The sequence below is a fragment of the Microchirus variegatus genome (genome assembly GCF_963457635.1).
Source record: "Microchirus variegatus genome assembly, chromosome: 11".
NCBI classification, from domain to species: domain Eukaryota; kingdom Metazoa; phylum Chordata; class Actinopteri; order Pleuronectiformes; family Soleidae; genus Microchirus; species Microchirus variegatus.
The window spans coordinates 23,285,633-23,357,721 of NC_139812.1; the positions used below are offsets into that span (position 1 = coordinate 23,285,633).

The window sequence follows — 72,089 nt, forward strand, 5'->3', positions numbered from 1 at the left end:
TGCTTTTCTTATCTTAACCAGAACATTACTTTGGTAGAAGTCAGTTTTTTATTATTTTACTTAAGTAAAGGCTTAAAGTATATGGCATTTACTGTACTTAAGTGTCAAATGTAATTTTCTGATATAAAATGTACTTAAGTGGTAGGGTGAGTTAGCCTGAATGCAGACATTTACCAACTTTGCTTCTTTATTTGGTAGTAACGAGTAATAAAGATAGTTAGGGGAAATGTAATTAAAACTAGAAATTGCTAGAGATAAAATAACAAAGTAGAGTAGAGAAATGTGGATTGCGTACTTAAGTTTAGTCACAAAATATTTGGACTACTTACAAACTGGATATTTGCATGAGCAAGAAGATGGACAGGTGTACACAATAAAATTGGCAGTAATTTCCTTTTCATTTTCAAATGTTTTATATTGATACATTTTATCTTATATCATGTAAATCCATTGTATATAAGATATTATTGGCCTTGTTTCTATTGACCTAAATGTCTCTTGTACCGTGTCTTACCTGAGTTTTCCCTGTGCAGAGAACACACATTTTCATCTGCGTCATCTCTGCCATCCGTGGGCGGGGCTGTTAGTTGGCACTTCCTGCTCCGTACTGTGTATTTCCGGTGGATGTAAAACAACAAACAAACAAATAAATAAATAAAAAATATTGCCAAACTTGTGATGTTAGGCTAGCAAAAGAAATAGTCAATGGTGTCATTGGTGTCGTTCTAAGTTGTGTTAACGTACGTTGAGGAGAAACACACACCTGTGTTCACCATGGATAGAGCACCGCCCCTTTGGCTCCGTTCATTGTGACTTCCGCCCTTATTTCCGGGTTGTGGGCACCGTAGCGCATGCGCAGTAGTGCTACTCCCACGTGAACGACCCGTCCGCGTTCTTGATTTACGCTTCTGACGTGCGCTAGAGCATTTTTATGAATACAGACGGTTGCATCGGGTTTAAAGCATGGATTTGTAAATAAATGATTGTGAATACAGTAAGCTGAAAGTATAATTACGTAATTTAAGGTTTATTGAACTGACCGTGGCTATTAGTCTATATGTGTTGTTACAGGAATCATGTTGTTTTTGCCTGATTTCCCTTATATAAATCAAATCAAACGTTGATTTTCCATTCACTGATATATTGTATGCTAATAATCAAAAATGTTGTGAAATCTAAAATTTTGTGCACAAACCTACAAAAAATACACTATGGGTACAGAGTGGAAGATGTTTACATTTATTGGGTGTTTATTTGACCGCAAACATAGGTAACAGGTGAACATGTCACAGAACTCAGGGATTTCTATATATTATTGTCCTAGAAAATAATGAAAATAATGACAGAAATTGACAACAATCCAGAACAGATTATTGATTTGTGACATAGTTCTTCGAGTAATCGTTTGGTCCATAAAATGTCAGAAAATGTGAAAAAGAAACAATGATGTTCTCGAACGTAATTTTTTTGACCACAAACCAACATTTTTCAGTTTTTAAACTATTTATTTGTTATGCGGAGCAAAGAATCGAAGAAAATATTCACATTTAAGAAGCTAAAACAATCAAAAATCTTGTTTTAATCAAATAAAACAGTTAATGTCATTGTGTTTTCTCATTTGTGTTGGTGATTTGCACTTCAGGGCCACCGTACATAACAATACAATACAATACAATACAATAGTTAAACCTGTGAATTATAAATGAAAAATAAAACAATTTGCAAGTTAAAGTGTCAAGAATCAGCTGACTTTTCAAAGTTATGGGGGAAAAAAGTGCCCTTTTCTTTAAACACAGTGGTGCAGGTGGAGAATGTCACACACTGTTACTGAGGCTGATGTGGTGAAGTGGATGTGGTGCCCCCTGTTGGTTGCACTAAAACACTTCATTGTGAAGAAAAAAAAACTAATTGATGAGAAGAAAAGTTTAAAATAAATTAAACTAAAACATTGTGCCGTAGATTAACGTATGCAGAATAATCGACTCAGTTAATAAGTCAAAGAAGGAAATGGGGAGAGAGAAAAGAAAGAAGTGGTGACAAAGGAATATGGAGAGAGAAGGGGCAGTAAAAAGAAAAAGCAATTAAGGACAGAAGAGAAGGAAAGACAGTTGGGATGAAAGAAGGAGAAATTAACAAAAAGAGGCGACTGAAAAGACAAAATTAAAGAAGGGATGGAGGAAAGAAAGGAAGAAGGGACTGGAAAGACATGAAACCAACAAAAAGTGAAAGGACAGAAAGAAGGAATGAACAGAATACTTCTCACACATGTAAACCAAATCCAGTCCGATCAGTCAGTGAAATCCAGTCCATGTGTTTTGCTGCTGGCTTCTGTGAACACATGAAAACAGAAATGTAACTCGAGGACTGGTTTTCAAAGATATAGTATATGTCCCGCAACTGAGACAAACAATCATTAAATACAACTTTATTTGTATAGCGCCAAATCACAACATGGAGTGATAAAGGCACAGCACACAGTAAGACAAACAATAAGTATAATATTAGGGAGAAGAGAAAAGCCAGTATCCAGACTCAAAGATGTGCAGGCATCTGCCTCGGCCGGTTGGGTTGAAAGGAAAAATGGGGGACAGAGAGGGGGGGAGAGAGAACAGGAGCAGATATACATCTCAAACAAAAACATGTGACTAAAATGTCAAACTCTTTTAAATAAAACATTATATCCTTACTCCGACACAAAAACTGAGCATTTTATGACTCGTTCGTACATAATACACACACAGTAGTAAAATAGTGACAGGAGGAGCAATCAAAACAAAGTCGTATACACGTTTCTGAAGGTATCAGTGATTTATTTACGGCCACAGTTTCACTTCATTCGCAAAATATCAAATCAACCGTATACAAAACGAAACGACGTAACAAAACGGGAGAATTTTGTCAACGTGAAGCATTTGAATCGTCATCCGTTCACTCAATCGAAAAAACCAAAGGATGATATTTTTGTCTACTTCATTTAAAACAAAGTTCATACAAACCACACCACAAAATAAACCGCCGTCACTATTTTAGTGTTGAACAAAATCACTATTTTTGGTGAGAAGGATGTGAACCTGTTCTACAAAATATCCATTTATTTTGGTTTGAATTCACACAAAACACACTTTCATAATCACCATGATCTACCTCGACAGCTCCCTTAGAGCAGAAAAAAAATATGATGCTTTAAAAAAACAAAACAGGAATGTAGTGTTGGTTCATTCAGGGTTTCTTTTTTTTCCCCACTTCTTCAAAACAAAACACTTAAAAAACACTAAGTGAACAGCTATGAAACATAAAAACTTGGATGAAGCTACGTTAGCTCAACCTTAATTCATCTTTTTTTTAGTTTTTTGTCCGTTTGTGTCATCGATTTCCAGTCGCATGAGAGTGTTATGGCACAAACAAGTAGCATTAGTAGCATGATATGTGCTCTGCGTTAAATAAACAATCCACACTGCGTCCATATAAAGAACAGGCAAAGTCATGTGCAACATAGACAATTGTTGTTCGTAACTGAATCTTTTTTTCTTCTTCTTCTTCTTCTTTCCTTCCCTTGAACTTTGTTTCCGTTAAATATTGTCACCTCGTCTTAGGGAAAGTCTCACTTGAGGTACCATGTCCTTCAGCTTCATTAGACAAAAACAAAAAACTGCACTCAAGCTTGTCCAGTCCAAGAGAAATGACGGTAATTAAACCAGGATTTGTCCCATATTAAACTGTTTTTACAAGAAACGTATTAACTTCTAACAGCAGCGTCGGTGTCGCAACTTCACGTCACAGTCAACACCGACCTCCGAGTTTTTACTGTACGACATGGATATGAAGACTAGCTTTGGGCGTGTGACGCTGAGCGCTGGACGCTCAAAAATAACATAAAAAAAGGCACAAAATAAAATGACTGAATTCAAATTTGACCTATCGCGAGGTCTGTTTGTGGCACAGCAGAGCAAAATTTTTTTTTTTAAAGACATTTCCTTAAAGGTCCAGTGTGTAAAATGTATTTTTTTGTTCTATTTAAGCTAGTGCTTGGCGTCAACATTAACGCACAACGCATTTCCATGATGACTGACAGGAACAACACCCGTCGCGTTAGCGCGCCGACAGTATCAACTGGAGTGGTCTGTTTATTAAACGAAAAGAGCAACGCTACAAATAACCAGCGTACCCGTGTACTGCGTATGTGTGTCTGTGTTTTTAAAGTTTAGCATGACTTTAGAGACTCTATTTAACAAACGCGCGTCTTTTTCCGGTCAGTAGTCATGAAAACACGGCATGCGCCAATGTTGACGCCATTAACGCCGCTAACCCCCGTTAACGTGCACGGCACTACTTTAAGTATACAATCACTTCATTGTATGCATTATTATATTGATGGAGGAGCCAGTGATTATTTTCATAATCGATTAATCTGCTGATAATTTTCTTGATAATTCCAAACCTTGAAATTATGACTTTTTGAATTTTTTTTTGTGATAAGAAACCAGAAAATATTCACATTTATGAAGCTAAAAAAAACCTGAAACTGATTTACCTTATACATTTTACACACTGTCCCTTTAAAAATACTTTTTTTTTTTTTTTTAACCCAAGATAATTTTCTTTTCTATAACCTCTTTTACAAAATGTACAGGAAAGGTGAATCAGAAGTGTGCAACATGATTTAAAAGGGATTTGTCTGTATAAATCTTGTCTGTAAAAGTGACTAGGAGAAACAGTGAGTGGTGCTGTGGTACGTTATTATTATTATAACTGTTAAGGTTGAAATGTTTTTTAAAAAATGAGTGGAAAGGGTCGACAGGGTTATTTTAGATAGCGACGAGTAAAAACCCTCTTCAGTCAGTGTGTCGTCTCGATTTTTGCCGTGTGTTCCTACAGGGAATTATTCTGTGGGGAGAAGAGAGCTGCCAGGCCCAAAGCTTCTTCATTGTTCACTACGTCTTTGTCTGCCTTGGGCTTTTTAAAGAGCGATGGAAGATTCCGGATATGAACCTCCTTCCTGAACTGCTGGCACAGGGCTTTCTGTTGGCAGAGCACAAAGAGACGGGGGGAGGTTAAACCGAGCCGTTCAACATCTCCTAGAAAGAATTTCATTAGCCGAGCTGCCGCACGTACGATTTACAACACCGGGCACAATCACACTGCTGAGTAATGACTTGCACTATTGCAGCCCGGAGTCTCTGCTCCCTTTCTGGTGTCGTGCTGCCATCTAATGGCCGTGAGTGACATTACCCCAACAGTTCCTGCGAGGAGCTTCTTGAACTGGTCTTTCCTCCTTTTTTCTCCAGCTTTCTGGGCGGTGGGGTCGACGAGTCGGTGATCGTACAGGTCCAAGGCCTCCACGTTGATGTTGGGGATCTGGGTCATCGCATTCCTGAGCTCCGCGTAACGAGGCCGCTAAAGGAAACATGGACAGACGAGGATGGAGAAGGCACAAGAGACGCAATTGGTGGAATTGTTGAATCATCTCCAGATATAGATAGAAAATTGGATTTAAAGACATTATACATACACATATGCATACATATACACACACATATATATATATTCGCATATGCAAACATATACACATATAATATATGTATATATATATTTGTATATGTATGCATATGCGAATATATATTTGTATATGTATGCATATGCGAATATAATATATTCGCATATGCATACATATACAAATATATTCGCATATGCATACATATACACTTATATACATATATTCGCATATGCATACATATACACATATATATTCGCATACATATATATATTTGCATACATATACACATATTTATATTTGCAGATGCATACATATACACATACACATATATACACATACACATATATACACACATGCACATTTATGTTACTGTGTACATTGTTTTGAGTGTTAATAAAAAAAAAATATTATTTAAGAAATGTCATAGTGCTCCTACATTTTTTTCTGCTTGCTCCTAGTGAAAAAGCTGAGCCTACAGCCCTGAGATATGGTCCGAACATTGTTCTCACCAGGTTTTCATAGATGTACATGGCCAGCTGAGACAGCGAGGTGTTGCAGACTTCGTGCTGCCCGTGAACTTGAAGGCCTCTAAGAACGCTGGTGTAGAACCACGTGACCGCCTCAGGAAGAAGATTCCCTGTTGTGACCTGGAAAGACACAAACGTACACATTTAGGATACTTTGGTATCAAATCACAGCAAACGTGAAGGGTTCAAAAAGGTTAAATACCTGTCGCAGAAGGGTCCAACAGACCATGGAAGCTGTGCGGTGACAGTTTGTGGCGTCTTTCCATGACAGTGAGGTGAAGGACAGGGTCAACAGGGACATGCAGATGTTCTGGGAAACAAAAAGAAAAGGAGGAGGAGTTTAGACGTAGAACATAACGTGCGTGACTTTACTGAATGTGAAGCGACGCGTCTTAGGCCGACCTCGTGTTTCATCAGGCATTTCCCCAGCTCGCTCAGCTCCTCCGTGGGCTGCGCAGAAGACGACGACGTCTGCACCGAATCCATCATCATGTCCTCCTCTGTGCGTGCAGAGAACATTTCAAGCAAAGAAATGAGAAGAACAGTTGAATGATGCAACTTTTGCGTCAAATGATCTCATACGGAATCGCTTTTACCGTCTATTTCCTCCTTGCTTGCTGCTGCTTCAGGCACTTTTCTGGAAATGCAGCTCACAGCTAAAGAAGAGGAAGAAGAAGGAGGAGGAAATGTTATGGCCCCCATAAATACTCTTACATGGTAAAAGCTGATCAGGTACTTGTGTACCTTCTGAACACAGGAAAAAAGAGATCTTATCTTATATGAAAAGAGTGAACTTAAGCAGTAACACAGTCTAATCTACCACAATACTTGCAGTCATAGGTTTATCTATGAATGATAAACACAAACAATGGTGCTTTCTTCATGTGTTCCAAGAAAAAAAGTAGCACTTAAGTCCTAGACTCCACACCTCGGTTTATACTCATCGAGTATACAGATCTTAAAGTTATTTTATAGGCATTAGGATTCAAAACACTTATTTTACTTAATATTAGGGGTAATAAATGATCTTTAAATCTCATTTATATGTTCTTTGTGATTAAAACTGTGAAACTTACTGAGAACATCCATCACCTCCCTGGTGAGCAGACGCACCAGCTGCTCCTCCAACATCTCCTGTGTCACCTGGCTCTCCTGAGACAACACCACCTCCTCTTCCTCCTCCTCCTCCTCGCTAAAAACACAAAAAAGTAGTCATTAATACATTCATCACTCAAGTCATGACACGATATATAATCGCAGATTTAAGACTCACTTCGCAGAGGTTCTCTGGTTGATGACCTGCCACTTGGCGTTAAGTCTCTGTAGTACAAAGCAGAAAAAAGAAAAACACCTTTAACTTTGACCACAAAGGCAGCTACGACTGACTGGATTATTATTATTTTTTGTTTCTGTGAGATTAATGAGGATTATAGAGTCTAACCTGCTGCATGTAGGCAAACAGAGGGCCCAGCAGGGGGCAGAGTAGAGTCTCGTAGTACTCCTGAGGACATGATTGCACCAGCTGCTTCACAAACACCCGTAATACTTATTAAGGAAATTGACTGTTAACAAGCAGTGGATCATATTTGCCTATGTAGAGCAATACAAAGAGAGACAAAACACATATGCATCTCAAGAATGAATGCCTCTACCATGGAAATAAAGAAACGGAAAATTAAACGGAGGACGAGCAAATGAGGATATGAATCATAGGGCGAAGTCTGTAGTCGGGCACATGGTCGAGAGAGAAAAAAGCAGAGCCAGTGATTTCTTCAGCCAACCTGTCGATGGTGTAGAATTCCTGCTGCAGCGACGGACCAAAATTTCCCAAGACTGTGAAGCTGCAGAGGTGAACACAGTGGCAGAGGATGTGGAATTTAATGGGGAAAAACGGCAAGAAAATGATCTGATCTGTGGCAAAAGTGTAACCACTGCTCTCACCAGTTATCATAAACTGTGACAAAAAATCTCTGCATGCTCTCCAGGCTGGACCGATACACCGGAGAGTCGTAAAAATCCAAAGGATGCGGAGAGAGACCTGGTGAGAGCACAAATTACGAGGGTGAAATCCCAGGCTTTTTGTAACTGATGGAGAAGGTGTGTGTGTGTGTGTGTGTGTGTGTGTGTGTGTGTGTGTGTGTGTGTGTGTGTGTGTGTGTGTGTGTGTGTAAGGCTCCTCCTACAGAGAACTACGTTCTTCTCCGCATCCATCACATCGTGAGCGCAAGAAAAGGTCTCGCTCAGACGAGCCATGTTCTCCGGCAGGTACAGACTGTTGTGAGTCCTGCAATAAGAGACAAATAAGAGACATTTTAGAACAATAATAACCCACGTACACGTCCAACCTAAAAATCAAGGTCAGACTTCAAGGTCTTCACCACACTACAGCAGCTTTCCCCGAACTTTTTACATGGGGGTGTGACCCACTTTTAAAAAGAGGCCAAAACATTGTGACCTAATTCACAATACAACTCCTGTCAGAGCATACATGTGTATATATATATATATATATATATATATATATATATATATATATATATATATATATATATATATATATATATATATATATATATATATATATATATATATATATATATATATATATATATATATATATATATATATATATATATATATATGTGTGTGTATATATATATATATATATATATATGTGTGTGTATATATATATATATATATACACACGTTTACATATATGTATATATATACACGTTTACATATATATATATACACACGTTTACATATATGTATATATATACACGTTTACATATATACATATACACGTTTACATGCATATAAATACATATACATACATAAAAATAAACATACATACATATGCATATATATTTACACATATATAAATACATATGCATATGCATATATATTTACACATATATAAATACATATGCATATGCATATATATTTACACATATATAAAAACATATGCATATATATATATATATATATATATATATATATATATATATATAAATACATATGCATATGCATATATATATCTGGAGTGGGAAACTCCAGATATATACATCTGGAGTGGGAAACTTAAAACACGGTTTGTTACATTCAAACCGTCGTCAAGTGAGTTTAAGCCAATCAGCTCCACACGACTCTCTGCGTTTCTCAGTGTTTGTGTGTCATGTTGCTTGGCAACATTCCTGCACTCCACATAGGAAGTGACTCACTTTATGACAAGCTAGATATAGGCAACAACAGTAACATCGTAATAGTTAAGTGGAGCAGCTGCAAGCAGAGGAGAGAGAATGACTGAAAACATAAAGAAGAGCTCCCAAAAGGTTTTACTACTGCTCAAAATGCAGTTTGAAGGGATAAACACTGTGTGTACACACACACACAAATACTATCACATTGTCTTTGTTCACAAAGACCAAACAGAAGCAGGATAACAACAGAAAATCACCAAAAAGTACACAGTGCATCTATAAGTAAAAGTAAAATCTTGACCCAGTCTCTAGGAACTACCATGCATGTGTAAATGGAATAAAATGGGTATATTACAGTTTTATAAAGTGTTATAGAAGCTACTGGTGTACCTGATGAGAGCCAACAAGTTGGGCAGCAAGAGCAGAAACTGGGCTGCGCAGGGGTTTCTGTAGATGGGAACTCCAGCGGGTGTGTAGCCCACCACGAAGCCACCAGCCTTGGCTTCCTCCAGGTCTGCAGGCCACCGTGCCCGTTTCACCACCGCCAACATGGCGTTCAAACAGAAACTCAGCTGCAGGAAAGGAAATTTAAAGAAGAAAAATAATGTTTTAGCACCATATACTAAGGAAAAAAACTAAAAGTGGCTAAAAAGAGTCTTAAAAAACAACAGAACATACCTTTCCCCTGTTAAGACTTGCAGTGTCTGCGTCTGGACTTTGCTCCGTGACGACCTGATCGGCTCCAACAAAGGACAGAAACATGGCAGGATCCCACATCACTCTGAAACACAGCAGGAGATCGTCCGTCACGACTGCGAAATGAGTCGCGGACAATTAAAAGGAAAAGGTTGAGGGGAGAAAAACTCACCGCCTCATCTCATCCGAGGTCCACTCTGTGATGACCGTCGCCATGAGTTCGTCGAGAAAAGCCTTCTGCTTTGCAAAGTCTTTGAACTGGTTACTGATGAGCACCAGCGCTTCCAACAGCGAACACTTCTCCAAGTGAGTCAGCATGCCGTCGTTAGAAAAGAGCTTCTTCACGTGAGTGTAAAACATGTCAAAACAAGGCTGGAGAGGAAATAATATTCATATCAATTAAAGGGTAAGTCATACATATTTACTTACTCATCAGCTCTGTATACATGTCATGCTATATGAAGAGCATTTACCAGGATGAACGGAGTATAATCACGGCAGATTTTGATGAGAGAAGAACACGCGTGCCTCCTCGCATTCTTCACAGATCTGGTTCGAGGTATCTGAGGGCAGAAGAGGGGTGGTTTTTAAGTTTACCGTGGACATTAACAATAAAGAAAACTTGCTTTTTGAGGTCAACTCACCTTACTGTCCTGGACAACCTCAAATGTGATGGCGTTAAATAGCTACGGAGACAAAAGAGAAGAAAATGAAGTTGAAACATATCACTAATTCTCACGCTGCTTTCTATAAAACACATATCGTCAAAAACGTCTCTGGGAAATGAACTCTTACAGCCAATGTCTGGTCTGAATCGCAAAGAAACAACAGATTTTAGCCACTTAACCTACACTCACCTTAACTAGAAAATAAAATATCTAAACCACTTAATCCTCCAGACCAAAGTCCACAGAGAAAATGATAATTTTTGACCTCACAGAGACACCATAGCTACTGGTCAACATTTGGTTAGTGTGTGGCACTGATGTCAATCTGTACAAAGAATTAGGAACACTTCAAATCACAAGATAAAACATTTGAACTTGGAGGCAGCAGTGGAGCAACAACTCCCGCTTGTACAAGTAAAATTGCAGATCTTTTTCAATGGAATTTGGTGTAAATGCTGTCTCATGTTGGCATAAAGGTATGATCTTTAAAAATCAATGTTATTATTATATGTTATTAAGATGTTGACTCAAGCCGGCATAGATTTTATTTAGTGCTGGGCACGTTAACGTGGTAACGGTGGTTACCGGAAACAGACACACATGACGTCATGTTTACGTGACTCCCGATTGTTAAAATGAGTTTCTTAAGTCACGCTAAACTTTAAAAACAGAGGCACACATACGCAGTACACAGGTACGCTGGTTATTTGTAGCGCTGCTCTTTTCGTTTAATAAACAGACCGCTCCAGTTCGACTGCAGGCGCACTAGCACAGCTAACAAGGCTAACAGAGCTAAAAGATAAACGGAGCCTGGACTCCGGTTGCGGCACGCAAACATGACGTCACACGTGTCTTTTTCCAGTCAGTTGTCATGGAAACGGGCCACGCGCTAACGTTGACGCTAACGCCGATAACAGGCCTAGCACTAATTTTATTATAAAAGCTGATGTCCAGTAAGAGCAGATGTCAATGTCTCAGGCTGGTTCCTTCTTGGTGAAGTCAGCGCTAACAATGTGCCAACACTGAAAAACATCCACTTTGAAATTCATATTACCCATTTCCCTGTGCTTGTAGGTAGGTTTGAAACAAATAAAACGGTGTAGTAGAAACATACAAAAATAAGACATGCATCATAAACAATGAAAACTCAACTGACCTTGTGTAAGACCTGTGTCAGGAAGTGTGGTCTGTGCACAACAAACGGGAAGAGGGCCGAGATGTTGGTGAGCAAACAGGACAAGATGAGCGGGTCTTTGGTGTCGTAGTTGAGCACCACCTGCAGCAGCTCCACGCCACGATCTATCGGCAACTTCTGCACAAGTCAGAGGCGGAGTTAGAGAGCGGAAGCACTCGGCGTCATTATGGTGTGATTGAATGGAATCGCTTTAACGGCTCAATTACCTCCTCTTCTAGACCTTTGAAGATCTGCGTCAATGTGCACTCCATGAAGATGGTCATCGCATCCCACTGGACCACAGACGGAGACAGAAGGGAACACAGGCCTTCTCCACACTTTGCTAGTGAGGTTTGGGTGAGAGGAGAAGTCATGTCAAGTATGTAAACCTGCTTATATAGTTTGAAAAACAAAAGGTACAGAATGAGTATACCCCTTCACAAACTTACACGTGGTATCCCCAATATCAATGGGGCTAGAAATCTGGTACTGGAACCACTCTACTGCTATCTGAAAGGCCTCCATGGGAACAATGCGACAGGCGTTCCGCAGCACTTCTCCCTGCTGTGCTCGAAAAGCTGCAATGCATTGAAAAAAAAATAAACAAGAGAACCAATAAGTGGGAGAATACTGAATGTACTGATCACAAATGCAGAAAAGCTGAACCCATAAAACCTACCGACGAAGAAGGAGTTGAAGTCCTCGTCGCTGTCGAAGTCCACGCGGGAGTACTCGCAAGATGGATCATCTTCTCTCGACGGGAATCCAGTCTGGAGACGAGAGAGAAATGACAGAAAGAAACTCAACACCACGTACGGCTGGGCACAGATATCACTAACCAGCCTTTACACATAGATCCAGCGCTATCATCAAGACCACATTTGAAGTCAATTTAATCAGCTATTTCTACAAATTCAGCCTTTATGACCCCCCAAAAAGAAGAAAAAGTCGCCAACTGAAGCAGTTGGAGGTGTGTGTGTGTGTGTGTTTGCTGTGGACACGAAAGGATCCTTTTCTGCTGAAGTTTGAAAACTTCTTCCGACTGTTTAAATTTTTGTCTAGCCATAGTTATCAAAAGAGTAAAAAAATTAATAAATCGGGCTTTAGTCCAAATATGCATCGCTCTGCTTCATGCGTCACCATGCTGGCTTTCTCTTTCACACATTCATCACATGGGCTCTGTGACTAACATCACTGCTGGATTAAAAGTAGAACAACACCTTTCACCTTTACATTCTGTGTTCACAGTTAAACAGAAAGGCTAAATAAAGGCACACAACACTCTCTCACCTTGACGAGGTTGACCATACAGGCTTTGAGGTATTTGACGGCCATGTCCATGATGACCGGTTCCTTTGACAACGTCTCGTGTCTGAACAAAGCTCCCCACGTAGGCTGAGCGGACGACTTCAAGAACTGCATCAAACGCAAAAGAAACCAACGGATTAATTTCCCTGTCCAAAGTCAAACGCCGTCTTAAAGACGTGAACTTAAGGCAATTTGTCACCGTACCTGACTGGAATGTGTAGTGAAGGACAGAAGAGCTTCCATGTACTTGCTGAGATTCGCAGGTATTTCAACCTCGACGTCCGAACCCTGTGGCGAGATCATGGTATTTCCAAATGATCAGTCATAAACAGAAATACGATAAAAAAACATGCTTTTAATTTATATGCATTTGTGTGGACTAAGCTGAAATAAAACCACCAGGAGAACAACTGTGTGTTCAAATTAGGACAGAAATATCCAGAGTCCAGGAGCTCTGCAGCTATCAAATATTTTTGTAATGGAAATTTGACCAATTATTTTTCGATTAATCCAGGACACAATTATTTTCTTTTAACCTGATTGCTCAATTAATTGGGGAATAATCGGTAGAATACTCGATTACAAAAACATTAGATAGCTGCAGCCCTAGTAAGCTACATTAAATCAGCCAACATCAATGTTTACTTTAGCGTGTGCCGGAAGCGTTAGCAACCGGCTGTTTCACTCTCTGCCATCGCGCTAGCTGAAATCCGGATGTGCGGTGTGCGTCTGCTAAAACGGTCCGTGTGGAACAATGATCCCTGCGCTGAACAGGCCGCGCGAGATAGAAATAAAACAAATACTCGAGGCAGAGTTTTTGCCTTTTTGAGAATTTTTTGTAATCGAGTTACTCGAATCATTCAAGTAATCGTTGCAGCCCTAGAGTCCAGCCACACGGGCTGTGATAAGATTTTATACATCCCCCATCTTTGGTTCGGTTTTATAAGTTATTATTTATGGCCAGGAAAAATGATTTGCACCTTTTACTGCTTAAAAAATTGACTATTGAGCCCCGGGACTCTTCACATTATCAAATCTGGCCCTTTGGATACCCCTGAATTCGGATAAACTCACCACTAATGAGAAGAGCTGTCCTCCCAGGGCACACAGGACTTGACACAGCCTCTTCAGGAAGATATAATGCCGCTCCACTGCTCTACACACACAGTATATACACACACACACGCAGGACTATAAATCGCAACCACATGCACTAAAAAAAACAACACTTAATAATTTGTTTTGCATCTGTGCTCAAGTGAAAGTTATGGCATCAGTACTTACTGCGACTCTGTGGATTTCTTACATAACGCCAGTCCATCTGCCGACCTACACACACACACACACACACACACACACACAGACAGAGGCAGGCAGGATGAATCAGTGATGGTGAAAATGTGCATGTTGAAGTGGGGATGATGGAGAGAAGCGGCTGTACTTACTGTGCCGCAGAAAGGATGTAGTGTATGGCCACATCATCAAAGAGCAGCATGAATGGCTTCCTCTCCTCCAGCTTTCCCTGCGGCACAATGGCACATTCATATTTATGACTACTATTTCTGATCTAATTTAAATTTAAATAATATTTACAGGAGCATGGCTCATCATTTCTGATCATATTTGTTCTGTACTGACGGTTAACTGTGTATTTTCAATTTGAGGGTGATATTTTGCACAATTTTCTGCATTTTATGGACAAAACAGGTTACCTATGAATTGAAAAACTAAATCAAGACTGTAAAGAGAAGCAGAAATGGAAAAACAAACACATTGGAAGAAAAAAATAACAGTACACATCCAAGACATTTCTTCTATTTTTTTTTTAATCACGTAAACAAAGTGAGAAGCTGCGAGACTAAAACTAACCTGTATCTGCCATTTGAAACAGCATTTATTAGCAATTATCAAACAAACGCAATCGTCAACAGACGTTTTGTATTGCAATTTCCTGTGACTCACCTTCCGGCTGATGGCGATGAGCAGACACTCCGCTGCCTCCAGCTGCAGCTCCGACTCGCTCAGCAGAAGACACAAGATCTCGAGGAGGTGACAGTTTCCGGAGGTGATGTACACCAGGGACACCCAGTCGATGTAGCCTGCGAGTGTATTCAGTGTGGCCACAGCGACGCGACAGTGAGCTCTGGCCTGGGCAAAAAGTTAAAGGAAGAGTGTGAAATTGACACAATCAAGCTGATGAGAGACTCACTTAGAAAGCAAAAAGGCACAGTGAGGTTTTCTCACCTGTAGTTCCTGTCCAGGTACATCTTTCTGGATTTAAAAAAAAAAAAACAACACACACAAATAAGTTACTTTTGACTTATTTCTAGTGACGACCACAGAATCGGAGTTGAGATCCCACTCACCAGTCTACGATAGTCCTCCACGTTCACCTGCAAAATTGCCATCATGAAACTGAAAATGCTTTCCATGTTCTGGGTGAGCGTCTGCTGGATGTCTCGGCGCCGCTGAGCGGGCAACGTTTGGAACGTGATCACATCTTCTGCCAGCCTCAGCAGGATCAACATCACCAGCTCCGTCTGTGCCTCCTGAGGAACGGGGACGCGAAATTTATGATTTACTTTATTCCCTTTTAAAGTAGACATATTATATCCTATTTCTCGAGGTGAACCTAGTTCCCTGGTGTCCTAATGAACATGTCTGTGACATGCTTTGGTCAAAATAACTTAAGGATGAAGCACCATAGCAGTTCAATCACTCCGCCAAAACAGCCCTGTTCAGAACGCTCTCTTTTTAGCACCCGTCTCTTTAAATGCAGATGAGACACAGGAAACTACGTCAACATCACATTTATATCCTATACTAAGACTGAGGAGGACCACAAAAACATGACTGAGTCAACTTTTTTCACAGTTTGCCGACTCATAGCCTCCAGAAATACAAGTATAAATATGATTAAAAAGTTGATTTTGCATAATATGTCTCCTTTAAAGTTCAACCTTTTCACAGCCATAATGGAAAAATAATGGGAATTTTATACAGAAACACACATATTGAGTATTTGCCCATAAGTAATGACATTTTTACGTAAGTAACTCACCCCTTGACTCGTGAGCGCCTCCATCTCTTTCAACATATCTGGCCAGTGTTGAGGCCATTCTCTCTTTATCATTTCCACTGTGATTCGGGACAGGACATCTTTGATGTGGCTCTCCTCCTCCAAAATGGAACAGGTGCCCTGATGATAAGACCCCAAAACAAGCGACAACAACATCAAGTATTTTGATAAATGATAAATCTGCTTTTGTGTTACTTTCAACGTATGATGGTAACTTACATTTGATAAGAGCTGCATGGTACACTCCTTCAACTGGACTTTTTCTTCCTGTTGCATGTCGTTCCATTTGAATCTGCAGGAGAAGCGAGGTTTAATAATATCATATTCAATTGTGCCATTATACTTGATACTCGAATAACAATGATGTTAAACTCACTTGATGACATGCTCCAGGATTTGGAAACCAAAGTGTCGGACTATAGCTGGTTGAGCTTTGTCAGCTAATTGCAGGCCACACGGGACACAGAAGGAGTTTCTCTCTTTAAACTCTTCATAAAACTGCAGTGAAAAACAAAGGTTGTTATAAAACAGGTGACAATACAATTTGACAATGATGTAAACACTGCTTTCCTCTGCATATGTAATGTGTCAGTACCTAAAATAATTGTGATTGACCAGATTATTGCATTTGAGAAAATAAATGTGCTTTAATATATGTATATTTCTACAGATTATTAAACATAAACAAGTGGGGGTTCAGTCCGTAATCTACCATAATTTGGAATGTAAACGTACGATGTCAGAAGGCAGATTAACTAATTGTTCTAATGTTCTAAAAGATATAATGACGGGGTCTCAAACTCATGACTGGGGGGCCATTGAGTGTAGAATGGTCGTTAGGGGCCAAATCATCAGAATTATTTTTTATGATGACATTTCACAGAATTTTCAAAATAAAATGCGCGTTTTGATATCGAACAATAAACGGGTCACAAAAAGAACCTATTTATGATGCAAAATTAATCTCATACATAGAAATAACTTGTTATTTAGTGACAGGCAACAAGTTTGAGCCATCTGTGCTTTGCAAATAAATCTTTACCAAAAAAATACTACAAAACAAAGCATTCCTGCGGATAAAAATGTTAAACGAAAAACAGATTCCTGGGTCCTGGGATTAAGGGAAAGCTCCCCCTTGTGGCAGTTTAAAAAAAATGACTAGGACTGTATGATGGCGAGCTGCTGGACTATACAAGTGACACACCTGAAATGCTAACCAACTATTCACCACAATCCACTTATTGTGAGCGTTTATAATACCACTGCTGCAACAGCTGCTTCACCACTAGCATCACAATAAACACAAATAGCAGCTAACGCTTAGCTATTCAAGCTAACCTTAACGTTGCTATCATCAAAACAATGTTGGAAATTAGAGCTTTTATAAGTTCCACTGCGATGTTAAATGGAGGTGTAAGCATGTCCACGAATGAATGAATGAAGTTGAGTCGACAGCAGCAGGGTGAGAGTGAGAAATGACTAGGACTGTATGATGGCGAGCTGCTGGCAAGTGACACACGTGAAATGCTAACCAGCCACGATTCTACAGATAATGGATATTCACCACGATCCACTTGTTGTAAGTGTTGCACGCTGCTACAACAGCTGCTTCACCACTAGCATCACAATAAACACAAATAGCAGCTAACGCATAGCAATTCAAGCTAAGCTTAACGTTGCGATCATCAAAACAATGTTGGAAATTAGAGCTTTAAAGTTCCACGGCGATGCTGAATGGTGGTGTAAGCATGCCCATGAATGAATGAATGAATGAATGTGAGTCGACAGCAGCAGGGTGGTGGTGGTGGTGGTGGTGGTGATAGTCAACCGCACCACTCACTGCGAAATTAGCCAACATTAACGAGCGTAAACCACTACGTGAGCGGTGTTTTTTAACGCAGACAGAAGCAGGTTATTCGGTTTTCAAAGCACACAGTCCTACTTTAACCACATCGCTGAGGGGAAAAAAAAGTAAACACGGCAACTTGGAGCAAGCTAACAGTCCGTGGTAAAGATGCTACCTTTAGGGCCTCCAGTCGGTAAATTTGGCTCGTTTCTGCGTCCATCATCACATTGACAGCTTTAATGAGCTGCTCACACACGGCAGCCACCTGGTCGGCCATGACTTCAGGTAACACAACAGTGAAGGAGAAAGACAGGAGCTCCCTTATGCAAAACCTGCAGCAGCGACGCGATGCGAGCCAACGTGCACCAAATGTGCTGCTACTACCACAACGGGTTTTTTAATCCTCTCGCTTGCCGTAGAACCAGAATCCTGGGAGTTGTAGTTAAAGCGCCATCTTCTTCTTCTTTTTTTAAAAGATCGTATACACGGTGACAGAGGAATCACTTCTGAGTTTAAACTGATGTACGTTAACAGCTCAGTGAACTACAAAACACTCGTTTAATCGAATGTAGATGAATGAAGATGAAAGTCAATACCCTTTTTTGTTTCATTTTCTTTTTAATCGAGAAGTTTGCTCTTATTCGATTGTTTATTTTTCGCGACACATTCAATTTCAAACCATTCAAACCATTAATGTATCATTATTGTATTGACATAACCTTACTTTGCCACATGGGAAAAAATAATGCATACCCAAGTCATAATGATGACATGCTATGAAATATTAAGTCATATTTTTGGATGATATCCCATAAATATAAGATACCATAATAATGAGACATAGCATAACTGTATAAAATCCGGAACAAAAATTGAGAATTATTATTATGATATAATAATAATATAATTCATATGGACATGTGAGTGTAGCTGCTGTACATTTAGTACTTTACTCACATATTCATATTTGTTTCTGATTCATTGTTTGATTGGCAGATTTTTTCATACCTGAAATCCTTTAGTTAAAAACTACAAATAATATGACTTAGCTAAAATATTGTGTCATTTAGTAGAAACTTCCTAATTATTCTAAGTTTAACTATTTAACACTTTTGACAACTGCTTAAGTCACTTCATATGCAAAAATATCAATGAAGTGCTCAGACCTTAATATCTTAATATTTTATTTATAAACCGTTTGCTTTTTTGTATTGATTCTCTGTGTCGCCAGTAGTAGTAGGGGGAGTTGTTGATTTTGCCAAATATTAATTGAAAGATTTTTCTGTAAGTTTTCTAATCTGGTTTCCATGCAACAAAAAGTTCTCACATTTAGTTTTACAAGTGTATTCATATTCGTGACAGAGTAGGATAAGTATTAGTATAGTTGGTGTGTGAATGATCAATAGTCATTATTATTGGCAGTAACAGAGGGACCCGAAATCTATTTTGCTTAGGGCCCCATGGAGGCTTGGGCCGGCCCTGGAACAGATACTTTTGCTGAAGTGAACGTCACTGCATAAAGCCTTTAACATCCAAAAAAACAGGCAGAGTGAGACATCTTCTCTTAAAATGTCCTTCGTCACCATGGATACTGTGAAGCGTAAAAATGTTACCCCGAAGTCAAACCATGGATGCATTATAAGATCTGGATAGAGCCCCGCCCCTTTAGCTCCGTTGCGTGCTACAAAATAAGACGTTCGTGTTGAATATTGACACCGGACTGGTCCGGTAGGTGGGCGGTGTTGTGTCTCCTAGAACAGGGCGGAGCTTGAATTCCAAACTGGAATGAGTTTCCTCTCGAGACGTCACTCTGGGATCGGCTGTGTCTGTGTGCATCGCCGAGCTTCACTGTCAGTCAGTGCGGGGTTTCGGGGTCTGATTACCGTCGCTTCCTCGGGTAAGAAAAAGCTGGAAAATACTGGATTTGCTCCTCGTCGATTAACAACTACGTACGTTTAAGGTTTTTTTTTTTTAACGGCGCTCGCGACGAAGCCACGGCACAAAGTTGTACAGCGATGCTCTCGCGCACACACACACACACACAACTACAACGGAAACTTTGGCCGTGAAGGCCTTGTAGCAACAGGTCCACGGGATCAACACGTAGCAGCGTTTTTGAGTGTTTTGTCTGTTTTATTTCACGTTGTGCTGAGTTGTAATGTCGTCTAACCATGTGCTTTGTTGTTGTTTTTTTTGTAGTAATGCAGGACGCGAGAAAGTAGCCTTCCCCGGGATTAAAGAGGTCGTCAGTCCCACGGCTTTCGTCGAAACTACCAGCGGATTCATGCTGTGTTGTTAGCTAAATGCGGTACGAAGCTAAAATGATGCCGGTGAGTTTTTGGATTAAATTACTATTCATTTCATTTTAGTCACCTGGATAAGTGTTTTTTTGTTGTTGCTCTTTTCGACATTGTTGTGTTATTGTGTTATTGAATTACCTGGACATTTAAATAGACGTGGCGAGTTGATGTGGTTGGGAACAGTGTCATTACTATGACAACGCTGGCAGGTGTGTGAAGTTTATTATTAGCGGTGTATATGTGCTTACCAGTCGTCCTCATGGAGACCAAAACCTGGTCCCAATGAGGCAGAACCTAACTGGTTAAATTGAGGGCTAAGATTTGAAGATTGTGGTTTTCGGTTAAAGTTAGGTTTCTGGTTGGGGAGCCATATTCTGGTTGCACAAATCTGTGTGTCATAGAGAATGGGCTACGATGTATTCTGTAAAGTCAATAAATGTTGTCATCCATTGTTTACACTGCAGGTGACCTCATTTGCTTACTCTCCATCACAGCCCCTCCTTGCAAACACAGCTGTTGTATAATTCTTTTAAAGTCCCTACATCAAATTGCCTTAGTGTACAATCTCTCAGGTGGATCTGTTTGACTGCTTGTTAATGAAAAATATCTAATCAGTCGTAAAACGTGGCAGAAACTCGCTGCATTTAGGTATATGGACTGGGTCAAGGCGACCTGCTGAAGTTCAAGTGAAGTTTGAGTGTCTTGTGTACACAATAAAGTGGCTTGTGAGTCTACAGAGTAGAGACAAGAGCATTCAGTGTTTTCAGTTTTAACTAACACAAGGTTAATTGTGAAGCACAGCAAACAAACTAAAGTCTGTTTGAAACACACACATTCAATTATTTCAGTTTTGATGGCAAGTTGAAAAAAATACACCTTGCAATAATCTACTTCTTACGGAAGCGTATTGCTGCCACACATACAAAAAAGTGGGGCGTTGAGTATTGCGTTCATATCACATTATTTCGAGAAACTATCACGTTATTTAGAGATAAGATTGTTTTCTTGTTATAACGAGAAACTATCACGTTTTTTTGAGAAACTATTACGTTATAAGGAGAAACTGTTATTTCGAGATACAATTGTTTTCTTGCTATAATGAGACACTATAAAGTTATTTTGATAAACTATTACGTTATAACAAGAAACTATTACGTTATTTACAGATAAGATTGTTTTCTCGTTATAACAAGAAACTATCACATATTTCGAGATAAAATGTTTTCTCATTATAACGAGAAACTCGCGTTATTTCGACATAAGATAGTTTTCACGTTATAACGGGAAACTATCACGTTATTTCGAGATAAGATTATTTTCTGGTTATAATGAGAAACTATCACATCCTTTTGAGAAACTATTACGTTATAACGAAAAATTGTACCTTTCATTTCACGATAAGATGTTTTCTCTGTATAACGTCCAAAATATATTATCTCGAAATAACTTGGCAGTTTCTCGTTATAATGAGAAAACATTTTATCTGAAATAACGTGACAATTTCCTGTTATGAGAAAACATCTCATCGCGAAATAACGTGACAATTTCCTGTTATGAGAAAACCTCTTATCTCGAAATAACTTGACAGTTTCTCGCTATAACGAGAAAACATCTTATCGCGAAATAACTTGACAGTTTCTCGTTATAATGAGAAACCATCTTATCGCGAAATAATGTGATAGTTTCTCGTTATAACAAGAAAATAGCTTATCTCGAAATAACGTGATAGTTACTCGTTATAATGTAACACTGAGCACCCCACTCCTGTTTGTATGTATGGCAGCAATACGCTTCCCTAACTTCTTGAAGACACGCATCAGGCATTGTTAGCTGCCGTCACAGCTCCGTAGGCTGTTGAGACACTGTGATGTTTGCATTACATCTCTTAGATACAGTACTCCATGTTGCAGTACAGCTTAATATTTACTTTACACGGTCAACTCCTCTATTCATTTGTGCGCTTATCACTTTGTTATTCAAAATACTTTGTTATTGCCTGGAACACTCGGCAAGCAGAACGTACCTGCCAAGTCTTGCTTGGCCTCCTGCCATTTCACCACTATCATCACCATCATCATCCCTCATCATCAGACCATTGCTTTTGCTGCAGTGCAAGCGTCTGTTTCTCAGCACTTATTGTGGACAGTGGCCTATGCGTGTTTACTCACTGCCTTCTGAAGAATAGGTAGTGATTTTTATGTTGTCAAATTACTAATCTGTTGTGAGTGAGCACACCTGATGGTAAAGGAGAAGGCAGTGTGACGTTACCATTATTTGATTTGTACTTAACATTTAGTATAAGAAATTAATATATCACATTTTAGAAGCTGAATGTTGTACCAATTTAACTGGCACTAAAATTGGTGCCATTATTTACTTTGTTGATTACTAGAGATTAACGCCATAATTTTGTAACCTGTCGATTATTTTCTCTATTAATCGAGTACTTGTTTTGTCCGGAAAATGACGACAAATGTTGATCGGTGTTTATCCCTTAAATAATCGAATAATCGCAGGCCTTTTAAAACTTCATCATTTGAATAATCGCATAGTAGTAATACGTGTTTGCTTTTTTTTTTTAGCCCACCCTTTCGGTTTATTTCCAAATCTTTCCCATCTTTGTTGTAACTCAGGTATTCGTACAGGTTCTACAACTGTTGTGCAGACCTGTGCTTCTACTACAGCAGCTCCATCATTCATTTTCTCAACAGTGGAGTCAGTGCGACTCCTGTCCGGTGTGTGACCTCACTCTACTACTGTAACATACCTGTCATTCATTGTCACAGAGCCAGTTCCTAAATGACAACAGTATAAATAGTCAGTCGTGCATGGTGTTATACAAGATCCATTGTCTTTTTAGACCACATGAGACCTCTGTGACCCTAACCTGAGAACGGTGTGTTTGACTGAGATACAGCTCCTGCTACTTGCCTGATAAAAGCACAAAATGGCCTCCATCTGGTCATGTCTAATGTGAGTTATTGTCTTTAGAGATTGCTCTCATAGCCCGTGACCCTGCTCGTACGGGGCAGGGGCTCGTGGGGGTAGTGAGAATGTAGTGTCGTAATTGCTGCCTGGGTATGGTAAATAGGGGGTCACTGTTTTCTGAACACAATGAGCTGCAAGGACTTAAACAACTTGTTGTGGAGAGAGCATATTGTGAATTGTGTGCCTGTGCTGTGGCAGCGTCCTGATAAGAGGTGCTCTACGGTAATTCAACCATAGCAACAGTAGAAGTCATTTTCCCCATGGCTTTTGTCATTACTGAAACCACTCTTTGTCCTGCAGATGCTCACGAATGCCAGAATATTTAGTCTGAATCATTTGAGAGGTTATTAAATAATGTTTTTTTGTTATACTTGGTCGTTTTAAAGTTGGTCGAAAGACTGAGCATCAGTCAAGAAGTATTTCTGCACAAGCCTGCATTCAAATGTTGCAGACATGAATCCACTGTCACTTCCTCATTCCTCTCCCATGATATGACTTGCTTGCTGTGTAGATTTCCAAACAGATCATTTTTGTGCCCGACCCTGCCTTTTTTTTTTTTTTTTTTTTTTTTTTAAACTTTTGTGTTCACTGACCACACAAGTCGTACAGTCTCACAGTCAGTTGCCAGAACATTGTGGCCGTGTTATGACGGTGGGAAATATGCGGTGATGCTCTGGGAAGCTTGGTTTTGCTGTGTGTCAACAGAAACCTGAGTAGGCTTTATCTGTGGCCACGACAGCCCTTGTGTTTACTCTGTGGGAGAGTATGTGGTGGTTACGTAAGCAAGGGAAAGCCAAGGACAGATGATGACAATGTTTTGACTTTTGTCTGATGAAGAGGAAGAACTAAAATGTATTGCTGCATCTGGGCTGCAACTTCTTAGCCGATTAATCTGCCGGTTGTTTTCTTGATTAATTGAGAAGTTGTTTGGTCCAGAAAACGATGATTTCTGTGTTCTGTGTAAAGAGTGGTTGTTTGAGTTCCTGTTATCCTTCTGTCATCTCAGACTAGTCTGGCCATTCTCTTATCTCTGATATCAGCAAGGAATTTTTCTTAGAAAACCAAGACCGTGCTGTGTTTCACCTGTTCTGATGCTGGGTCGTCTTCTATCATCTCCTCATGCTGCAGTGTATTAAGTTGCTTGCATAAAACTCGGCTGATTTGATGTTTGCAGAAGAATCAGATGAACACACGTAGCTAATAAAGTGGCGGGTTAGTGAAATGGAATACTGTAACAGTGTCATCAGTGATTTAGAGCAAGAAATGTTTGCTTAGGTTTAAAAAGAAAGAGCTTAATGGTGGAAACTTAAAGCTTAGCTGACTCTGTGAATAATGCCCCTGTGAACACACACAGGCTGTGCACTAATGCCACAATAGCAGCATAACATTAGCCTGGTTTCTGTATGGAGGCACGCCACAGTCTCCTGAGCAGGTGTCGGCTTACCCATCTTAGAAAAACTGCATTTGTGAAAAGTGGACTGACACACTGACGTTCCAGAAAGACCCAGTGACGACAACTATGCATCCAAATTCAAAAAAGACGAATCCTGTCTTGGTTTCACGCATGGTCAGTGTGGTCAGGGACTCAATCTCGTAGGAAAAGAGGAGCCCTTTAGGACTAAATTGTGTTGGTTTGTCAGAACGTTTGTGCTCAAGTTCTGTACCAGTGAGTTGTCTGACAGTGTTTATAGTTGGATCAAACTGTCACACTTGGTTCTAGTTAGAGCTGAAACGATTAATCGATTATTGACCTCCACCAAGGAGGTATATGTTTTCGTTTGTCTGTCTGTCAAAACTCGAAAAGTCACGGACGGATTTGGATGACATTTTCAGGAAATGTCAGCAATGGGACCAGGGACAATTGATTCAAATTTTGGATGTGATCCGTCTGTGTGGGGGGGTTATATGAGCTGCCTTGGCGGAGGTCTGCGCTCTCCCAGTGCTTTTCTAGTTAATCAATTACTAAATTAATCGTCAACTTTTTATATTATCGATAATCGGTTTGTAGCCTTTTTCATGATTAAAACAAGATTTCTGATTGTTTAAGCTTCTTCAATGTGAATATTTTCTTCATTTCTTTGCTCGACATCGTCATTTCCAGGTTTGACAAACACTGATTAAAGTTTTTTAACATTTTCTGACCTTTGATAGACCAAACGATTCATCGATTACGAAAAGAAACGTTAGTTGCAGCTCTAGTAAGTTACTAAAAGCAATGTTCTTTTGCCAGAAACCTAACTGTTCATTTTTGATGCCACGTTCAACTTGTCCTTACTGCTGGGTGAGTAATAACTCTGTTCACAGACTTTTTGTGGGAGGACAAACTATTGAAAAGGGACTAAATTTAGACCCGATGCATTCTATTGGTCCAAAATCTATTTTATTTTATGTTCCTGCACTGTAACTTCATCCATTTACAGACACATTTGCATATGACTAAATTAACTTCTCTCCTGTCGTACTGCGAGAAATTGTTTCGCAAACCATTTTCACAGTTTTGTGTCTCGGTCGCTTATTTTTAGAGCAGTTGAAGGCATTTATTTTTAATTGAATTCAGCGCTCGTTATCTTCCAAATGCCGTCGTCGCCTTGTTGTTTTTCTGGACAGCTTCATCCACCCATCATGTGGGCTCAGGAAAAAAAAAAGGATGCGTCCTCTCCCAGTAATTTTTGACTCCCATTTCGCTTATCTCTCAGATAAACACCATGTACCATCTCATCATGCAGGAACGGAAGAGTATCGCAAGAGTGCCAGATTAAGAAGTGATAGGCTAAGTACTGCAATGCAGACGGGGGGGGGGGGGGTTGTCCTAATCTTGGAGTCACAGCTAGCTGCAGCTTCAGTGTTGTAGTTAAAGCTGCTTGTTTTGTTGTTTTATTTCCTCCAAATGTTAGTGCTGCAGCTGAATGAGTGAATTCTGATTCCCTGTGCATTCTGCCGCTTGTTACGACTGACCTTTTGCAACGCTTTGGAAGAGAGAGTAAATGAGAGAGGTACAGGAATAATGTATTAAACCACCAGGGAGGTTTCTGCTGCCTCGTCTGTTTGAAGGACTGCTTCACTGGAACTGTGTCAACTCTTGAAGCTGTTCTGCTGCTGCAGTGTCTTAAAAATGTGTACTCTACTCGGACTCAGAGGTGACTCAACTCAACGAGACCTAGTTAAATCATTCGCTGACCACAGCAATACCTGTAATTGAAAAGGCATGGCCTGAAGGTGTGACCCCCCCCCCCCCCAAAGATACTGTGTCTGTCCCCTGTTGTCATCTGTTGGCCTCACATGGTCTACTTTCCCATTTCTCCTCTTTATCAGATTATATCGTGAAGCGGTGGCAGTAAATTTCAAGGTATCGAGTCAGAATTTTGTTTGACTTATACATCAACTTCTGATGTGTAATAATCTACAATGTTTATTTGGTCTTAGTTTAAGACGGTCTCAGATATTTTGCACTTCTTTTATACTGCCATAGCGATCAGCATAATTGATTTTCATGTTTTGAATTTTCCCTGATCAGCAAAATGTTGTCATCTGGCCTTCTACAGTATGATATGCAGGGCTTTACAGGTTCTTCATTTCACATTACGCAGCTATAAAAAAAAGCAGAAGTTTTAACATGTTTCTTTGCAACTTACCATTTTACTTATACACTACCGTTCAAAAGTTTAGGGGCACTTATTAGAAATGTCCTTATTTTTAAAGGAAAGGCACGTTTTTTTTCAATGAATATAACATTCAATGAATCAGAAATACACTCTATACATTGTTAATGTGGTAAACGACTATTCTAGCTGCAAATGTCTTTTTTTTTAATGGAATATAGGTATATAGAGGCCCATTTCCAGTGTTCTAATGCTACATTGTGTTTGCTAATGGCGTTAGAAGGCTATTGGATCATTAGAAAACCCTTGAAAAATCTTGTGCAATTATGTTACAAATCATTATTTCTAATCTTGTCAATGTCTTGACTATGTTTTCTATTCATTTTTGAACTATTTCGATGAATAAACGTGTGCGTTATAATGGAAAACACAAAACAATTGTATAGGTGACCCCAACTCTTTGAATGGTAGTGTATAGGAAATTTGATCAAATTAAGTCCTGATTACTTACCGATGTGGATGTTTGTTATATTGATGTGAATGCGATGTGACAGGCTTTTGCTTTCATTTGCTAGTTAACCCAATATTGCAGAGTAATTCCATTAAAGTCCAATCCCTCCCTTATTCTTGGAAATGGGGAAACTGCAGTGGTGGACACTTTTGATCACTTTTAACTCCATCCAATTGCCTTTGGACAAAGGTGTTGAGACACAGATGCAGTAGAATTGACCCCTCACAAGGAGAACCTTCTTGTTCAAGGAAGACCATGGATTGATTTGCTGTTAGGAGGAGTGTTTATCTAACTTTATTTAAATGTTTTACCCTTACAATATCCACTGCTGCAGTTCACAAGTTCGTTATCTGAACGTTCAGTGTGAGTGCGAGACGCACCGACGCGGCATTCCTTCCTCTAATTGGCTCTGTGTTCAGTGTTGATCTTCAAACTCGTCATGTGCTCCGTCAAAACCGCTGGAAAGGCTTGAAAAGCCTGTTCACCTGCTTTGAGGCCCCTCTGACTTTTAACAAGCGGTTAGATGTGAAAACGACACAGTAAAGAGCCAAATTAGTCTCCTTGATATCGCTTATATATGGGAGTTTATCAGTCCCAGAGCTCCCCAACACCGCTGCAGCTTATTTAAGGTCATACAGGAGAAACATTGAATTCTATACAACAACACAGAACAGCTGTTACATTATACATACTGTAGCTCTTTGTATTTTTGTTCCTTTTGTATGTCTTTCAGCAGGTCAAATAAGCGCCCTGCCATCTGCAGTCACTCTCCTCCACTTAGTTCTTATTATAGTGTCTGATTTTTGTCTGATTTTACAGCCTTTCATCTCACACGCACACACCTGTCTTGTGTCCAGAGGAGAGATCCGGTAGCATAAGCCATTGACTACACTAAGACTTTGCAGCTTTATATCTGCTTTTATGAACTTAAACCATGTACTGAATAGTGAAATCTGCTCATAAGAATGGAAACATCTATACCCTTGTTCAGTCTGAGGTGTATCTCTCTTCAACTTTAAGGCATATTAGCTTTGACACAACTGCAAGCGATTGAATTTATGCTTGCCAGTGTAAGTCTGCGCCAGTAGACTGTTGAAAGGCTATATTTTTATATATCGGATTAACTTAATCCCTGAAATATAGCCCCAGTGGCCTTATAGCTGCTCAGCTCGGAGAATATCTTTCCAAAGTGCAGGCTTCAGCACGAAAGGCCACATTTCTCTGCCTCGTCTATAATTGTCAGTTTGCAGTTCTGAGCTGTCACCACACCCCAAAACCCTGGGAGACGGCTCTGACTTAGCCGATGTCGAGATGGAAATAGAAATCCATCGCTTTAATAGAAATGGTAGCTGAGGCACGTCGCCTTCTCCATCCCCAGGGCCGTGGCTTTGCCCTGTCTCAAGTACAAAAGGAAGGTGCAATTCAGCAGTTGCTTTTGTCATCCACTCTGATGGATAGACTGACGGCAAGTGGAGCACATTTCCATCAAACCTTGTCATGTATGATCCAAATTGGCACATGCACCACCATTTTATTCACTGCTAATGAACTCTGGCTAAGTTCAAACATGAAGTCGGTGCATTTTTGGCCTCTGGAAAATTGAGACCCGACATTATTGAGCGTTTGCCAGCAGAAGATCGTCTGGGTCTGATGCACTGACAACACTGGGAAGGATTCCAGCATGTTTGAGCGTGGGTTGTCACATAGGTCGAGCACAACGCCCGCTGAGTATTTCCTGTGAATTAATTTTTGCCATGTTCTTACATGGGCCTGCTTGGACATATTCTGGAAATTAGGATTAAGTGCATTAATGAAAGTAGTTTAAATGGTAGTCTGTTTCCCCTTGATGAAGCTGGTATCATGGAGTAAGATATCACCACCTCTTGAAAACGTCACCTGACACAGTATTGAATACATTGCAGTAATATGTAACACTGCTTGGTTTCTGTGCACACTGTTCTCGACCTGTCATTTTCAATGTCACTTTCTGCTCCGTCTATTCAGGCGGTTGACAAATGACGCTCTACCTAAACCCGTGTGATCCTAAAGTGATATTAAGATTGTAAGATTTATGAAAAATGACCGGATTAGTTTGATGAACTGTGCATGTATAGCACATGTGTGCAGTGTCCTAGACCATAAGGAAGTGACTGCAGGGATGAGATGGATGAAGGTCAGCGGCAGAGTGCTAACTCATCTAGATTGAGGCCCGGATTGTGTGATTGTGGCCCTGGATCATTAAGTTTAGTGCTGAGGAGAATGTGATTTCAGCACAGGCGCTGCCACTCCCAATACTCCTTTCCCATCAGGGTCTTCTCTCTTGTCTTGTTTCTCACCCTCCTCCCCCCCCATGGCTCTGTTGTCTCTCTTTCACTCTACAAATATGAACAGGGTCATTTGAATGTCCTGCATTGCTGGGAAGTTGTGATGATGTCAGCTTTGCTGCACTGTTATATGAATGGGTGTTTGGAACCTTGCTGCTAAATGCAGACTACATGAAATTGGTGCCAGAGTAGGTTTTCTTTAAATTGGATTTTCCTGAGGGTTCCATTTTTTTTTTATGTTGACTGATTCCAGTTTTGAAACTGCAAATAGTAAAATTGTCCTGATGAGCGGACAGGAAAGGAGCAGTTTTTAGTTTATCTCTGTGCTCTGGGGTGGTCTTCCCGTCGCACAGCTATCGCATCTTCTATGGCCAGTGAGGAACATGGGGGGCAATGTCTGTTTACAGCTCTCTGCACTGTAGATTACGGACAAGGCTGACTCACTGCTGATTCGCGCTATTGATGGGGATCTTTTGATTTGCATCCCTATGGAACAAACCAGTTGAGTCAGGTCCTCTGAGTCAGACGGCTACCCCTCACTACTTCCACCTTCACCTCGTCATCACCAACAAGGGAAAAATAACAAACCCTGTCTCATTGTGTTTGTCGCCAAGGAGATTTTCAGAGGAAACGTGTCACATGCCCGCTCGCTCGATAAGACTCATTTGAAGAAGAAAAGGGGAGGATAAAGCTACTTATCTTAAGGCTGTTGGACTTTTGCTTGGCGTACCCCATACTTCAAAAGCAGCCTAAATACTTTTGTTTCTGCACCATGACTGCAGCTGCACTGCTGCACGCGCATCACCCCCCCAAGCCCTTTGTGCTTTTGACCCCTGCTGACCTGATGTTCCCGCCGTGGCCCCTGTAGACACAGGACTCCACAGCAACCAGGACAGGAAAAAGCAGTAGAACCTGGAGGTTTAGACTGCAAACAACAACACTATTCAAGCAATTGTCAATTTTCCAGGTCAGCGTACGCCTCGATTGTCTGTCTAGGATCTTGATTTTCTCTCGTGGCACAATCGAAGCGGCTGTGAAAACAGTGAGCTATAACCTCGGGCTGAAACAAGACAATTCAGTTACTTAATGTTCTTCTGTACCCCACCTCTTTGTTATTATAGCCTGAACAATTGACCATATTGTTTTTCAGTCTTTGTAGAGGTGTAAAATGTGTCAGAATAATTGACACCTTTAGTTTGACACAGTTACATTTCTTTTATTAAACTGTTTTTCTATATCAATATCAAGGAAAAGCTCAGAGATAATTTAAAACCTTGAGAGCAACACAGTGGCCACCTTTGTTTCAGTGTGGAGTATGACTGGAATGTCAGCACTGAGCATTTGGAAAGATGCTGTTTCACGTCTCAGTTTCTGCTCAGTTTTGGTGGGTTGTTTTTTTGTTTTGTTTTCAGCAGCAGCTGAAACCTTTCACATTCCACTTCTGTCAGTGACAGCTTCCCTGAGATCGACCTTTTTTCTCTTTCCCAAGCAGCGCCGAACCAGTCGCTACCATCTGTCAGTCGCACACCGACATACAAATCCAGCTTCTCTCAAGTCCTTAGTGGTCTATTACTTCAGAGTGCTTGGCAGGGGTATAAAGCTAGTTTGTGTGTGTGTGTGTGTGTATTGTGTTTGTGAGGGATCTCTCACCGTGGTGACAGCACTAGTTAGCAGTTGGATGGCACAGAGGAAAATGGAATTCTGGGAGCTGGCCTCTGATTCCTCTGTTGACACAGAGGAATGAGGACTGGGAAATGGATCCTGCTATCAGTGAAACACACACACATTACTCTCACACAAACACACACCGAAGCACAGGAATAGTGGAAACTGGAAACCAATTATAGAGAATTATGTGTTCACTCTGCTCGTACTGAGGTCGCCATGGTTCTATATCTTTTGTTGCTATTTATCTTCCCCATCTAATCTTACTTTCTCTTTCTGTTGTCTCCAGATGTTCCTTACAGTCTACCTTAGTAACAATGACCAGCATTTTACTGAGGTTCCCGTTACCCCGGATACGATGTGCCGGGATGTGGTGGACCTGTGCAAGGAGCCAGGAGAGATGGACTGCCACCTGTCTGAGATGTGGCGTGGATCTGGTGAGTGACCACATGTGAAACATCGACACAACTTGCAGAACATAATTAATAATTATTTAATGTGTGTAGTGCTTGTGTAACACTTGTCCTTATTGTGTTTGGCTTCATATTTCCTTCACCTGGTCTGTCAAAGCACTGTGAACTTTCTGGTTAAAATACACATGCATACATGCAAACACAACACGGTATAACAGTGCAGCCATTTCCAGGAAACTACAGTCACATGCATGCCGTCTTGTTTGTGTAACATGTTCGTATCCCCAGAGACAGTAGACGGTGTGCAGACACTTGTTTGTCGTCTTCCTTTAACTGGAGCTAAATTGCTTTTCTCTGTGGTTTGCTATAATGTGGAGGTCAGCTGTGTGGTCAGATTTTCTTTCTGAAGGGTTTATCTCTTTGGATCTCCAATGCAAATGAAGTAGGCGCCGTAATCCCTGCCACAAACACAAGTGCCCAGACTCTCAGGTGGTGATGGAAGGATAAGATTTCATGCCCGCCTTATTTCGTCTTTTAGTATTCAGAATCGCATCTCAAGGAGCCGAGGCTTTCTATCGTCTCCATGGTGATGCTGCAATAAGAGTGAATAAAGTGGCAATTATGGTGTTTGAGTACCTCCAAAAGTAGTCTGAAAAAAAAGACTGCTAACGGCTGCAGGCTCCAGCTGACTCCCTGACAACGATGCACTATTTGTCATCAAATTTTGTTTTAACGCTCATCAACTGTTTGTTATAATATTTGAGGACATGTCCTGGCGGGATATGACTAAAATAAATGGATTTAATTTTCCTGTAATTACTGAGGAATACACAATTAGCTGTTTGGCAAATAATATGTCAACACATCACAGTCATTTTACTCGAGGTTGTCCAGGTCAGTGCTTCAAATGTAGGCTGGCACTTTGAGGTTTTTTAACCTTTTTAGCCAAACCTAATTCATGTTTTCCTGGGGTGTGTTTGTTCTCGTCTCGCTCATAAATGGTGATGTTTCTTTTCCTATGTTCTCCCATGTGCAGAACGAGCTGTGGGCGATGGGGAGAGGATGCTCGATGTGCTCCAAAGATGGGGTCAGCACAGGGCAGAGGTTCGCTTCTTTCTGCGTCACAACCGAGCCCCTAGCAGGGAGTCAGGTAAGGGTACATTTCCATAGCGAATCACAGCCACACATACAACAGAAATAGTCTAAAACTATTTATCATTACAGTTTCAATTAGCGCTGGGCAACGTTAATGCACATTAACGCATGATGCGTTTCCATGAAGACTGACCGGAAAAGACGCACATGACATCATGTTTACGTGACTCCCGATTGTTAAAATGAGTCTCTAAAGTAACGCTAAACTTTAAAAACAGAGGCACACATACGCAGTACACAGGTACGCTAGCTATTTGTAGCGCTGCTCTTTTCCTTTAATAAACAAAGACTGCTCCAGGTCGACTGTAGGCATGCTAACGGCGCTAACGGAGCTAATGCAGCTAACGGAGCTAATGCAGCTAACGGAGCTAACTGGTAAACGGTGCATGGACTCGAGGGGTGACGTCACGCGACTCCTGATTGTCGAATGAGTCTGGAAGTAACGCTAAACTTTAAAAACAGGGGCACACATACGTAGTACAAAGGTATGCTGGTTATTTGTAGCACTGTTCTTCTCGTTTAATAAACCGACCGATCCAGTTCGACTGCTGACGCAGCAAACGGTGCCTGGACTCTGGTGCCGCGGCATCACACTCGTCTTTTTTCCGTTCAGTGGTCATGGAAACGTCATGCGTTAACGTTGACGCTGTTAACCGCCGCTAACATGTCCAGCACTAGTTTCAATGTCTATATCTGTTTCAGTTGTCACAAACATCATGTACCACTTTCAAAGTACCTGAATAAACAAATCTTTATTTTGAGTATTTAGAGAATTTAAAAGTATATTTTACGGTGATTTACAAAGGTTAAAGAAGCCTAGGTACAACATAAAGCAGACACTCACTCCCTGTATGAACACCAGAGTTGTGCGAGACACAGTAGATCAGTGACGTCGCTGTCATTCACTGCACAGACTTCCAGTGGCTCCCTTGCTTAAGTCATTGTTTGAATAGGGACTGCCTGCAGAGAAAAGTATTTGACACCAACATGGTAAACTCCTGAGCATACACAACTCTGACTTAAGAGTTCCAAATGTTACTCTTGACACTATTATCCAGGAATGGTTTTACATTAGCAGGCCTGAAAACGTTGAGTAAGCTTTATTTAGCTCGTAGACCAAGTTGGACACGGGGCGTCTTACACGGTCATAAGCCTCATAAGTTACTTTTCAGTTTTTTTCTAGGAACATAGAAAACTATAGTATTTTGGTCTTTCACTATCCTCTCAGACCCCAGTTGCATAACTAAGCCATTTTACCCCTCACAGCTTGAGTCTGGCTCGGGGATTAGATGGCTGCTTTCCTTTCCTGTTATCTTAGCCGGCTGTTGTTTTCCCACACTGTTGCTCTGTCTCTGCAATACACATCTGAATCATATTTTTGTGTCAGGGAATTTTAATAAAGGTGGTTTCACTGTGTTGTTCAGATTATTATGAACAAGACATTGTCCCGAATTTAACTCTCTTGCTTTGTATCACTGAATCACAGCATTGTCGACTGTATGTCAAGGGTCGTGTAAAACTATTATGTAAGCTAAAGGGCTTTGGTTATGGGCCAAGCCTTTAAAGATCTGGATCTGTATTGTGAGTGCCCCCGTCAGCTGACAAATGCCACAGTATGGTTATAAGTGCATTCATATATACACATACACAGACGGATATGTATTAGTTTAAATCCAGAGATTACTGCAAGTCACAAAGAGCACTGATCCCAGTTGTTTCCCAGAGGACCTGAGATCTACTCACTGCTCTGCTGCCCAGTGAAAGCCGCACACCGACAAGCTTCTGCTTTGTTGTCAGAGACGGTAATAGGCAAGAAGTTCCAGTCATTTTTCACAGCTGTCTGGAAAGGCCACTCGTTTGCTCAGTTTGCTTTTTCTTGCCCTGAGGCAGTCGCTGTTTGTGACGTTTAATGGAGTCTCCCGTTGTGTTGGTTATTCAGTTGGATCAAGAGGCTCGGAGCCAAAAAGGAATGGAATGAAGGGCCCCCAAGACAGGAGGATGGAGAATGGGGTAAGTGCCTATATTTTGATTTGACTGGAATTTAAAATAGGGCAGTATAATTTCAGAAATCATTTGTCCTCTAGTTTTCAAAACCTTGATAGGAAAAAGTGCCCTTTTTACAGCACATGAAATTACACCTGTTTGTTTTTGATGTTTATTTGATCAGTTTTTGTACTTTTTGTACACTACCGTTCAAAAGTTTGAGGTCACCTATACAATTTTTTTTTGCATTAAAAGTCACACTTTTTATTAATGAAAAGAGTTGCAAACTGAATAGAAAACATAGTCAAGACATTGACAAGATTAGAAATAATGATTTTTATTCAAAATAAAGAATCAGCAAAACTGTTTTCAGCTGTGCTAACATCATTGCACAAGGGTTTTCTAATCATCCAATAGCCTTCTAACGCCATTAGCAAACACAATGTACCCTTAGAACACTGGATATGGGCCTCTATGTTATATTCATTGAAAAAACGTGCTTTTCGTTCAAAAAGGACATTTCTGTGACCCAAAACTTTTGAACTGTAGGGTACAAAAGTCAATATGATGACTTGCCAAGGAGGGCAAATTAATTCAGTTAAAAACATCCTGTACTGTGTGAATGCTAATCTCAAATTAATGAGAACATTTTAATAACAGCAGTACTATGAAGACGATAACCATGTCACCTTGTACTGATTGACATCACAACTTTTGATAGCCCAGAGCTAGTTCTGCTTTTGTGACTACCCTTGTAGTCTTTTATTAGATTTATGTTCCTGTACCAGGAATGTGTGTCCATGGGTGCTTTTCCACATGATTTCCTCAGAATTTGGAATAAACTACAATGAATGAGAACTTACGTCTGATGCCTTTTTGTCCTTCTGTTCACCCCTGTCCAGGTGGCGACGCCTCGGATGGACATGACACTGGCGGAGCTTCAAGAGATGGCAGCCAGACAGCAGCAGCAGATTGAGGCTCAACAACAGCTCCTCGCTTCCAAGGTGCATAAAGATGAAGTGCAAGATAAAAGCAGAGGCATGGGGACTGGGGGGGCGGGGGGGGCGAGAGGGTTGGATATATAAGGGGTGAAGGGTTTAAAGTGGTGGAGATGAAAGTGGAAGCCAGAGCTGGAGTGTGGACTGAAGATTAAAGAGAAGTAATTGGGGGAACACAGGGAGATGGAACACAAAACAAAGGTACTACAGCAGCTTTACAAAGCCGACAGTGTAAGTCAGACAGAGGGGATTTGTTTGGGATAGACAGGTGAGTTGACTTATGGTTGACTACACATACTTTCCTGTTGAGAACATATTGATGACACAAAGAAATATCATTTGACAGACCATTTTTTCCCTCCTACGCATTCTTCCGGCATTTAATTATTCCCCTTTGCTGAAAACAGGTTCATGACCTACTTTAATTAAATAACTAAAGTTACTTGTGTAACTTTCTTTTGGTTCACACCCTAAATTTGCCCTTTGGGCTGCAAACTGTGTCAGTGAGCCACATACGTATTTAGATCCAAGTACTTTGTTTGCCTGAGGGTGAGACGGCATGCCAGGGAATGTAACCTCAAGCAGTCGTGTTACCCTGCGAATAAGTCAGATAAACAACAGGCTATTCCATCAGCACGCATGACTTGAGGAGTCCTAGAACGAGACTGTTTGGCTCCGGCAGCAGTATCAGACCAAAACTGATATGGATTCTGTTTGGCTAGATATTTGACTTGATCTAATTAATTTCTATTTGATAAAACAGAAACGCAACCCTTGAGTCTTGCCTGAGGACACTTGGAAGTAGCTGCTGAGGAAAGCACACTCGGTCGTAAAGGAAAAAGATGGAGCGGTGTGATTTTAACTGTCTCTGACCTTTGATCTCATGCTTCCTCTCTTTTGTCTGCAGGAGCAGCGATTGCGCTACTTGAAGCAGCAGGAGCAGCGTCAGCAACAGCAGGCGTCCGAGCAGGAGAAGTTGCATCGCCTCCGAGAGAACATCGAGAACCAGGAAGCTCGGCTCAAGAAGGTCCGGGCCATCAAGGGCCAGGTGGAGCAGAAACGCCTCAGCAATGGCAAACTGGGTGAGTGTCAAGAGGATTATTTCAGCTAATTTGACTTGAATTCAGAGCAACTTCTCACTTCCTGTATCGTCTCTTCTCCGTCCTCTCCAGTGGAGGAGATCGAGCAGATGAACAATCTGTTCCAGCAGAAGCAGAGGGAACTCGTAATGGCCGCGTCCAAGGTTGAGGAGCTCAATCGACAGCTGGAGATACTCAAAAGTGGAAAGATGGAGAACTTCCACGACAACCAGAGCTCTGTGGCTGAACTCGACCGCCTCTACAAGGAGCTACAAGTGCGCAGAAATACGTGTTTATTAATGGAATTCAACACAAATACATTCATTTAGTTTTAGCTCTAGTTTATGCGATCTCTGTCTCTTTTTCCCAGTTGAGGAACAAGCTCAACCAGGATCAGAACTCCAAGCTGCAGCACCAGAGAGAGAATCTGAACAAGAGGAACCTGGAGGTGGCCGCCATGGACAAACGGATCAGCGAGCTCCGAGATCGCCTGTCGAAGAAGAAGGCGGCGCTTCAGCAAAAAGAAAACCTGCCTGTGAGTATGACACAACCACAACATTCATACAAAGTCATACAGATTACCCTCATGTGTTTGTGAAAGGCATCACAATTTGTTAGGACTGTGAAATTCATCTCTGTTGTTGGAAATGGTTTTGATCAGAGCTCCACCTAGTGGCCTTAGATGAAAGCTGTTTGTATTTTTCTTTTACCTCTGAAAGCCACAGATGCCCCGGCATTCAGAGCGCACCCATGTCAACGTAAGGCTCCTTAAACTTGTCTTCCTCTGTGTGGGAAATAACTGTGACATCTCATTTGGAGGAGTTGACACCTGTCTATCTTTTTTTTTTTTCATTCTTTGATCCCTCTCTGTCTGATGGGGGATTGATCATTACTCGCATATGATTTTTAACACTCCCTCTCACTTCACTCTGCTGTATATTCACTCCCATTTAGTAGTAATGAGTGCAGACTGACGAGCAGGAATGTCAGGAGAGATGCTATCAGCTCTGGCTGCACTCGTGAAACAGGAAAAGGGAAAACAAGAAATCAGTTTAGAAAAGAAAAACAACCATCATACTAAATAGAATATTTTTCCAAACATGATTACAGGATTGAACACATACTAGAAATCACCAGGTTGAACAATTCAGTCTGTGTTCAAAGCCGTAGGGATGCTGAAGAGTGTCTTCCTCCCGCTGTCTCCATTTTCCAGGGCTTGTTTTGAACACTGGTTGCCATGGGATGGCAAATAAGAGTTAGCAGAGCTGTCTGTGAGGAAGACACATTAAGACGTTTACTTGAGGGGGACCAAATAGGACAATGAATTACTTCGGTTCACTTAATTTTACCATGTAGATTCTGCTTGTTTACACAGTTCTCCAATCTGCCTGTCCTGTTTGTTCAGCTTATTGATTTTCCTTTTAAAAGACACTTAAGGTGTTTCGTTCACCCTCGACTTTAACTTTCTCTCTTTCAACCCAAATTAACTTTTACCCAATTAACTGCAATCATTGTAATACGTTGTGTTTATCTTTGTACCACAAAATACAATATCAAATGTTTGTTCTTGTCTGTCTTGTTCATACAAAACAAACATTCTTAGCAGCATGACATACATACAATGAGAACCAGCACTCGTAATTGTAATTTAACACATTTTCCAGAAGACGTACTGATAAATAAGCAAATCACGTCATTATGTATTCTATTTTTTTTACAGATGCTATATTTATTTTGATGTTGACATATGTGATTAAGTAGGAACAGAACAGAGAAAGCGAGCGTGTGTTTTGGAGATGGAGGCCTGAATAGGAGTTAGCGAGGAGGTGATTTACCCACACCCTGCCTGGAATCATAATGAGTGAGCCCTTTTTCACATTGGGCACAAAGACACACTCCATCCAGGGCTGCACTCTCCTCCTCCTCCTCCTCCTACCAAACAGCAAGTGTCCGGCTGACATCACACAACACACACTTAAAAGAACCATACTGACTGAAGAGAGTGACCATGATAGCTGCCAGATTAGTCATCCCGTACCATCTTAGTCACGTATTTCAGGGAAAAACTGTGAAAGGGGAGATTATTTGTTTTTTGAACTGTTGTTGTATGTTTGTGCTTTTGTTTTCTCAAGAATGGCTTTCCTGTTAAAGAGAGGGCTTCAAAAGAAACTCATCTTCAGGTAATAAAACGAGTGTCAGTGCTGAACACTGTTTCCTCTCTGATCTGATCTTATGAGTATGACTTCATTTGAGTATAATCCCATCAGTTTTGTTTTGTTTTTTGAGGCTTTAGAGCTGACACGTAAAATGAGCCATGTTTTGTTTATTTTGTTTTGAAAGGACAAATAATGCTGTCGTGAGAGCAATGTGTGTCCTTAGACTTAGTTTTAGAATACTTAAACCAATAAGTGTGTTAGTTGTGTTTTCAAAGCTTTATAGCATGTAGCATAGATGTCGACCATGTTTCATGTATTTCATATTTAGTTTAAATATGTGTGTGGATGTGATTGTGAATGTATATACATATGCATATATGTGTATATATATGTATGTATGTATATTTATGTATATATATGTGTGTGTGTGTTTTTGAAAGTACTGTATGTAATTTCACAAAAAACATACAATATAGATTGGAGAGACAGACCATGAGAATTGTTCAGTAACTGGTTATTTGTGTTAAGCATTTTTTTTTGCATTATTTGTTATCATTAAAGAGTTATATTTATCATATTGAAAAAAACTGGCATCAACCATCGAGAAACCCACACAAGTCAACCTCTTGCATGTCATTCTAATGAAGTTATTGTGGTCTAACGTCAAGATTTCATCAAGTTTCTAATTAATTTGCAGGATTTTTGTTCAGTAACTGTAATCCATTTGTTTTCCCTACTCTGTTAAACATAGAAATTAAACACCAGTTTTGTCAAATGCAGAGCCGAGAGAATTTCTATGATAGTCTGTCACTGCCATAGTTTTGTTTTCCAGAGTAAAATATCTCCTCACTGACCTTACCTGCTCTAACAGCTTCTTGTGTTTTGTTTCCACTCTACAGCAGCCCTCCGATGGCCAAGCCGGACAGCAGACGGGACCATCTCGTGTGGCAGCGGTCGGCCCGTACATACAGTCGTCTACCATGCCCCGAGGCCCAGTGAGACATGAGCTGCTCGTAAAACCAGCCTACCCTGACGGCACCGCCACCCTACCGAGCCACGACCCACACGGCAAAGCCAGCGCAGGTGATTAACCAAACACAAATCACAGTCTGAAGAGTCTCCCCTCGCCTCTTTAACTCGACTCCCTTCCTCCCTGACCATAACTCAGATCTCTGCTGGGGCCTGATGTGGAAGCACAGACCTTAACTCTGCCCCTGCTGTCATTTTACAAAAATATATTAATCAGCATTTAGAGTTTGTAACTGCTCAGTCGGCATAGAACCATATTCATCCATTTATTCAACCAGTAATGAAACCAACACGACTGTCAACAATATTCCTTCTATTTCATCACTTCTTTACTCGCTCTGAATTTAGCCCATCTCATCTTTTATGATGACGAGTCACTCTTTCTCTCCAGTCTGCCCTGACGGAGTCGTGCTGCTCACAGTTTATATCGTCCCATTTTAATCTCAATTTTCTCAGCATTGTACGTCATCTTTGAGCTTTTTTTTGTTTGTTTTTCGTTTCCATACTGAAATATTACAAGGCTGTCCTGACTCCAGCAGGAGCAGAGGAGTCTGGGACATCTGCTGGTTGTGATGTCACTCTGAGCTCAGAAGGTAGCAAGATACAGATCCTGAACACGTTTTGCTGAGCTTGAACATCTCAGTCTTTACATTTTCTGATCTGTTTTGCTGTGAGTGAACCATTTTATTGCAGTTGTGTGTTTACTTTGTGCTATTCTTCATACCAGCTATGTTAGTGTGTGCGTAAGTGGTTATTGATACACTAGAGGTTGCTGTACTTCTCTGCTGCTGTTTGCAGTGTAATAAAATCAGGACAAACAATGACAGACCAGAGCAACATTACGATCAAACACTGAATTAGTCACGGCAAAAGAAAATCATCTCCTGATGAGCCAACGTTTTCCTATTTAAAGCAATCCTGCCCACAGGAAGTGGAGGAACAGGTTTTTTTCCCCACCGTCTGTCATGGATGTTGCATGCAATTATTTCTGCATGCCAAGTTGATGTGCATTATGGAGAGATAGGGATGGGCGGGGATGCAGAGGAATCATCTGCTCTCGGTGTAAACCCCATTCCTATTTCCTCTTCTGCGGGAATATTGTGAGTCGTACAAATCGTGCTCCTGAGTGTTGTGCGTGTTGTGTGTGTGTGTGTGTGTGGCCCCTCTGGGGGGCCCCTGATTGGACCCAACCAACGGGAGCAAAGGGAGGTCTGTAGCTCTAAGGCTGCTCTGTTTCTTTTTTTTTTTTCTTGTCTTTTAACTGCATCGTCCTCAGAAGCCATGTTCTTGCTTAAGCCTCTGAAAGAGCTGCGAGCGAAGAGAAAAGGTACACACTTTTGTTTGTGTGTGCATGTGTGACTGCTGTTTATTTGTGTTTTTCCTCTTTGAAAGTTATAATCAGATTACATTTGGATTGAATCTATGGGACTTTCGACGAAGCATGTATTAGATTTCACTTCACATCTGCTGCCCAAAATGGGTCAGCTGGAACAAACCTTTAGTCGAACTGACGTTCTGTGTGGATTCTGACCGACTCAGTCAGGTCTCGTTAGCTTACGTGTGTTTTATTTTGTACATGATGTGCAACACCTCTCTGCAGGGCACAAACTGCAAGAAGAAGTCACTCATGTTGTTTAAAAGAACATGGAGGCAAAAATCCAGGCTTCTTTGCTTTGTGTGACTCTGCAGTGCACGACTCAGTGAACTTTGTGTTTATCTGGATTGATGATAAGGAAACCAATTTCAACTTAAGTCGAAATGCTAACATTTAAATTCTGTTGTTTCCTTGTATTAATTTCCTAGGTATTCAGCCATCCAGATTGGCAGACTGGGGCTCTTCAGGTCCGGACTCCAACGCTAACGGTCATGGATCTGCTTCCACACTGCCACGAATGAACTCTCACTCCAACTCTAACCTAGAACAGGGTAAGAGATGTACACAGACACACAAACATCATATGAAACATGGAGTATCTCTGCAATCTCCACAGTCCCTTCCTGAAAAAGCTTCCAACTGACGATTGTCAATGTGTGTGTCTGTGAACAGATGAGACAGAACTGAGGAAGGACAGAAAGGTACGTCCATTTTCCATGTTTGAGCCAACAGAGATCCCCACTACCTCTCTCCGCAAAAACCAGAGCAGCGATGACCTGGTCCGGGACGCTCAGGTGAGAGCCAACAAAAAAAATGCACTTCAAAATCACTAGTCAGGTTTATTAATGACCACATGAGCTCACACTGCCTCTCATCTTTCCAGTCTGCTCCCAAGGCTCCGGGCAAGGTTCCTCCTCCAGTCCCCACCAAACCCAAAGGCCCTGGTGTTGTGCCGTACGGCAAACCAGGCCTCAACACAGGCACTTTCCCGAAAACCAAGCCCCACGGCCAGCAGCCGCAGACTGTCCAGAACCGCGCTATGACTCCCATACAGAGCCAGACACTCCCTCTACCAGCTAAGCAGGACACGCCGCCTGCAGCCACAGTACGGCCATTCACTCCAGAGCTGCCTTCCTCCAAAGACGCCAGCCTGAGTAAGCCCCAAACCTTAGCGGCCAGCTCCATATACTCCATGTACACACAGCAATCTGGCTCAGGGAAGCCCTTCCCCGTTGCTTTGCAAGGTGCCGTCAACAGGAACCAGAACCGCTCCAACGGATTTATCAGTGGTAAGACTGAATCTTCTTGTAACGTCTTTTTTTTTTTTGTGTCTAAACGGTGTTCACACTCAGTTTCCCTCAGTGTCAGCACACTCTTATAAAATCCTGAGTCCTAATCCATATCTGGATCACCGCCAAAATCAAGAGAAAATGTGATCAACATCCGTCTTGTACTTTTTGAGTTCTGCTCCTCAAAGTCGCACAGTGGTAGTGCATCTTTCACTCAGGGTTCATTCACTGTAGCATAAATCTACCCTGCTGCTGCTGCTGCTGCTGCTGTTTTCTTCTTCAGCATACTGATCATAAAAATATTCACACACCACTGACCCAGAGGAGCAGCACTGAGAAAGACCAGGCCATCTGTTACATCTATATCTCACAGGCGGCCAAACCTGCTGCTCCTGTGTTCTGTAGGCAATGAAAGACCAAAAAGTTTATCAAATATAAATATATGCTAAGATACTTTACGATTACAGCAGGGTCGGTAGCTGGTGAGTTTCAAGTGTCAGTGTCAATCTGTCAGTGATGTAAGATTTAAGTTACACAGAAGTTCACTGAGAGTAAGATTGGTTTAGAGATTATTCAGCTCCTTTTAAGATTCATCATTCAATTTTTGTTTTGTTAGTCAAGAGGTTTCCTTTTCTGCTTTTGATTTATGTACCAAAGGTGATTTCACACTTTACCCCATATCTCACTCTGTCATTGTGCATTCAGACTTATTATATTGTTTTTTTTTGTGTTTTTACTTCAACTTTCTTTCAATGTTGCTGTTGTCTCCCTCTGTCTTGGCATAAAACAAGTCACTTCCTGTGTGCAGGAATGTCACAGAACGCCAATAGGTCTAAACACAGCGATACTGAGAAACACAGAGTGAAACAGAACTCATTTGACAGTTTTTTGAATGTAACGGATATTAAATGGTCACACACGGTTATTCACCTGTGATGAAATGTTCACTCTTCACATGTGTTGTAAAAGTAAGGTTTCTTTCTGTCTTTTGTTTACAGTCTATGGTAAACCAGTGATCAGTGGAGGGTCCCCGCATCCAGAGAACCCTTACATGGACCGTCGTTCCCCTGCCCTAGAATCTGAGGTTGACCACACAGGAGCCATCAGTGTGGCTCCCAGCTCGTCCGATGGCCCCCAACCAGAGACAGAGCGCACCCCCCGGCCCCTCAGTCCCACCAAGCTGCTCCCCTTCATTTCCAACCCGTACAGACACCAGAGTGAGAGCGACCTGGAAGCCCTAAGAAAGAAACTCTACAACGCCCCGAGGCCCCTGAAGAAACGCAGCTCCATCACCGAGCCAGAGGGTCCCGCGGGGCCCAACATCCAGAAACTCCTCTATCAGAAGACCACACTGGCGGCGATGGAGACCACTGTGACCACACCGACCACGCCGACCTTTGCCGGTGAAGCAGAGAGGACAGCGGAGGGATCTGTTCAGAGCGGTGCAGAGAACCAGGCGTCAGAGATGGGCCAGACTCTGGAGGGAGGACAGCCCCCGTCTCACATCCCAGAGCCTATCGTCTCTGTCCCTGTTCCAATCGAACATATCAAAACACCTCCTGCCATCCCAGAGACTGAGGACATTATACCCCCTCCGCCACCGTCCCACCCTGCTCCCAGGCCAGATGACGCTATATTCCCACCACCGCCGCCCCCTGCTGGCTTGGAGGACACGATGCCCAACTTGCCCCCTCCACCTCCAGACAGCTTCCTGGAAGAGTTCCCTCCCTACCCGCCGCCTCCTTACCCCAGCGGAGCAGAGCAGGAGAGTTTTGGAGAGGACACCTTTTACATGAAGGCACCGGAGGTCACGGGTCAGGTCACGCTTCCACCGGTAAGAATCTCCTGAATCACAGTAGATGTTTTAGTGGTTTTATTGTTGAATATTATTCAGGTATAGTCTGTGATACTTCTCTCATGTTTGTGAGGAGGCAGCTCATGAGTTAATTAAGCAAACATTCTGCTTTCCAACAGCAGTGACCTGCTCTGACGTTATGTAATTATTTATCCTCATCAAGTACGGCTATTGTTTCTGCCTTATTCTACTTACACTAAGCCGATACCCACCCTAATTTCTCATATTTATTTGGAGGCAAGTTTAGATTTTCTTGTAGTTAAGCTCTCAATGTATCTCCAAGTATGTTTTTTGACATTTTGAAAGGAAAACGTTGGTTGGATGCAGAGTGGAAGTTGCCTTATTTCAACTTTGTTTTGTATTATTCCCCATTTTCCTTCCTTAAGACCTGTTTACCTACTTGAATCCACTCCAGTGCAGGGTTATTGTTCCTAATCACGTTGCATAATCACGGTTTTGGAGAAACAAACTTGCCGCTGTCTTAGAGCTCTTGCTGGTAAACTGGATTATCTCAGTTCCTGCACTGAGAGCTGGAACAAACAAGTCCCTCAAGGCTCTCAGTCGTATATTGAACACATTGCACAGTGGACGCTTCGATTCTCCTCTGTCCTCTTGTTGTCATGGCTGCTTTTAAATGATTTATAATAATAATGACTGTTTGTTTAGGGAAAGAGGACCAACTTGCGAAAGACTGGCTCTGAACGCATCGACCACAGCATGAGGGTGAGGTTTAACCCTCTGGCTCTGCTGCTGGACTCCTCTCTGGAGGGAGAGTTTGACCTGGTCCAGAGGATCATCTACGAAGTAAGACATGCAGGTTTATTGTGATGTCCGTTTCTCTCTCGCTCTGTCGGGAAGATTTTTAACGAGTTTTGATTCCTTCGATCACAGGTGGAGGATCCCAGTCTGCCCAACGACGAAGGCATCACGGCGCTGCACAACGCGGTCTGCGCCGGACACACAGAGATCGTCAAGTTTCTGGTTCAGTTCGGCGTCAACGTCAATGCTGCGGACAGCGACGGCTGGTGAGTTCAAATTCACGGCTAACGTCTTCTAACTTCCAAAGTGTGAACTACTACAGGAACCTGAGCGTACTTTTTCACCCCCACAGGACACCTCTGCACTGCGCCGCGTCCTGCAACAATGTGCAAGTGTGCAAGTTCCTGGTGGAGTCTGGTGCTGCAGTGTTCGCCATGACCTACAGTGACATGCAGACAGCGGCTGATAAATGTGAAGAGATGGAGGAGGGATACACCCAGTGCTCTCAGTTCCTCTATGGTCAGTGAAAGCTGTTTTTAGTATTGAATCATAATTAAATGTTTTAAATAAAGAGCTTGGAAATAAATGTCATAATCATTCATCTCAGGCGTTCAAGAGAAGATGGGCATCATGAACAGAGGCGTGGTGTACGGTCTGTGGGATTACGCCGGCGAGAACCCCGACGAGCTGCCATTCGACGAGGGAGACTGCATGACCATCGTCCGCAGAGAGGACGACGACGAGATCGAGTGGTGGTGGGCGCGCATGAGCGACACGGAGGGCTACATTCCCCGTAACCTCCTAGGGGTGAGTCAGTCATCAATGTGGCATTATAATAATAATTATAATAATAATAATAATAATAATAATAATAATAATTAGGGCTACAACAGTTTTACTTCATAATTATTTCTCTGATTTTTGAATGTTTGAAGATTTATTTGCTTCTTATAACAAACAAATCAAGAAAAAAAAGAATATCATTGGTTTGTGGACAGAACATGACATTTTATAACGTCGTCATTTGGAGGTTTTTCAACTAATACAACTAATAGCAATAATGGCGTGTTTCCACCGAGGAATAGTACCAAAATAACAGTACCCTCCCCTTGGGGTACCATGGCGCTAGACTCACGACAGTCACCTGATTGGATGACGGAAACACACCAGTCTTTCTTCAACTCCCGCCGTTTATTCTCATACAAAGCTGGACAAACGGCCACAAACCGAGCAGAAAGAATGACCAGCTGCTCCGTTGTGTCGTCGTCCGTCGCGTCGCGTTCGATGTCGCTAGTCGTCGTCAGCACGCCGCTGAAACGTCACGATACGTTTTTACTCAACGCATGACACTTTTCCGTGCCGACTGACCGGAAAAAGACGTGCGTGACGCCATCTTTACGTGCCGCAACACCAGAGTCCAGGCACTGTTTACCAGTTAGCTTTACCTTTAGCACCATTAGTGCCCCTACAGTCAAATTGGAGCGGTCTGTTTATTAAACGTCCAGCGCTAACGGTGACGCCGTCATCGCGTTGATGTGCCCAGCACTAGAAGGTACCTTTACCGTTCCAAACCGTACCGTGTCAAAGCGAACTGTACCGTGATGGAAACACACCATACGTATGTGTATGTGTGTGTACTTTCTTTATCCTGACACGTCTTCTTCTTGTGTCTTACAGCTCTATCCCAGAATAAAGCCGAGACAGAGGAGTCTGGCTTAAAACACAATGATGTCTGAACATTCCAGTCTGCCAGCACCTCACAACACACACACACACGCGCGCACACACACACACACTGAAGGACACTGATGAATTGAAGAGACAAAAGGACAGACCAAATAATATGAAGGATCATCTATGAGCTCTCTCTCTCTGGCACTTTTCTGTATCGACAACAGAAGGATTTTCTTTTTTACGCTTTATGTTTTCTAGGCCACACTGGTGTGCAGTACTTTATACTTACGACACTAAGGGCATCGTTGTTCTCTTGTTTTTTTGTTTTTTTTGTAATAATCGTCTGAACTCCTCATCTAAACCGTTTCTAAACGGACAGAAACTCAACACATTTGGGATGTAAATGGAACACGCAGTATTTTTATCCAGAGAAAGTGATATTTTTTACATTTGTGAATGAACTGTTCATTATTTTCTAACATTGTATGAGGTGAATGAATGGATGACGATGGTGATGTTTCTGAAATGTTGCCATGACAATCTGTGTGTGGTGTTGCTTATATCGTCACCACGTCTCTGTAAATACCTGCAGTAGTGGAGTTTCAGATTGGTTAGCGATGACACATTTCCGTCATCGCCGTTCAGAGAAATCCAGTCTCGTCTCATGAATACATGAATTTCTGTCACACGATCTAGAAATATTTCCACTATAGTCATGATATCGTTGTGAGAATGGACTCTTAAGGGAGACCGTGAAGGAGATGCCATGCAGTATGTTTATTTTTCACCGTAGCCATTCCATGACCGTGCAGTGAGGTCATAAGGGTCATAAGACCCTACCACCAGAAACCTGGATTATTATTTTATTTTTATATTAGTAATCGCTAAGAGATGACATTATCATCTCATATTGTAAAGTCCAACCATCTCTTTTAAAACAGATTTTTTTTTTTATGGACTTTATGTTCTCAAACATTCCCAAACACACAGCGTATCACATATCTCTGTCAATCCAGATGTATTTATTTTTGTTATTTTTTTCTTTAGCTAATTTTTTTTTCTTGGTCATAATTGTAATCAGAAATGTACTGTAGTGTTTCAAGCATTTACAATAAAAATACTTTGTACTAAGTTTATGTTTGTTTTCTGGAGTTATTGGATTTGAAAATTAATTAAAATATATGAACTTCATATATGATTCATATGAAAATAATAGAACAGGTTGACATTGGTTTGCAAATTATAAATGGCAAGATTTGGAAACACATTTTTCGATATTACATATGATTTGAATTTGAAATTACCATTACAATACAAGAAGCACACAAGTGCCAAAGAGCATTTTATGGGTTGTGCTGGCCCTTTAAGGATAAAGTAAAAGTGAACAGGTGAGGTATTATCTGCTTATTAATAATAAGCCAGTCATGAAGGAAACCAAGTGATTTAAAGCCAGGAAAAAAACATTTAAATCACAAGGTAGGAGCTGCAATTATGTTTTTGGAAATGTAAATTTCATGGGTTGCATTGGCCCTTTATGGATATTCTGGATATTCCAAATGGTACATAGGTGATGTGTATTTTTTATTTTTTTAGTATTCTTATTTTTGTTAAAAAGATAGTTTTCTGTTTCCATTTTTTTAAATGAATGAAATTAACTTGACAAACAAACAAATATTACCACACTTAAACCGTCTTTGCCTCATGAAGTGCGAGACAAAAAAAATCAGTTTGGTAACTTTATTATCAACCACACGGTGGTGCTATAGTAAAAGGCATCAGTTCAATAAGAAACTAACCCACCAACCTTTATGATATATGTGTATGATTTCATACGCCCAATGAAACCTAATGACACACATTCTTGTATTAGAGGCGACACAGCCAGACACATAATCTATTCTCTATATTCTCTAGTCTCTTACTCTAAATTTAACCATAAATGCCTTAACCCCTAACACTTATTAAACATGACTTTAACTTCTACCAAAGTCATTTTGTGGTACTTTTTGAGGTACTTTGTACTACTATGTACATGAGGACGACTGGTCCTGACAAGTACACAAAATAAAAAAAGAACCTCACCAGTTTACAAATAAGAATCCACCAGAGGAAGAGTTCCAGAATAAATCATTAATAAATAAATAAAAGTGAGACCATGACTGACTTTTTGACTGGTCCATTATCACCTGTGGCTTTTAAATTATCGCTATCTTTATCTTCTGTGTCCAAACTCTTCAATAATATATTGTGTTTACGACGACGCGATGCATGTAACATGAAAACAGCTCATGACCGGAATTTCAATGGTGTGGTTTGAAGTCCTGCAGCACGCTGTGTTTACTGTGTGAGTCTCTGCAGCAGAGCAGCAGGCGGAATCAACAAGAGTCCACACTCTCTACATTCATGTTGTTCTTGTTGTTATTATTATTATCAGCTGAGACACAACGGAAGAACAGTTACAGTAAATACTGACTTTGTTATACCTACTTGTGTCTGTGCACTGGTTTTATTTGCAGTGTTTTTGCTAAATTATACCATAACAGCTCACAACACTGTAGTAGTATTTCACCTCTATGCAGTACCGTGTACACGCTACCTTTCAAAAAACACTGGGTCGGGACCCACAGATAGGTCGTTGCTGGCGATTTAAATTTCAAGTCATTCCGAGATACTTTTTGTTTTTGAGAAGAAAGTCAGTTCACTGTCAAAGTGCATCAGGGCAAATGGATAATTTCCTGAATTTCAAAAATTAATTAAAATTATTCCATAAGAGGTTTGCAAATATTTTCAACGGATCCTTGTTCAGGGAGATGCCGACTATAATGATGGTAAATTTCAAGTCATTCCGAGATACTTTTTGTTTTTATAAAGAAAGTCAGCTCACTGTCAAAGTGCATCAGGGCAAATGGATCATTTCCTGAATTTCAAAAATTCATTAAAATTATTCCATAAGAGGTTTGCAAATATTTTCAACGGATCCTTGTTCAGGGAGATGTCGACTATAATGATGGTAAATTTCAAGTCATTCTGAGATACTTTTTGTTTTTGAGAAGAAAGTCAGCTCACTGTCAAAGTGCATCAGGGCAAAATGGATAATTTCCTGAATTTCAAAAATTTCTTAAAATTATTTCTTAAGAGGTTTGCAAATATTTTCAACCGATCCTTGTTCAGGACGATGCCGACTATTATGATGGTAAATTTCAAGTCATTCCGAGATACTTTTTTTTTTCGAGAAAAAAGTCAGCTCACTGTCAAAGTGCATCAGGGCAAAATGGATAATTTCGTGAATTTCAAAAATTCATTAAAATTATTCCTTAAGAGGTTTTTTTTTAAATAAAAAACCCCACAAAAAAACACCTTAATACTGTTGAAATTCTGCCGTAAATTCACTGCGACCTGTGATGTAATTACTCAAAAAAACTTCAACATTCTGTCTTCTGTCATCATCTCTGGTGAGGATGAATTCGTGGAGGACACATGCTGCCCAACAATCCCTGCTGGATTTCATCAGGGATTCTCCACTATTGCCCACTCACTGCCTGCATAATTGATGCATGCATTCATAATGAATTAAAAGTCCTGTGTCAGTGATAACGACATCATCCATACATGGAATGATGATACACTGCTGCTGCTGCTGCTGCTGTCCCTCCATAATTGATATCTGCTGCTCTCTATCAGTGTTGTATTGTGTTCACAGACCCACAGGGTGTTACCAACACACACATATAAATCTCATCCGTTCCTTTTTCTATTGCCTTGTACCATATAATAGTGACTCAAATCCCACATACAGCAGCCTCCGGGGCGTGTGTTTTCATCAGGTTGGTGAATCTCAGGGGACACAAACAGGAGAGAGAGACAGAGATGGAGCCATGGTTTCCCCCCTCAGAGGAAGAGCCTTCATTAAGTGTTGAGCTTCGGCCAAACACAACGTCCACATTCGCCCAAATATCAGATCAGACTCACTGTGGATCATCTCAGCTGATGTGGAAAGTGTAGTACCTGAGGGTCAAGAGAGCTGGAGGGCTGAGAGGAGATAAGGAGCTGCTGCTGCTGCTTTACTTTTTAAATTAAAGCTGTTGCTGTGACACATTTCTTTAAAGGCGCCATATGTAAGAATGTGGCCAAAAACGGTTAATACGCTCAAATTCAAAATACCAGAGGTCTTTTAGGTTTCGTTTTCCCCGCCATTGTAGCTCAGACGGAACTGGCAACCCCGTGGTTGCTCGGCAGCTGAGACTCTAATGACTGCAATGATTGGTAGACGGCGGTAGGTGGCGCCACATGCCAAAAACATGATTTCAAAACATAAACAAGATTTGCAGTCTGCAAAGGTTTTTTGGCTAACTATTTTGTCTGTACTGTTGTTGTTGGTGAGTTCAGTTTGTTATATGAACATTATTCCTGAGTCTCTGTGACATATTAGGAGGATTTTATGGCCAGTTGATTTAGATTTATTACATAATGCACCTTTAAAGGTAGAGTGCGTAGAATTTCCAAGAGAACATCTGGCATGTTTTCACCAGCTCGACTTGCCTCTCCTAGGTACGGCACGGCACGGTTAAATGCGTTTCCACTAGCATAGTTCCTGATACCAGGTACCGTCACAGGAAGAGACGCCCGACGTGAGAATCAAGCCGAACAATGCCGAACTGTAGATCAGTTAAAAAGACTTAACAATCCTAAAAACGCGCATTAATCTCCAACAATTGCCACGGAAATCTCAATATTTACAGAGGAGTCTGGTGCATTTAGCGACAGCGCTGCTGAAAATAGAATCGAAACGAGGTAAGTAAATAAAGTGTATTAAATAATGGTCCAGCACCGTGGTTCTCAAACATTTTACTCCAAATACCACCTGAGAAAAACACCTCAGATCTTATCTCTGATCACATACCCTGGTTTTATTTCGGATTGTCCTTCTGAGGAAGTACACTCTTAGAAATAAAAGTGCTTAGTAGAACCATATAAGGTTCTTCGGCTTGTCCTCATAGGAGAAACCTTTTTTTTAGCTTCAGGTAGAACCTTTTTTTTTTTTTTATAAATGTTCCACCAGGAACCCTTTTAAAACCCTTTATTCAGGAAAGGGGTTTTAAAGGGTTCTCTGGATCAAAATGGCGCTTACTGGAACCATTAGTGTTACCAAGAACCCTTGAAAAACCCTTTCCTGAAGAAATGGTTTTCCAGAAGCAAATGGTTCCAAGTAGAACCTCAGCCCTTGCAGAAGAACCCTTTTGGAACCCTTATTTCTAAGAGTGTGGTGTTGATGTAGTAAAGGGGGCTGTGAAGCTTCCTCTGAGTTCTGAGAAACCTGGCTGAGGTCGATATGAAGTCCTGGAGCTGCAGAGTTTTTAAAAAACAAAAACAAAACTGAGTGATGTCAGGAGCCAGGAGAACTATATAGAAACTGAGGAAAACAAGCGTAAAAAAACCAAAAATGTTCATAAAGGACACAAGGGGTGGATGGATATACATGAGTGATTTGATCATCTGGTATTTGCAGGCAGAGCTGGATGTGGATGCATGACAGCTGGTGACCTGACTCCACTCCTTCAATCATAGAGAGGAAGAGGAGGAACAGGAGTGAAGGGGAAGAGACTGTCAGGCCGGCAGCTGACAGATAACACCACATTAAACAATATGTTATGGCGAGTGAAATAGGACATGAATATGAGGTGCTACACTGTGCAGGATGAGAGAGGGCAACATCAGTATTCAGAGGGAATTGTATACTGATACTGCAGTAGTATCTCGTATTTTCTGTACAATCATGTAAGAATCATTTGAGAAGTGAATTCACTGCCTGAACAACATCTTCAAAGTCTTCTTGTTCTCCCTCCTCGCTCCTCTTAACTTGAAACTGTGGGGCTAAAAAAAAAAAAGATTCTTCATCCTCAAAATTGGTTGTTTTTTTTTCAAACTGGCAGGAGTTCACTTGCTTTTTTTCTTAGCCTGAGACGAAAGAATTCCTGCAATTCCTAAATAAGTCTTTAACCTGCCAAACATGAACTGAGTTTATCTCTGCAGCAAATACAGATGTCTACACTGGATTTGTTTTAGCAAAGCTGCTACAACGACCATACAATATAATTAGTTCTCAATCGTTCCTTCATCCATTCAAGACGGATTCAAGAGGATTAGGGACAAATGTATATAATAACTTTGGAAAACAGCCTCACTTCTGAGACTAAAGTCAGAATTCTAAGATTAAAGTCAGAACTCTGAGAAAAAGGACAGAATTCTAAGATTAAGTCAGAATTCTGACTTTAATCTGATTTTAAAGTAACGTCAGAATTCTGAATATCAGAATTCAAAGAAAACAAAACAGAATTCTGACTAGAATTCTAAGGGGGAAAAAGTCTGAGAAAAAGGACAGAATTCTAAAACAAATCAGAATTCTGACTTTAATCTGATTTTAGATTAAAGTTAGCATTCTGACTAATCTGATTTTAGATTTGTCGGAATTCTGGGGGAAAAAAGATTAAGGTCAGAATCTGACTTGAATCTGATTTTAAATTAACATCAGAATTCAGAGAAAAAAATGATTAAGTCAGAATTCTGAGAAAAAAACTGAATTCTAAGTTTAAGTCAGAATTCTGACTAGAATTCTCAGGGGAAAAAAGTCTGAATTCTAAAACAAATCAGAACTCTAACTTTAATCTGACTTTAGATTTAAGTCAGAATCCTGCCTTTTTCTTCTTAAAAAATAAATAATAATAATAATTAAAAATAATATAAATAATTTGTTTCAAAATCGTTTTTTTTATGATCATGTGTGGCCCTAATCCTTTTCCGTAACATAATTTTAAAAAAAGAAACCAAAGTGATATTCTACAGTAAATCTCATATGTAATTCCCCTTCGGGCCGGTAGGTGTCAGTATAATGCAGGCGTACAGCGCTGAGGGAGGACAGGTTGCGTTCGGTTTGTTCACCTTTATCTTCCCACAAACTGAAGCTCACGGTGATTCACCTGGAGAGCGAGGAGACGAACCGACTCCCCGTGAAATAACAAGGAGACAGAACTGCCTCTGTGTTCGGACCCAAGACGGAGAAGAAGGAGCAGACAAAGAAGTCGTGGGAGAAGGAGGAGGAGTGAGGAGGAGTGAGGCAGCCAGGCAGCCAGGCAGCGTCGCGGGAGGGCGGGACACCACCACCTGTGTGACGGCACAGGAGTGGAGAGAAGCTCGGTGTCACAGTCGCTGAGCTGCCGCCGCTGCTGCTGCTGCTGTTGTCGCCGAGTGTGTGTTTTTAAAAGAGAGTGTGTGAACCCATAGAGATTCAAGGAAACGTACGTGTTTTCATCTCCGTGGACTTTGACTCAGGTAAGAGACAGTTACGACCGTTACGAGCTGACATTTTTTAAAAGTCACTTTTCCCTCTTTGTGTGTGTATTTATGTGGTTTTCTGCCATTCTCTCGTGGTGCGTTCACGGTCCTTCACTGCACTACTACAGTCGAGAATACAGCGTGTATATACATGTATGTATACAGAGTGTCCTCCTCAGGACTGCAGCTATAGCTGGGTATTGATCAGGCATTTCCCGATACGCTACTGATATCGATGGCTAATCCTGTACACTGCTTTTTTTCCGCTAACAATTTTGACAAAAAAATTGAGCGAAATTTGTTGAAATGACAGAACATGCTCGATATTAGGTGATGCAGAGGAAGTTCGATACCACAAAAGTTGAACTCGTGATTATCTCCTTTATCAATGAATCTGATTAGCTTCCCTATCAATCAATAAAATGTAGGAAAGTGTGTTTCCTCTTAATTTAAATTATTAATATATTAGTAAATTAACCGTCTACTATTATTTTAATCATTGAATAATCGATTTGAGTGTTAAATGTGAATATATTCTGATTTATTTGCTCCATATAACGAAATAAATCATTAAAAATGAATAATTTGTCTTAAAGACATTTAAAACATCATCATTTCCAGGTTTGGGAAATCACTAATGAACATTTTTCAACATTTTCTGACATTTATATAGCAATAAATATGAACAAAGTCACTTTTAAGAACATAAAAACACCCATTAATCGATTATGTTAGGATTAATTAAGTGATTGCTTTGATTTTGTTGCAGCTCTAATGCTGATGTTAACCCTTTAAGCTACTACTCAACCATTTGGTCGACCACACTTTAAGTCACTATATCTCATTGAAAAACGCATCAAGCTGAACTCACTAACACTTAATGTGACTTGTTCTGAATGTTATACTTTATGAATTATGAAAACCTGGCTTTTTATGAACAGACGTCTCAACCGTTTGGTAGAGGCCTGTATCTGTAATACTGTAGGATCTATTAAAAGAAAAACATATATTGAATGTCGTTATTGTTATCATAAGTCAATTTAAAAAGTAAAAATAAAAAAATGCAAAGAAATGATTTTTCATTTGATTTTTTCTTGGTGCGTAACTTAAAGGGTTAACCAGATTAAAAAAATAAAATAAAAATAAAAGTCAGAATAAAGCACTACCTTTTGCCTGATAACCTTTCAGGGGTCAAAGGGTCATGCATTCAGAATAAGAAAGAATTATGACATATATGTGTATGTATGAGTTGGATTGCAACATCCTTTTTTTCACAGAAGTAGATGTGAGTCATAATCTGACTATGCTCTGTATCATAATCTGACTATGCTCTGCATCAGCCATCCATTCATCCGTCCATCCATTTTCAACGAAAAAACCGTTGAACCATTCTGCTCTGTATCGTGTAACCAGATATTTAAACCTAATGTGCTATTAGCAACACCATCATCTGACTTATGTGTCACTCGGAAGAACAGTGGCAGCTATTGTCCGTGTAACAGCTGCGTTATGGATCTATATAGCTTTGAAAACTTGGCTAATTTATGTCTCGCGTCACAAAATTAGCCTGTGAGGCTTTTAAACTCCTTCACACCAGAGGCTCTCAATTATTTCCTCAGCCAAGGACTCTGTCTCTCTAGTTTGACTATAAATTCTCTGAATAGAGAGTAAGTGGAGCTGTTTTAGATTGCAAAATGAAAATTCATTTAACTTTCATCATCCCCCTGAAATGATATACATCCCCTGTGAGTGAGTCACCTGCCTGAGTAACACATACTGTATGTATGAGAGCAGCCGTGATTACAGTGAACGAGCCGCGAACACACACACACTGATGAGGACGCTCACGTAATCAGCCGCTGATGAAATCATCAAATCGCAGATAAACGTATACGGATCCATTGAAGCCACTTTAAAAAAAAAAAAAAATGCATGACTCTGCGGCGCGTTAAGTGGAATGAAACGCATCCGAGGCATGCAGGCATGTGGTCATTTCGCCACAACCAAAGCACTGCATGTTATTGTTATGTATAAAGGAGTCATTGATGGTCTCTTTCTGTCACACCCCGTCTGTCAAAGGGTTGGTTTAACTGGTTTTCAAACTCATTCTCAGTTAAGGAATAACGTCTGTCAATGTCAGCAGCTGCAGCCTCTCATTGTGATCTGGCACATCCTCTGAGACGATGTCTACCAAAATATTATGATTTATCTCTGTATTTTATTATTTTCTCGTTTAATCGAGTAATCGCTCGGTCCATAAAATGTCAGGAAAATGTTGAAAAGTGTTAATCAAACCTGGAAATGACGATGTTCTTAAATGTCTTTTTTTCTCGTTTGAATGATTTCTTTGTTATTTGGAGCAAAGAAACAAAGAAAATATTCACGTTTAAGAAGCTAAAACAATCAGAAATCAAACCGATTTATCAAAATAGTTGACGATTAATTTAGTCAACGATTAATAATCGAGTAATTGTTTCAGCTCTATCTACAACTACATCTGATTTGAAGGCGCCATATGGAAGAATGTGGCCAAAAACGGTTACTACACTCAAATTCAAAATACCGAGGTCTTTTAGGTTTCGTTTTCTGACGTAACTGGCAACCCGTGGTTGCTCGGCAGCTGAGACTCTACCGACTGCAATGATTGGTAGACGGCGGTAGGTGGCGCCACATGCCAAAACATGATTTGCAGTCTGCAAAATATTTTTTTTAATGCAAATATTTTGGCTGTACTTTTGTTGTTGGTGAGTTCAGTTTGTTATATGAACATTATTTCTGAGTCTCTGTGACATATTATGAGGATTTTACTGCCAGTTGCTTTAGATTTACTACATAATGCACCTTTAAATTGGAGCGTGTAGGCTGGACACAGTTGATGCTGTTGGTAGAATGCATGGATGGTGTAATATTGAGATACTTTTGCTTTGTTTGCTATTTAATGCTCTTATCATGTATGTATTTTACTGTGAGACCGTAGAATATAGACTCAGACTGAACCATAAAATGATGGTTTGAATAAACATAACGTTATCCATGTTTTTCCTCTTAGATTTTTGTGAAGGCAGAATTTCTCTTGTCTAAGGACACATTGTGAAGCCAAAAATGTGTCTTTATAAGGTTTTGTTTTGTAGATATTTTCTGTAAAAAAATGAGAAAAGTTCCCTTTTCATTATCTAGACTCTCTGCGTCTGCCTCAAAAACATCCCATTTTTAGATGGACTAGCCTCACAGTGGAGGAACGATCCTCACAATTAACCCCAAATAATCATTGTAAACAGCACTGAATGTGCTCAGCTGTGTGTGTGATTCATTGTTGTGTGTGAATGGTCAGTTTAGCCCAGTGTTATTCAAGTGAGTGCACAAAGTGTCGTACTGTACCGGTGAACAAATAGAGTTCAGTTTGTGTGTTTGTTTTTGTGCGTCTGAGTTTTAAAGCAGTCAGTCGAGGCACAGCTCACACTTCGTTTTTTTTTTTTGAGTCCTTTTATGAGACAGAAGTTGTTTGTTGATGGAGCTGTCACCACTGTGCACTACAGCGTTCTGGTCCATTCAGGCCGCTTTATAGACAGACGCTTTAGAATTGCCTGATAAAATCCATTTCCTTGAATGAATGTCATGGGACCGGGAGCCGATGGTGAAAATCAGAGGGAAGCAGAGATTAGAAAGGTCTGCTGGAGAGCGGTGGAGAGTCGCTGTGATTTCCTGTGGGCACGCCTCGTTTTATTTCCAGCGTCTCTCTCTCTCTCGCTCCCGTCGGTGTTTTCTTAGTTTTGACTGCTGTGCTCAATGGCCAATTAACTGTTGAAAGGCCCTTGCATTAAAGTGTCAGGGTCTCCGAGCCAGTCGGGGCTAATGGATTATAGATGAGAGAGAATTGGAAATGCAGCAATTACTGTCTCTTTGCTCTGCACCGCTGGACTTTCTGACACTATTTTGTGTCTTTGCTCACTGCTTCCTTTTTTTTTTTGTCTGTCATATTGTCATGAAACATTTACATCTGAATGAGAGCGTATCGCTGTGGCTGACAGATTTGCACCGAGCCAGTCCATTTGAGTGACTTAGTGTCCATGATTTTGGATTTAATTTACCTGTAAACCAACCTATAAAAACCTGAAATGTTCCCCAAACAACTGCATTTAAGGAGCTCAGCTTGCTTCCACTTCAATTTTCTGAGCTCATCCTTTTTTTGTAAAAAATGTTTTGTCATCACACCAATGCAGACGAGACCTGGGATATATTATTGTGAATATTTTAATTGGCTCAACTTGTCATGGCAAGGCAATGGAGCTTCACTCTTAGAAATAAGATTGCTAAGTAGAACCATATATGGTTCTTCGGCTTGTCCTCATAGGAGAACGCTTTTGGAGGGTTCCACCAAGAACCCTTTTAAAACCATTTGTTCAGTAAAGGGGTTTTAAAGGGTTCTCTAGCTCAAAATAGTTCTTACTGGAACCATTAGTGTTACCAGCAACCCTTGAAAAACAAATGGTTCCAAGTAGAACCACAGCCCCTGTAGAAGAAAACTTTTGGCACCTCTATTTCTAAGAGTGTACACTCAGAAATAAAAGTGCAAAGTAGAAACATATAAGGTGTCGGCTTGTCCTCATAGGAGAACCCTTTTTGGCGGGTTTCACCTGGAACCTTTTTGGAGGGTTCCACCAAGAACCTTTGGTTTTAAAGGGTTCTCTAGCTCAAAATAGTTCTTACTGGAACCATTAGTGTTACCAGCAACCCTTGAAAAACAAATGGTTCCAAGTAGAACCTCAGCCCTTGTAGAAGAACTATTTTGGAACCCTTATTTCTAAGAGTATTCACTCTTAGAAATAAAAGTGCTAAACAGAACCATATAAGGTTCTTCCGCTTGTCCTCATAGGAGAATCCTTTTTGGCTCCCTTTTGGAGGGTTCCACCAAGAACCCTTTAAAACCCTTTATTCAGGAAAGGGGGTTTAAAGGGTTCTTACTGGAACCATCAGTGTTACCAAGAACCATTGAAAAACAAATGGTTCCAAGTAGAACCTCAGCCCTTGTAGAAGAACACTTTTGGAACCCTTATTTCTAAGATTGTACTAAATTCAAGTAATCTCGAGACACAATGACAAGAAACACCCCAGGATACAATCTATATTTAACATAAAAAAGTGTTTACAAGTTCAAACAAGACATCTGAACTGCACACTTTCTTTTACTGTCAATAACCAGCCATTTAAAGACCATTTAAATGACATTTAAATGACATTTAAAGGACATAATGTTTCAACTGTGCCACAAATACTTTATTTATTCTTACCCATAAAGAAGCAGTTATATCACAACATGAAAACATGGGAGTCCATTCAGATGGAAATCGTGATGCTTCTTTTTTGCCTGAAAACAATAGAGGACATAATTTCTCAGTGCACACAGAGCGACGCATTTAGTGTCATGAATGAGGCAAAAGAGTCGCACAGCGAAAATCGCTTCATAATATAGCAGCGCTGCTACAAAAAAGAGCCCATTAAAAGTTTACAGATAAACCTGGACGCTCAGCAGGATTTAACATAAATATAAAGAGTTGTATTTATTATCACAATCACAGCTTTGAATGTGATCGTGTGGTAATGGAAACATCGCACTGTGACATTACTACTGCAGTGTGTTGTTCTGGCCACACGATGGCGTCTGTGTGAGTGGTCAGTGATGCGTTTATGTTATTTTCAGGGTTTATCGATGGGATAGGAGTTTGCTTTTGACTTTCACCAGTAATTTCGTCTTTCGACGGATTGATACCTAGTGTTCAGTGCAGGGATGGGAATCGGTATCTGGTATCGGTCCAATACTGGTCAGATATCGGACCGATATAAATGCAAAATCCGATACAATCCAAAAATCCTTTATATATCGCATGCTTCACTATGCACAGACTGTAAAAATGTAAATAAAAATTTTAGCATTCAGCATTTTAGCTGAGTCATGTTTGGGCTGTTTATTTCATTGTTGGAGAATGATTTGTGTTTGACTCACTACAATTGTGCTGTTAACAGCTTCATACATTCATACATGGACTATAATGAGCTGTATTGGTCTAATATCGGTATCAGGAGACACTCGGGTTTGTGATATCGGTATTGGTATTGTCCCAAGTTCAATGTGATATTACCCAACTGACAGAGATTTGACCGAAATCAACGCTTATTTGATTATTAATCGATTACTTAATCTTTTTTGATCATCAGTGAATCAGTTTGAGGTTCTTTTTTCATTATTAATGCTCCATGTAACAAATAAATCATTAAAAATTCATAATTTTGGTTTGTGGACAACGCGAGACATTTGAGAACTTCATCATTTCCAGGTTTGGTGAACACTGATCAACATTTTCTGACATTTCACAGACCAAATAAGCGCTAATCTACAGATGAATAGATAAGGAGAATAATCGCTACAGTTGCAGCTCTACACTTTCTGCTGATTGTGTTTCACGAGCAACAATCTGCTGCAATGTGTGAGTCCACAGGAAGATTTAATACCAGCCGTCCAGTCACATAACACTAGTGAGCGCTGAAATGCAATATCATCACATTACAGTCGTCTTTACTGTTAGTACCTAGTGTTAAAATCACAGTTGCTGGACTTTCTCCCTCTCTCTCATCCTCACACACACACACACACACACACACACACCCCCACACACACACCTTCACACTGCTGCATTTGACCGAAACATGATGCTGCACTCGAGCCAGCTGTTGTCATGGCGTCAGCCCTGAGGCGCTACCAGGACTTTTCTCTAACAGTGCAGTCACACACGTTTGTGCTAATGGCTTTGCTGCTCTTCTTTGTTACATCCATTTTTCTGTGTGTGTGTGTGTGTGTGTCCATGGTCAATGGAATGATTCGACTTACAGCTCCTTAGTTTTCTGGAGGCATGCTTTGTTTCATGGAAAGTGCTGCTAAAGTGTGTGACTGTTCAACATCTACAAAGAGAAAGAGTGTCCGTGTATGTGTGTACTTGTACTTGTATGTCTATCTTTGGTGAGGACCATTTCTCTATGAGGACATTTTGAGCTGGTCCTCACTTTTAAAACTACTCTTTATGGGTTAAGACTTGCTTTTAGGGTTAGGGTTAGTATTTGGTTTATGTTTAGGGTTAGGATTTGGTTTATGTTTAGGGTTAGTATTTTGGTTAATGTTTAGGGTTAGTATTTGGTTTATGTTTAGGGTTAGTATTTTGGTTAATGTTTAGGGTTAGTATTTGGTTTATGGTTATGGTTAGGATTTGGTTTATGTTTAGGGTTAGGATTTGGTTTATGTTTAGGGTTAGTATTAGGGTTAGTATTTGGTTTATGTTTAGGGTTAGGGTTAAGCAATTGGTTGTGATTGTTAATGTCAGGGTGAGGGGCTAGAGCAGGGGTTGGCAACCTTTATTCCACCCAAATAAATTAATCTGGAGCCATAAAACCCATTTGACCCATAAAATTAAGATAATATCACATATACAGCTACAAAAAGTAAAATGTTGACATTTAAAAATTTAAAGACCTCTGGTCTATAGTGTCCTTACTAAGATAGCTGGACAAATCAAGTGGAAGTGAAGGACTTTCTTGAAGGATTTAAATTCTATTTGGAACCCTAAAAACTAGCTTCATTCATAGTGAGGACCCTCATAGACGTGATAACAAGCTGCTGATTAAAGACAGCCGCCACATGTTTGTTAGTTAAAGGCAGCAAACGCGGTTTTTTGTTTCTGAATGAAGAAGGTGTTTTAAGACACTTTGCCTGATGAAGATACAATGTTTTGGCCCCCTTGACCACATTTTCTTGCTCGTTCCTGGTTTATACTCGTGTTTGGTCCTCACAAAGCCACAAATACAAGAACTCGCACACAAGTAATTATCATATCACACAGTCATTTCCTCCTCCTGGATGATGCTGCGTGTCTCAGGTTCTGCCGTTGCTTTTAAACGACCCTGACGCCCTCTTATCGATCTGGATATCTCCACTTAGCACAGTTCAATCCTCAAGTGTTAAGAGCGCGTACACAAACACTCGATATCAGCAGAGCACACTTCTGTGTTTGACAGACGTTGTTTGGCTAATGATATTTTTCAGTCGTGTGTGTGTGTGTGTGTGTGTAGACGAGGCAGCTGTTGTTCACATATGCACACAAACTGTGAGACAGTTCAGTCTCACGCGGCTCCATTGATCCACGAGTAGCATGCAATGTTTTATTGAGCGAATACTTGCTGTATCCGTCATAATCTTTGTCGTCGTCCATGCTAAATCAGCTTATTTATTACCGCGTCTGAACTCTGCCAGCTTCCTCTCCCCTCTGACTTTATGTTGTTTGCACTCAAAGTGTTTTTCTGTTGTTTTTCATGCTGACAAAAACTTAAACTGTGTTTGTGTATGTTTGTGTTTTTATCTCTTCAGGTTTCTGCAGTCCATGCACAGTGAACAGAGAGGTGTGCTCGTCACTCGACAGAGATGCAGGGAGCTCGGTCCACGACGTTGCGACTCGTGCTGCTGAGCTGCTGCATGTGCGCGGCAGCCGGATACCCGTTCAAAACGCCACAGGACCTGGATGTGACGCCACGCATCACGGTGTTTAGCAGTGGTAAGCACACGCACAAAACACACACACAAAGACAGTCGTAACACATGCTAATTATGTCAACTATCTTTGCGATTAAAAGCACAATATGTATTTACTGTCTCTTTATATTTGTATTTATCATTCACAGCACTGTGCCAATGTCTTAGGCCTCCACTAGCATTGGTGTTGTTGTTGTTGTTGTTGATGATGTTGGCCTTTCTGATGCAAATGAATGATTTTATGTCAGATTCTGTGATCTTTGGCATTTTGAATGTCATGGTTGTGATTGAAAGTTGGTTTGATACGTATTTCAAACAACATTCATTCACCTTCTACTGCTTATCTTCCACATGAACATGAATACACTTGAGTAAACTTGGATTAATAGGCGTTTTTTACAGCAATAGTAGGACAAACAAAGGCTTTACTAACCATTCACATCAAGGTTCCAGTGAAAGAGGACATTTTGTACTCCAAATACTCAGCAATTAAGCTTTTAGAAGCCGTTTTTTTCCGAAAAATGTAATTTTAATAATGCATACTTTTGCCGATTGAGAACAAAAACTAAAAAAAAATTGAATGGTGTATTTTACATCGTTTACATCTTATTTTTTCTCGTCTTTGTCTAAATTCTATTCTTCATGGAGCAACTGAAAAAAAAGCCAGACTCCTTTCTTCTTTCCTCTTGGGGATTAATGAAAAACTCAGATTCTGACTGATTCAACTCTTAAACACTGAAAATATCTGGCGACGAAGTAAACTTCAAATATGGTAAAATACACGGCTGAACGTCTCCCGTTGGAAAGACGCCCCTTATATTTTCCCTCTGCGTTACTGCCTTGATGTAGTTTCCAGCGGACTTTATTCCCTTCTTCTCTTATGCCTCCCTTAATCCCTCACTCTGTCCTGACACAGCTCTTTTCTCTTTCCCCATGCTCGCTCCTCTTCTTATTTGCACCGATGTGCACACACACACACGCACACATATTTGCCTCCCTCCCTGTGTTGATCCTCACCTGCCCCTTCTGTAAACTATGATTCCTTTTCCGATTTTTATTCATTTACCTTGTGTGAGTGATGGGATGTAGCCGGGGGTCACTCAGACACAGAGAGAGAGAGGGAGGAGTAAAGTGCTTATACTCTTGGATCTCCATGGAGCATCCAGGGAGACCACTGTAGGGTCTTGTGAAAAAAGCACTGTAACCATGACAACTGTCATAGTATGGCTCAAGATACTTATATATACAGTATTTCTCTTTTGTGCATGTGTCGCCAAGTACTGCATGTCTCTCTGTCTCCCTGTTACCTGATCCGGGACTTCACATGGAGACGTTTAAAATACATTTTCTCCGGTTTGACCTGCAGCCAAATCTGCTAATGCAATCTATTTGTGGGACAATATCCCCATTCTCCTCCTCTTCTTCTCACACTCATCATTACCCGTCTCTCCTTTCACAATACTCCTCACCTGCTCTGAGCCTTTCCTAATACCTTTATCTCATGCCGTTTCCTGTGTATCATCAGTTTGTGCTCAAGTCTGCAACCTACAGGTCCTCCTACACTCATCTCCTCATCTGCCACCTCATCACTCTCCCTCCTCTCCCATATAACTCCTGTCCACATTGCTTAGTTTTGTACTGGAGCTTTGTCTTCTCTCTTGCTCGTATTTTCCCAGATTACTTCACGCTGCCTTGTTTCTTCAGTTTTGCAGATTTTTTTCTCAACGTGCAAATGTATCACTAATGCCTTTAATGGCTGTGTTCCTTAGCAACCTAAAGGCCCCGCTCATCTGGGCGGGCTATTGATTTGTTAAACGCATGCACTGAAGCACATCTGCTGCTCAAGGTGAAAAGAACCCAGTCAAAAAGGTTATTCATTTTATGAATTGCGGGCTCGCAGGCAGCCAAAACAGAAGCCGTTTTCACACATCTGGACACAAAGTGAACAAAAGTGAACGCAAATGTGTTCACAACAGCAGGAGAATGTCCAGGGGATCCAGGTGAGGTGATGACACTCACTCACTCACTCAGTGTGTGTGTGTGTGTGTTCTCTCTGAAGTTTCTCCTGCTGTTTTCTCACTTGTCGAACGGTAATTAAATTGTCATTTAGTCTTCACGTTTGAAAAGTTAAATTACAACTATACTACACTATTTTTAATGATTGATTAATCGGTTTGAATCTTTTTGTTTCGTTGCTCCACATCACAAAGAAATCATTAGAAAGTAAATCATTTTAGTATGAGGACAAAAACAAGACATTCAAGAACATCATCTTGTCCGGGTTTGACAAACACCGATCAACATTTTCGGACCAAACGATTACAGATTAAGGTACAGATTATGACAATAATCGTTAGTTGCAGCTTGAGTAGCAGATTTAAAAACTTGTCAGATTGTGAATATTGGGGTTATTTTTGCAACTGTATTGTGTAATTAAATCTTTCTCAGATTACCTCACTTGGACATTAACCACAGATTAGAGTTGGGAGCTGGCAGGAGAATGGAGCAACTGTTGCGGACATTTAACATTCGCACTTTCAGTCCAGGATTGAGCAGTTAACCGTTTTCAAATAGAAATCACAATGCAATTAGCAAATTGCAAAAGGCTGCAGTTTTATGTATACACTGTTCAGCCAGAGCTTGTGCTTTAAAATAATAAATATTAAATTTTATGATGCATTATGTGTGAAAAGCAATGTAGACGAGTTAATATTTAATATTTTGTGATATTTCTACCAGATTAGTGAACAGAAATGGATAAAAGTGAACACTCGACTTGATGCCAGGTTCACACTGACTGTGTGCTGTGTGTGCGTCATGGCTGCCCTGAGTCTTAAGATAAGATAAGACAAGACAAGACTTTATTGTCCCAGAGGAAATGTGCCAAACGTCCTACCAACAACTGCCACACGTTGCACATTGCCCGTAGTACAGTCGTCATAAAATATGTGTTAGTTATCTGAGTTTCACTCACGCTGCGTCTCGCTCGTCTCCCCACACCACCAGTGTGATTATGACTTTATTTTCTGATTTATCTCTGACGGAGATCATCACATCACATGGTTTTTATTTACTCAGAGAGAGAGAGCGGGAGAGAGAGAGACTATCTGCACAGTTGCAAAAGTAGTTTTTCAGATATAATATTTATTTTACTTTTTTCATGCATTCACATTCAAGCCGAGACACTGAAAATACCATGAGAGGTGTCTGATTTTGGTAGAATGTCAATATCATGATCAACTAATCTCTCTGTCTATTTTTGCTTAGGAAAAAGTGTGTAAAAAATTAGATTCCTGAGCTCAGAAATAGCATTCAGAGTAAACACTGTCATTTGTTAACATGGGAAGTGAATTGAAAACACAGCCGTGATACATGCAGCGTGAACCAGGTCAATAGTAGACACAACACTGTGTTTTGACAGCTAATTTACAGCTAATTACAGCATGTTAAACACTCTGTTGTACAGTTGCATTGTTTTTTGGAAATATGACTCATGGGTTATTGCTCAAGAAATGTATCACTCACTGTTGGTTTGAAGAGGAAAATAGAAAAATCGCAATTAAGATATTTTTCCTCAGGCTTTATTATGCACATTTTTGTCCTTCTGGGCTGTGTTAGTGTTTTTTATTTGTAAGGAAGTCTGTTGACGAATTTTAGAATTAAAATTTCATTTTTTTCTAATAGAACACAATAGAAGCACTCTTTTTTTTTAACCAAACACTGAAGTCGTTAGAGGACAAAAACGTCCTCTTCCAAAACCTGTTACAAAAAACCAGCAGATTAATATTCTTTTGTGCTTTTGTGAGGATTTTTAACCCTTTAAATGCCAGTTTGATTACTTGATGTCACTGTTGTTAAAACACAAGAATATGTTTTTATTACAAATCAGAATCCAAATACTTTATTAGTCGCAGAGAGAAATTCAATTCGCCACAGTTGCTCCAGCCATCGAAAAAAAACAAAGTATATATATAATCAGAATATAGAAAATCAAAGTAAAACTAGAAATAAAGGTATAAGAACTAGAATGAAATTAAAGTATCAGAATAAATTTAAAATATAAAAGTAGAAATATAGAATAATAATAAAGTAAAATATAGGTAGAGAATGTAAATGTTTGGGGGCTGGGGGATCAGTCTTGGATATGTCAAAGATTAGGAATTAGGAAGTTCCCATCGTTCAGCCCTAGAAAAGGGCTGAAAAGGGTTCCAGCCAAAAAGGGTTCTCCTATGAGGACAAGCCGAAGAACCTTATATGGTTCTATTTAGCACTTTTATTTCTAAGAGTGTATAATGCAGCCCCTCCGGAATGGGCTTAATTGAATTTTATGACTAACAGTGAAAAAACGGCCACAGTAGAAAACAAGTCATAGTCAGATGACTGGAGTGTGTTTATTTATTCAGTCAGTCGGCTCCTTTGTTCTTCAGAACATCTGAAGTGTACACACTGACTGACTGGTCAGGCGCTCGAGTGTAAACGTACATGTTAGACTTCCGTCACATCACAATCTTGTGTGTGTGTGTGTGTGTGTGTGTGTGTGTGTGCGTGCTTATTCCTTGAACACCGTGCACTATGCTGATGAGCCCATGTCCCTCCACGTTTCCTCTCGCTGCCTCTTCTTTATTCTTCTTCCGTGGAAAACACCGACGTGCCTTTTTGACGCACAATCGTGTAAGCTGAGGCTAAAATGCTTTTTTTGGTGAGATTGTTTAATATCGCGCAGACAAATCTCCCCTCGGCTGACGTGTCATTCCATTAGCAAAGTTGTTTTATATTACCTGGCTCTGGCTGTCAGGGCCCTTCACACACACAATAGGTATTGTGTGTCCTAATGCTCGGATTACAGCGAGGAAACTTGGGCATTGTGTCCGTTGTAATGCTTTGACTTCGCCCACAATGAAACACTCGCATCACGTAGGGAAAGGGTATTGTTCCGACAATCCCGCACAGGTAATACCCTGCTTCCTGCAGCTGTGAATTAAGCAGGAAAAGTAAGACACCTGATCGTCTAGAAGCCGCCTGCGATGATAACTGACTGCTGCAGGAGTGGATTGTGTTTGCAGCAGCTGATAAGAATCTTAATAACAGCTTATTGAGATGCATGCAGTCTTCAGGGGGGAGGGGGGAGGAGTGGGGTTGGCTGAGGATGACGGAAGTCTGACGCTCTTATGTTTAGTGCTGCTGAATGTTTGTTCTTACTAATTCTTACTTTAAAACTCAGAATTCTGTCTTAATTCTCAGAATTTTGACTGTATTCTCAGAATTCTGACTTTATTTTAAGAATTTCTGATTTTAAACTTAGAATTCTGACTTTATTCTAAGAATTTCTGACTATACTAAGAATTCTGACTTTAAACTCAGTCTTTATGACTGTGAACTCAGAATTGAGAATAAAGTCAGAATTCTGAGTAAAAAGTCAGAATTCCTGACAATTCTGACTTTATTCTAAGAATTCTGACTTTAGAATCTGAGAAGACAGAATTCATTTTGACATTATTCTCTGAATTCTGACTTCAAAACTCAGAATTTCTGACTTCGAACACATAATTTTGACTTTTAACTCTGAGTTAAAAGTCAATTCTGAGTTAAAAGTCAAAATTATATGTCAGAATTCAGATTTTCAGATCTCAAATATTTTATTTTCCTGTGTGGCACTAATCCTCTTCCGTAGGTTTATTTATAGGTCTTTTAATTGCTGTGAAAAAACTCCACCCAAAAAGATCACGGGTACGACCTGCTCACCATGAGTCACAATAGTCGGGATATTTTTACACGTACAATTACAACTTTTGTGTTATTTTTAGCCGCAGTGTTTTTTATTGTCCGTGCGTGCGTGCGTGCGTGCGCGTTGACGCGTGTTTATTTAGGCTAATTTGACTGTGTGTGTTCATAAATGACATAACTACTGTGTGCGTGTGTTTTACAGCACGAGTGTTTGTACGACTTGACTCTCATCAGTTTCCTGTCCTGTCAAACACGCGAAGAAGCTAAACAGAAGTTTTTGTGTATATTACACAAGTGCATTTCTTCTTTTTCCTCTTCCCGTGATACATCTGTGGTCTTTCATGTACTTTAGAAGTGGAAAAAAAATCTTTAAAAACAAATTTGATCGGGTGTTTCGCAGCATTAGCGGCGCGTCATTCATCATCAAAAGCAGATGACATGTAATCTTCAATCAACGAATCAATAACTGTTTAATCAAGTCAAGGCGAGGATGGGTAGATGATTAGTAGACGCCTACGTGAATGCTGATGTTCAAATTTAATTTCTGACTGAACTAAAAAGAGTTGCGTGAAGAGATTTTCTGTGCAGCTGCAGCACAATGGAGTTCGATAAAATAAAAGCCCTCTTCGCAGGCCGTCTAAAAAAAGATGAAGAAGAAGAAGAAGCGGAGATTTTTGAAGCCAGCTCCTCGGAATCAAAGAGCAAGGATGTGGTGCCAATTTGCGCTGATTTTCGACAATCACACCGCCAGAAATCCATCACTGGGATGAATAGATTCACATTTCTCCTTTTTATTCCCGTGCTGTCATGTTTGATTCCAGACGTGTTCGCTTTTCACTCTTCTGCGTTTATTACGCCACGCCTCTAATGGTAATAACTTTGTGCAAATCCGACGCAGAGGTGTACATCCATCCATCCATCCACATATTCGTCCAAATATTCACTTAACAGCACGTTGTATGTATTTGGATGTGCACTTTGCACTAAGTAGTATCACAGAGGACGAATGAAAGTGTTCCCGCAGAGAAAGAAGGTTGATCAGTAGCTGCAGAGTACGGTGTTTCTGCAGAGAAACGGCTCCGTCGTCTGTAACGTGTGCACACATACAAATGTGAATCAGGCCTTTTCAGCCGAGCCTCGTAGAGTCCAATGCTCACACATCACAGCTCAGCAGTGAAAGGACGCTTAAACTCGGTTGTCGTGACTGATATTTTTTCTTTTCCCTTTCAGTCCTTTTTCTAAGAAGTTTCACCAATCTTCTTTTATAGCAGCGCTGCTTTTTAATTCTTTCTTCTCCTTTTTTAACCCAAGGACATTTGGAGCCATTTTTCATAGACACATGTTGTCAGACGGTTAGAAAAGGTCACTTTTTATTCACAAATAGTCTCCTCTCTCCGCCTCCAGTGGAGTGTCGTACATGTGGCGATCGCCACCAACAAATACAGAGCACACCTTGACCTTTTTTATCCCAAAAATTTAACTTTATGTGTAGTTCTGCGAACATGGAGGCTAACACGGAGCATTGAAAGTCTGAAAGCGTAGATTGTGTGCGTCGTTAGCAGTGTTTCCTAACCCTGGTCCTCGTGGAACACTGCCCTGCCATGTTTTAGATGTTACCCTGCTCCAAAAAAACCTAATTCAAATCAATGGTCAGCGTCATCAAGCTCTGCAGAAGCCTGATAACGAACCTATGACAATTTTTTCAACTTTTGTTATAAAAAATTTTTTTTGTCAAAGTCAATTTAAAACAAGAAGTTATATTTAATTTTTTGTCAATTTAAAAAAAATGTAATGTTAAAATTTTCAACTTTTGTTCAAAACATTTTTTTCAAAAAAAATTTTTTTTTAAAAAGTCAATTTAAAAATAAGTTATATTTAAATTTTTTGTCAATTAAAAAAATATATATATTTAATTTTCTGTCAAACTTTCACAAATTTCATTTTTCAAAAATGTAATGCTTCATCTGAATCAGGTGTGTTGGAGCAGGGCAACATCTAAAACATGGCATGGCAGTGTTCCCTCAAGAGGCTTGACTGAGCGTTGAATATTCCTATTATCGAATTATGGTCAATCTGAACTCGTTAAGTAATGCCTGTGCTGTTTTGGGGTGGGAGCGTTGTATGTCCTGAGACTTAATTTTATCGATTTTGTTCTGCGTTAAACTGTGTTTTTCTTTCTTTTTTTTGGGCTGAATTATTAATGAGGATGGGACCTTGGAAACCAATACCACTCTTCTTCCTCTCCCCATCCTCTCCTCATCCTCTCCTCACCCTCATCCTCTTCCTCTCCCCTCAGGTCTCCAGGGCTGCAGGCGTTTCCAGTCGTCTGCAGTGAACTACAGCACCATGCTGCTGGAGGCTGACAGTGAGCATCTCTATGTCGGAGCCCGGGGAGTCGTACACCGTCTCAATGCCTCTGACATCTCAGCCGACTCTGCTCTCAGTGTGAGTGTTTGTTTGGTTGTTGTCCTCAGCCACCGTGCCGTTAACTCTACCGTGGCCACATTTGCATTCTACAATGTTATTTATTTATTTTAAAGCAAAAAAAGCATCTACCCCTTGTGTAGTATTATTATTATGATAATAATAAGAAGAATATGTGTGTGAGTGTATTAACTAACTAACCACAGGAGCATTTTTGCTGCATACACATACATATTAATGAAAAACACTGTTGTATCTCCTTTCAACAGAATTCACATGCAGCCACTGAAACACACAACACGTTGGCCAACATTTGCCTCATTTATGTACTAATTCATCATCTTATGCACATTTTCTCTGACATCTGTGGCATTTTTGCAAACTGGAGGATGTTTTGTATTTAAAGGTCACAGCTTAAACTGTCTCTTCTGCCCCCCCCCCCCCCCCGTACCAAGCCTGTACTTTTTCCTTTTATACAGGCTCAACCTTCACTGTGTACTTATTACTTATAATTACTGCTTTCCTCACATCAAAACTAATCACTGATAATTCTCATGGCCATTGAATTATTGATCCCCCTCATCATTTCCTTCACTGTGTAGTATTTTTACATCAGAAGTGGCAGCATTGTGTGTGTGTAGATGCACTAATGTGTTTATGTCAACTAATAACATAATCCTGAGAGCACAACAGTTTAATCCTGGTGTTCACGCATAATAATGTGCTGTCCTTGATTGTCTATTTTCTTCCAAATGGGAACACCATTTTACATAATTGGCGTTACATACACATACAAATATGTGTGTATGTGTATATGTGTATGTATATTCCCCAGAAGAATTCGCTCGTAAAACACAGTATTCTCAGCAGTAACATCTGTCACAAAACCAACCACA

General features: G+C 40.4%; 3 protein-coding genes across 3 annotated transcripts in view; 2 read left to right on the top strand and 1 right to left on the bottom strand.

Annotated features, from left to right (window-relative positions):
• Positions 1-4,704: 4,704 nt before the first annotated feature.
• xpo5 (exportin 5) lies at positions 4,705-18,269 on the bottom strand (the record flags this gene model as incomplete). The annotated part of the gene is made up of 33 exons (XM_083897776.1): positions 4,705-5,019; positions 5,230-5,394; positions 6,004-6,141; positions 6,224-6,331; positions 6,424-6,521; positions 6,618-6,677; positions 7,098-7,213; positions 7,295-7,341; positions 7,463-7,566; positions 7,732-7,862; positions 7,963-8,059; positions 8,205-8,305; positions 9,612-9,793; positions 9,900-10,002; positions 10,090-10,289; positions 10,391-10,480; positions 10,562-10,603; positions 11,742-11,897; positions 11,987-12,102; positions 12,209-12,337; positions 12,439-12,529; positions 13,050-13,175; positions 13,272-13,355; positions 14,142-14,223; positions 14,352-14,396; positions 14,513-14,589; positions 15,030-15,215; positions 15,312-15,338; positions 15,434-15,616; positions 16,129-16,266; positions 16,366-16,438; positions 16,523-16,644; positions 18,168-18,269. 33 exons carry the CDS (start codon positions 18,267-18,269, stop codon positions 4,870-4,872), a joined length of 3,669 nt encoding a protein of 1,222 aa, XP_083753902.1. The 3' UTR covers positions 4,705-4,869.
• A 1,600-nt stretch (positions 18,270-19,869) lies between these two features.
• tp53bp2a (tumor protein p53 binding protein, 2a) lies at positions 19,870-48,154 on the top strand. Its single transcript, XM_083898115.1, has 20 exons — positions 19,870-19,889; positions 20,192-20,322; positions 31,669-31,816; positions 32,829-32,942; positions 34,887-34,957; positions 35,833-35,934; positions 36,836-37,010; positions 37,101-37,282; positions 37,378-37,542; positions 39,140-39,187; positions 40,063-40,246; positions 41,996-42,118; positions 42,240-42,361; positions 42,451-42,856; positions 43,855-44,690; positions 45,378-45,515; positions 45,603-45,736; positions 45,823-45,989; positions 46,078-46,277; positions 47,148-48,154. Exons 2-20 carry the CDS (start codon positions 20,296-20,298, stop codon positions 47,187-47,189), a joined length of 3,384 nt encoding a protein of 1,127 aa, XP_083754241.1. The 5' UTR covers positions 19,870-19,889; positions 20,192-20,295; the 3' UTR covers positions 47,190-48,154.
• Positions 48,155-60,258: 12,104 nt separating this feature from the next.
• The window catches only part of LOC310933872 (semaphorin-4G-like), a gene marked incomplete at both ends in the record, with an annotated part of 24,524 nt that continues 12,693 nt past the window's right edge, over positions 60,259-72,089 (top strand). The window contains 3 exons of the mRNA XM_083897443.1: positions 60,259-60,292; positions 62,912-63,067; positions 71,066-71,214. Of these exons, the coding sequence (XP_083753569.1) occupies positions 60,259-60,292; positions 62,912-63,067; positions 71,066-71,214 (339 nt within the window). The remainder of the gene's footprint in view (positions 60,293-62,911; positions 63,068-71,065; positions 71,215-72,089) is intronic.

Excerpts from the sequence above, each read along its gene's own strand:
- tp53bp2a (XM_083898115.1), top strand. The coding sequence starts at position 20,296 with ATGCGGTACGAAGCTAAAATGATGCCG. Across the intron at positions 32,943-34,886 it reads AGCCCCTAGCAGGGAGTCAG|TTGGATCAAGAGGCTCGGAG; the intron begins GTAAGGGTACAT and ends TTGGTTATTCAG. Across the intron at positions 44,691-45,377 it reads GTCAGGTCACGCTTCCACCG|GGAAAGAGGACCAACTTGCG; the intron begins GTAAGAATCTCC and ends CTGTTTGTTTAG.